This window comes from Ursus americanus, chromosome 30, assembly GCF_024610735.1.
Source record: "Ursus americanus isolate L20-20 chromosome 30, mUrsAme1.1.p, whole genome shotgun sequence".
Classification (NCBI taxonomy): domain Eukaryota; kingdom Metazoa; phylum Chordata; class Mammalia; order Carnivora; family Ursidae; genus Ursus; species Ursus americanus.
The window spans coordinates 28,343,220-28,415,308 of record NC_142156.1 but is presented as its reverse complement, the minus strand read 5'-3'; the positions used below and the strand labels follow the sequence as shown (position 1 = coordinate 28,415,308).

Below are 72,089 nucleotides of genomic sequence, written 5' to 3'. Positions count from 1 at the left end.
GACATGAAAATATTTCCCCTCCCCCCTTGGTAACTTCAAATAAAAAATTCAGCCACAAGTTGTGTGTGGATTTTTCTGAATTCCCATTTAAATGTGAAACTCTGTCTGTGGCTGGCTGAGAACCTCTTCTCAGAATTTGGAGTACCTGACTAACCAAATTCAAAGAGAAGTCTCTGAGGAGCTAAGGCAGCTGAAACCTCAACTTGAGTATTTTCCTAGAGGGGAAAGAATGCACATACCAACTTTTTTTATGGATATTCAGAAAAATAAATACTTTGAAACTAAAATAGCTTACTTTGACAAATATGAAGTATGTGTTTTGTTAGGAAACAGTTTAGTGACAAAGTGTGACATATACTTGATGAGGGAACAGAAGGCAAGCTGAGGACAAAGCAGAAACTGACGCCCTGCAACCTCTCCCCCCTCCCAACGGATGTATGTGACATTCCTCTGGCACTCCTGGCTGCCCTTAAGGACAAAGAAATAGTTAACCTATAGAGACCACAATCCTGCAAGACTTGAGTCTCCTTTAGTGTACAAATGTCTTAGCAGTCTACAAGAACAAAGCATCTCTGTCAGGTAACCTAGCTTCCAGAAGAGAATGTAGATAAAATTGAATGGCCTTGTACTCTGCAGCCTCCAGGAAGTTCCCCACTATCTTCATGTTAATGCCTTACGAGAGGGGTAAAGGGCCTTGACTTGACAATGGCAAGGCCTCTGGTATCTTGTGAGTCTTTAACATATGAAAGTATTTTCTCAACCTCCCTTTTTCCTTACCTCCCCCAACCCCATGGTATATAACAGCCACCTCTCACAATCCTGGGGCAGCAGCTCTTTCTGCCCACGGGTCCTGTCCCCATATTTAATAAACCACCAATTTTGCACCAAAGATGCCTCAAGAATTCTTTCTTGGTCATCGGCTCCGGACTCCACCCCACTGAACCTCATGTATATTCTGTAACCTCATCATACTGACATCTTAGAAACTAGAAAAAAAATCTTAGAGCTACTACCCAAGGTAAACTTAAAATGGTTACTGGGTAACTCAAGCAAAAACATCTGTGGCAGAGTGGGGACAAGATGAGGGAAGCCATGTTCCCTAACCCAATAGAGCTCATGACCTAGTAGAGGAAATTGGGCAAATCCACACAGTACTAGGAGATAAGCACTATGTGTGTCCCATGTGGCAGGGAGAGCACCAGGAGCACTCCCTTTTGCAAGTTTTTCAGGATGGGTGGAGATAGGGTGAATGTACCAACCCCACTCTGCAGGAAATTGGAAAGGTAAGCAGAAGTCATATCACAAAAGGTATTTACATTAAGAAGTGTAGCTTTGATACTATACGATGAGGGAACAGAAGGCAAGCTGAGGACTAAGCAGAAACTGACACCCCACAAACCCCCCTCCTTGGAATGTATGTGACATTCCTCAGGCACTCCTGGCGGCCCTAAAGGAAAAAGAAATAGTTAACCTATAAAGACCACAATCCTGCAAGACTTGAGTCTCCCTCAGTTTACAAATGTCTTAGCAGTTTACAAGAACGAAGCATTTCTATTAATAATCTAGTTTCTGGAAGGGAATGTAGATACAATTAAATGTCCTTATAATCTGCAGCCTCCAGGAAGTTCCCAATTATCTTCATGTTAATGCCTTGCTAGAGGGGTAAACAACCTTAACTGGACAATAGCAAGACCTCCCGTATCCTGTGAGTCTTCTTTAACATATGAAAGTACTCTCTTGAAACCTCCCTTTGTCCTTACCTCCCCCAACCCCATAGTATATAATCAGCCACCCCTCACTATCCCGGGGCAGCAGCTCTTTCTGCCCATGGGTCCTGTCCCTGTGCTTTAATAAACCACCATTTTGTACCAAAGACATCCCAAGAATTCTTTCTTGGTCGTCGGCTCCGGACTCCACCCCACTGAACCTCACCTATATCCCACAACCTCATCACTGTAGATGAGTTGTTTTCAAATATTTTTGCTCAGGATCTTGAAAGCCTACATCTCCCATGTACATTTCTCATAGAACTTCAAACTTTTTTTTTTTTTTTTTGGTCATAAACTTAAGTAACTGCAAAATATATCATTACTGTTGTATTGTAAATATTGACATTTAAAACTATTATATCAGTTATTATATCCAGGGGAGTCTAAATACTATACAATTTGATACCTGCCTATGATCTGTTTTCAAAAATACATGAACAATGTGATAATAAAAGCCAGAAATTTTACATTGTCTTTTTTCTTTTCCTGAAACTTACTGAGAGTAACTTTATTTTCTTTGGGAAAGCACTTTACTGGATCCCTTGGTTATGTAAAGAAAAGCCCCAGGCCTAGAAGGAATAAAGGTTGAGACAAATAGGAGTTAAATTGCTCTGCAACTGTGGTTCTCAAACCTTCAGGACATCAGGATCACCTGGAGAGTTTGTTAAGACACAGGTGGCAGGGTTCCCCCCACCTCCACCTCAGAATTCTGACCCAGCAGGTTTGCTGAGTTCCTGACATGTTTCCAGGTGACATCCAGGCTGCTCGTCTGAAGACCATACTTTTAAAACTACTGCTCAACAAAATCAAGTAAAGAAGTATTGTTTTTGGACAGATTTTTTAAATTGTTTAAAGAGATGTTCAGTTTTCCCCTGGCCCACTGAGAATAAAAGGAATTTGGGGAGGCCAAGGATTAAAGGTGTAAAAGATGTAATAGAAAAGATTCTGCTTTAAGGGACAAGACCCCTATTAAGGTGGTGTCAGGCAGGGGAAAGGAGAAAGAAAAAAGCCTTTTTGATAAAGTGGATTGGCCCTAACATAAAAACTCCATGAGTGTGGTGACCTGTGTTGTTAATTGCCACATTGCCAGCACCCAAAACATTGTCAGGCACAGTAAGCTTTCAACAAATGTTGAGGGAATAGACAGTGCACTCTGGCTGACAAGCTGAGACTCTGAGCTACAATACTGCTCTCTCAAGTCTTCTGTCCTGCACAGGAGCTTAATGAGCCTAATGTTAGGAGAAAAGGGCCTCAGCTTGCTTGAAGCAGTATGGGAAAGTTCAGCCTGAGAGCCGCGATGGATGGGCCAAGGCAACTATGAGATGCCAGGGGCAGCAGCTCAGAGCAAGTGGAGGCCAGCAGCAACCAAGGAAATGCTGGTTACAAATTCCCAGCAGGAGTTAGAGAAAGGAGCCAGAATTCCAACAGTGTCACAGGACGGCAGCTCCAGTACTTTGATTTTTATATCAAAGAAAAGGCAAACACATAAAAAAGAAGGAAATCTTGCCATTTGCAACCACATGGATTGAGCTAGAGAGTATTATACTAAGCAAAATAAGTCAATCAGAGAAAGACAAATATATTGATGAGGGAACAGAAGGCAAGCTGAGGACCAAGCAAAATCTGACACCCGACAATTACCCCCCCCCCATGGGATGTATGTGACATTCCTCAGGCACTCCTGGCTGCCCTAAAGCTAAGGAAAGGAAAAACAAATAGTTAACTTATTGAGATCACAATCCTCCAGGACCTGAGTCTCCCTCAGTTTACCAATGTCTTAGCCATCTACAAGAACAAAGCATTTCTAGCGTCTGCCTTCGGCTCAGGGCGTGATCCCGGCATTCCGGGTTCGAGCCCCACGTCAGGCTCCTCCTCTATGAGCCTGCTTCTTCCTCTCCCACTCCCCCTGCTTGTGTTCCCTCTCTCACTGGCTGTCTCTATCTCTGTCAAATAAATAAATAAATAATCTTAAAAAAAAAAAAAAGAACAAAGCATTTCTATCAATAACGGAGCTTCCGGAAGGAAATGTAGATACAATTAAATGTCCTTATAACCTGCAGCCAGTAGACAGATACTTGAAGCGGGCAGAGTGTAATGTTCCTCCAGGAAATTCCCAACTATCTTCGTGTTAATGCCTTACTAGAGGGAAAAACAACCTTCACTTGACTATGGCAGGACCTCGGGTATCCTGTGAGTCTTCTTTAACATAAAGTATTTTCTCAACCTCCCTTTTTCCTTACCTCCTTACCAACCCCATAGTATATAATCAGCCAACCCTCAAAACCCTGGTGCAGCAGTTCTTTCTGCCCATGGGTCCTGTCGCCTTGCTTTAATAAACTACCATTTTGCACCAAAGACGTCTCAAGAATTCTTTCTTGGTCGTCAGCTCTGGACTCCACCCCACCGAACCTCACCTGTATTCTGAAACCAAAGCAGCCTTACTAGATGACATTGAGTCATTTCACCTCCCTGGGCATCAGTTTCCTTACCTGAAAATCAAAGTTTGTTGTTGTTGTTGTTTTTAAAATTTAAATTCAATTTAATTAATGTATAGTGATTTATTAGTTTCAGAGGTAGAATTTAGTGATTCGTCAGTCACATGTAACACTCAGTGCTAGTTCCATCAAGTGCCCTCCTTAATGCCCATCACCCAGTTGCCCCATCACCCCAACCACCTCCCCTTCTACAAATCAAAGTTTTTAAACCAAAGGATTTGTGAGTGTCCTTCCAATTCTGAGAGTATGGGATTTGCTAGAGGTTTTTCATGAAAAGCAATAGTGATTGGTCCTATGTATATGGATTTGCTCTGAGACAAAATCAAGGGCCTTATTTTTCCTTTTTGGGAGAAACTCTGATACCAAAAATGATTGACAGCATGCCTATGCCCAAACCAGAATATTTAATAACAGTTCTCAAGTTTTTGGAACCTTATTATTTATTTAAATTAGCACAGATAGGCTATGTTTTCTGATAGATGAAATCTCTCCCTGGTAAAGAGAGAGTTAAGATCTTGAAGGATTTTAGACAATTTGGCCAAGTGCAAAAGGAGCATTCTGGAATGTTGCATACTTTAAACATGGGAACTGTACACATATCTTTGAAGAGCTTAAAACACCCTCTCCCTCACTACAGACTACTCAGGCATTATCCATGACTTTAAGCTTTACAGATTGCACAGAGTATTGTTACAGAACCATTCTGTGGCTGTGTGATGAAAGCCAAGATGCAGACATAGCAGTGCTTAGTGAAACAGGAGCAGCGTGGGAGCAGGAACATACGGGTACAGGGATAACACAAGTCAGTGACTAGGACCTGGGGTAAGTGCAGTACTGGGAGGCTCAGACTAATACGTGCCAGGTGGCAACCGTATGATGACCTCTGCAAACCCTTTCCAAGCCCGTTTTTGTTGAACTTGTGTGTCCGTGCAGAAAATCTTCCATTTGCCCCACCCCTCCTTCTAGCTCTGTGCCCTGGGAGGCTAAGGAGTAGGGGTATATCAGTAATTGCTTGCCCTCTGGCTACAGGTTGGATTAAACCCATGAGGCTGAGCAGCCCATCAGAGAGGAAGAAAGAGGGATGGGGTGTCTTCCCAGTTCCTCCCTGGGAGGTCACCACAGGCATATACCCTCTCAAGTGTATTCAGTCACCACACTCTCTGCTCTGCCTTCAGACCCAGGACTGCAAATAGGTGAACAGGTATGACTGCCCCAAAGATCTGTGGTGGTTTAACTATACTCTGCCCACATATTTGTAAATAGTCCTTTTATTTGACTCTTCTCAAATAATCCAGTTTGAGTGGGCCATCCTTTCCAGGAGCCTGACTGTCTACCTGAAGCTCCATAATCTGGGAGGGATGTGGGAACACTACAGCAGTTCAGGAAGAGAAAAAAAAAAAGTGATCACTAGGATAAAGTGAAAGAAGACAGGGGAGCTGAAGTTTACTTGAAGAAAAAAAGACCAAGAGAAAATCTTCCCTACCACGGTCTCTTTGAGAACACAAAGAGCAATAGGTAAGGGTAAGGAAATTCAGACTTTTGTCTGGCACAGAATGGCTACCTCACTTTGGGCAAGCCAGCCTTTCTGGGGTCACTTTCTTCCTCTGTGAACCTGGAAGAGCTGGACCAAGATCAAGAGATTCTAGTGTACCTTTTAGCTCTAAATGGGTTCTCTCCATGTTGACTCTGTAACCCACCCTTACACTTTCCTTTATTTTGTGGTTTCCCTTAGCCCTAAGGGCAATGCCCTGCAGGCAGTGGGACTAAGGTATAAATCTCTATTTCAAAAAGAGCCACCACCAGCATGTCCCCCTTCCCAAATCAAGCAATGCAATCTTTCTAACAGTCTTCAGCTCAGGTTGTGGCTGAACAAGGAACATAACATGACACACAAAGGCCCATCGTCATTAAGGATTTACTATGTGCAAGGCACTGCCTTTTTATTCTTTCTACCCATGCTTCCAAAATTCTTACCTATTTTTTAATATACTCCTCTAATTAAAAATCACATTTTTATGTGGTATTCAAGGTTTTTCATGATCCAAATCATGCTAGCTTTACTTACCCCCATGTCCTCACCAGTCCCCACTGTCTAACCCTGTATTTAGCTTAGCAAACTCTTATATAGCACTTACTATATGCCAGGTGACATTCTGAGTGATTTACAAATGATGATTCATTTGATTCTTATAACAACACTAACTGCTAATGTATTAGTTGGAATAGGTCAGGCTAAAATGTAATAACAAACTAACCCAAAAATATCAATGGCTTAAAACACAAAAGATTTATTGCTCATTATTTGTACAGTACAGGTCAGAGAGAGCTCTGCTTCACATTGTCATTCAGGGATCAGGCTGTCAGAGGCACCTGTAGTTTTTTTTTTTTTTTAAAGATTTTATTTATTTATTCAACAGAGATAGAGACAGCCAGCGAGCGAGGGAACACAAGCAGGGGGAGTGGGAGAGGAAGAAGCAGGCTCATAGCAGAAGAGCCTGATGTGGGGCTCGATCCCAGATCGCCGGGATCACGCCCTGAGCCAAAGGCAGACGCTTAACCGCTGTGCCACCCAGGTGCCCCGGCACCTGTAGTTTTATCCTGTAGAACATATGGCCTCTGGGGACCCTGCAGAAGTGAAAAAGGAAGTGAGTGGGGAGGCACTGGCATTCATTGGCTCAGTGTGGAACTGACACCCATCACCTCACATATAGCCTGCTAGCCAGAAGTAGTCACACAGTGGGTCCCAACTGAACTATAACAGAAACTAGAAATAGAGAGCATACATGGGGTTTGGTGAGCCCAGGGTCCCTGCCACAGGTAGGAAATCTTAGTGTCCTTTTCAGAGAGAAGGAAACTAAAAAACAAAGTCCTGGAAAGTTTATGTAACAGGTTCAAGCTCACACAGGTTGTCAATTGCAAACCCAGATCCATACCCAGCCAGTCTGGCTCTAAGGTCCATATGGTTAATTGCTATGAGAGGCTACCTCCTTACCCCATCCTCCCCTATTCCCTCTCCACCCCTTCCTACCCCTAAATATGTGCTTTTATCATCACTTTCCTTCTTTTTCTGTAACATTCTTCCCAACTGTGTCTGCCTAAGAAAATCCTATTTACTGTTCACAGTGCAACTTCAACTGTATGGGAAGATGTCCTCACACTTGTCTGATGGAGACACAGGCACCCTGACATCTGAATTTTTCAAGTATTGTATATACACTTAAGATATAGCACTTTTTACATAAAACCTTTGTGTGTTACAGATTTATTCTTGTGTGGTCCTTCTTACCAACTAGACGAACTCCGCTAGGTCAGAGACTGTCATACTCATCTGTCTCCCCGGCACCCAATAGGGGGCCAAGTATGAGGTACACACAATCAAAGGAGTGCTTGGGGTGCCTGGTGGCTCAGGTCATGATCTCAGCATCCTGGGATTGAGCCCCATGTCAGGCTCCCTGCTCAGTGGGGAATCTGCTTGTGCCTCTCCCTCTGCCCCACCCCTAGCTCTCTCTCTCTCAAATAAATAAATAAAATCTTAAATAAATAAATAAATAAATAAATAAATAAATAAATAAATTTTTTTAAAAAAATAAAGGAGTGCTGAATAAATAAGCAAATGAATGGATAAATCTTTGCCTTTCTGTACATGCTGTTGTTATGAGGATCCAAGGGCCAAATGTATTGTGAAGGTGCTAATGACAGAAGAGTCTGAGTGGGGATGGGACAAAAATCTTTTGTTGAGCACCATCTCTGTGCCAGTTGTTATTGCTGAGCTTTTTGTGCAGTAGAGGTGTTCTGCAAATGGATTTCAACATATTCCCTTTACCACTGCAAGTGGCGTCAGAATAGGAAATGTGAACCTGTAAGAAGTTTGCTTCCTTTGGTTTTATGGGCAGAAGCTAAATTTGTGTCTGCAGTTGATTCTCTTCTCTAGGTGGCATGACTTTGGTGAGCTCTTTTGGTCATGCGCCTATGTCAAATACATGCTCCTAATTCACTGGATAGCTCAGAAATTGGTGAAATCACCCAAAGGTTAGATCAAACTAAAATAACGTTTCTTCATATTTCTGTGAGAACATAAACAATTAAGCAGGCAGGCCCTCATCTTTCCACGGTCAGGCCATTGCCTCCCACAGGCCATCTTGTCATTCTGGCTGAAATGTCCCACTTCTGCCAATGACCCCCTCCTGCCTTCTCATATTGTGTCCTGCAACGTCTCTAGTACCGTCATCTGCCTCCCCAGGGGCCCCTCCCCGTTGGATGTTCCCATCAATACATACACATGCTCATGAGACCCTTTACTGAAGAGAATGCCCCCCATGTTGACTCCCTCTCTGCGACCCGCTAGCATAAAAACTTCTGAAAGTACTCGTCCATACTTGCTGTTATCACTTCCTCATTTTCCATTATCCCCTTAAGCAACTCCAACTAAGCCCCCACCTGTACAGTTGCTCCCCATTTCCCCTCTTGCTCCGTCAATCCATTCTCCATGAAGAAGCCAGAAGATTCCTTTTGAAACCTGAAAACCCAATGGCTACTCATCATTTTCAGAATAGAACCTTAGGTATGTATCATGCCTCTAGCTAGTGACTGCGCTTCTCTGAACCTCCTGGGTAATTGGAGTCAATAAGCCCACCTCCCACATTCATTGTAAAAATCAAATGTCAACATATGCACGGCACTTAGAACAATTTTAGTGGCTGGCACATAGGAAGGAAGCACTACATAAATTTTTATTATTGCTTCAATGGCATATTTCAGCAAAGATGTGTGAAGCAATAGAAAAAGTATATATTGACCTCTGTTCCTAGTTCCTGGCATAAAGCTACTAAAATCCTTGTAATTTCCTGAGTGATAAGTGCACTAGAGGCATCTTTTGTTCTAATATTTGGTCTTTGACCTTGGTTCCTGAAACAGAGTTCCTAAATCCCTTGGATGATTCTGGGTGATAGGAGTGACTTTTCTTCTAATGAGGCAACTCTGAGATCTCGCCTATGTAATTAAGCCTCCATAAACACCCCCAAAGTACAGAGTTTGAAGAGTTTCTAGGTTGCTGAACACATCTACATTTTCATTTGGCTGTTCATTTGTATCTTTTATAACATTCTTTATAATAAACCTGGAAACCTAAGTATTTCTCGGAGTTGTGTGAGCCATTCTAGCAAATTACACAACTCAAGGAAGGGGTCGTGGGAACCTAGATTTATAAATTCAGAAGCACAAGTGACAACCTGGGACTTGCAGTTGGCATCTGAACTGGGGAGCAGTTTCGTGGAATATGAGCCCTTATCCCATAAGCCGTAATACTCTCTCCAGATAGATAGAATCAGAACTGAATTGAATTATAGGACACCAGCTGGTGTCAGATCATTGATGTGTGGAAAACCACCCACACACCTGGCATTAGAAGTATTGTGACCATGTAGGTAAAGGAGAAATACAAGAGGAGTGTGCATTCTTTAGAGAGTTACTTTTCAACCCCCAGCATTTTATGTGTTGTGCAAATGGAACAGCCCTACATATATGAAGGACACCTGCTCCTGTGACTTCTTGCTCCCCATTCCATATCCCTCCCCAAGCTCTGTCTCTTTACTCACACCCCCAAATCTCTCCCCCTCTCTTTCTCTTTCTCTCTCTCCCTCCCTCTCTCTCTCTGTCTTGCTCCTTCTCTCTCTCTTTCTGCCTTTCCCCTCTCTCTGTCCTTCTTCCTCTCTCTCCTTCTCTCTGTCTCTCTCCCCCATCTCACTCCCCTTCTCTCTCTTTCTCTCCCTGTCTCTTATCTCTCCCTCCCTTTCTTCCTCCCCCCCCCCACTTTTCCACAAAAGCAGCATAACACTGAGGAGGGTGGTGGAGCTGTGAAGAGCAGAAGTGTCTGAGCTGCTGGGTTGTACAAGAAGAGAGAGCTCCATGCATGCTTCCTACAATCCTCTTTTCCACCCTCTCAGAGGAAAAGACACAGGCTGGGGTGGCATGCGGTGCACTTGCAGCACCCAGTATTGCAGTTGTTTGGCCAGCATCCCAGTTCATAAGTTTGCTTTTTATTGTTCACCAGCTGAATGAGTTTCTCGCCAGCTAAGGTCGCTTTTAAAAAAAGATCATTCTTTCAATCATATTTTGGACCCTGCTGTAAGGAGAACCACAGGGATTGGTGTATGATTGATTGCACAGTTCTCTAAGCAGTTTCAAAGACCTAATCTCATTTAATCCCCACAACAACCCACTTAACACGAGGACACTGGAGACCCAGAGACCCAACAGAGTCAGAACCCTAACCCATGCCTTCTGGCTCTAAATCTCATGTCATTTCTACTCTGCTCCTTCCAAGAGATTTTTACCCTATTTTCTTGTATAATTGGAGGGAGATCAGCCCTCCCACCCCTGCAAAAAAGGGAAGAACTAAAATAGCAAGACCTACTCTCTTCCCTAGGGCTTAGCCAAACCCTTAGGTCACCTCGCCCATCCTTGAAATTTCTTTCATCTCTCCTAAACTGAGCTGCCCAGGACTGCTCACAGAGGGCAGCTGCTGAGGCTTGCCTTCTCCCAAGAGCATCCCGTGCTCCGACACCCGCTCCATCTGCCAACCTGCCTGGGGCTCACTCCTTGGATCCTGCCATCAGTTTTCCCAACTAATCACATCTGCAGATCTTTGACAAAGTTTCCATAATGCTGCAAGTCTGACGGTTGAGAACAAGGTGTCTCTTCTTTTCCAGGTAACATAAACAGTGGCTTTCTGAAGGCACTGCCTAGCTTTTACATACTGTCTTAACTATGTGATTCTGGTGCGGAAAAGAGGCCTGTGAAATACCCTCATTTGAGCCCCAGGGCATGTTGCTAGAGCACGCAACTACTCACTAACAATCCTTAACCTGGAATGACCTTGCGTCAGGCAGCACCCAGAGAGAACATGCTTTGCTTCAGGGACAAGCCAGAGGAAAGTCACTTTATAAAACATATTTCTGTGCCTGGGAAATCAAACGCAGACCTCTGTCCTCAGCCCTTTCCAGACCACCCACACGTGAACTTCTTTCAACTTGGGGCTGGAGCTGGTATTTCCAGAAATGGCCACTGGTTTGGACTCCACCCCAAAGCCCTGGTCCATCCGAAAACTTGGCCCCAGGCTGCATTTAAACATGCAGGTTGTGCCTGATACCAAGAGCATTCCTACTCTGCAAGCTTTGGCAAACAGAAAACCAACAATACGGTACCTAAAACTAAATAATTTTACTTTGAATAATGGAATGATTAAGGATGATTTCTGTGCAGTTTTATGACAGAGAAGAATTGGCAGAACATGAGGATTTTCCTTGTTTTGGCCCGTGCTCCACGAGGTGCCCTTGAGCATACAATTCCCCAGTCTCACTGTTTGAACTTTTGAAATATGGACAATAGGGTTATTTCCTTCTTCTAAATAAGATGAATGAGGCAAATGTTTGCAAGATGTCTTGAAAAGTTTGCTGGAAATTTTAAAACAAATTCTTCCAAAATCATTTCCTCAAAACCTCAGTTTATTAAATTCCCTAGCTTGAAAGTGTAATGCAATTCTAAAATGATGTTAAAAAAAGAGGGTGGTCTCAATTCCATAATATGCCATAAACCTTGTCATAAACAGTGGAAGCGGCCTTCTCTAGCTGAGGCCATGGAAATTATATCCTAATCTAATTGTTTCTTTCCATTTCTCTAACTTCACATTACCAGAAATATGCAGTTCACTTCATAATGACATTTATTCAAGGTTATGATAACAAACTAACTGTCTTTCCCAGTGATGGATGTGTTCTGGTGTTTTCCAGCCCAAGGCCCACTTGCTTGCTTTTCTTTCAAACCTCATTCATTCTCAGTCATCTCAGCCAGAAAGTTCCTGCTTCAGAACTGAAGGTAAGTACATTTTCTACTATTCCTCAGGTTCGTAAGTGCTTTGGGATCATAAATAGAACTGAGTCAAGAGCAAATCTGGGAGAAGGTTAAATTCATAATTTCCTTTTAATTATGGTCATTCATCCTTCTTGAGGGAGTTTGTTATCGTTCTAAGTAAACTATAACAAGAAAATCTATTATTTGTTTGTTTGAAGCAGACTTCTCTATTACTGATTTCATTAGCTTCTCTATACTTTTATGCTCTCTGCAAGGACTGTGGCTGTGTCTATCCTCATGGTTTTTTTGCTCCTTCATGAGAGTCACCCTTTTACCTGATTAGCTTTTCTGTTTTTACAAGCACTATAGTTTTGCTGCCATGGTGATTAGGGATGCTGGCATGTGGTTGGCTTCCTGTGCCTCTGGCCTGAGTGTTTAAGCAATTCTACCATCAGCATTTGTATGTGAATTATTTGTGGTTCTGGGGCAGTGTACACTCTCTCTGCCTTTTAAATCAGAAGTTCTCTGACTTCCTAGGCAGTAAGACAGGATGTAGTATAAACAAGAATTAAAAAGACATTCATTATCACATACTCCTTCAAAGTGGTTCTCACTTGGAAAGCCATGCAGTTACTGCAGACTTGAGATACTCCCTCTTTGCTTGTTTGGCTCTGTCTTTGGGGACATGCAGTCTCCAGAGTGGAGGTCCCAGTCTTTTTATAAAAACAGCTGTTTTTATTTCTTTGGGCTGCCTTGAGATAACTCTACCACTCCTCTTCCCCCAAACGCATGTATATACATAAATACATACATACATACATATGCACACATACATACACAGATATACACCTATACACACAGAAAAAGCCCAGGAAGAGTAGAAACGATAACTGGATAAGAAGGGTGCTGAGAGTAAGGCCTTCAGGAAGACTGAGAAAAGGAGAACTCCTTTCAGTGCACCCTGAGCAGGAGTGCAGAAGAGATGGTTATAAGCTGTGCTCATTCATGTACTGATCAAAAATGTCCACTGATACTTAGGTGCCAGGCTTTGCTGCAAACCAGAGTCAGAGTGTCTGCTGCAAACCTCCAGAAGCTCCAGGGTCTGAGGACACAGGTGTGAGACAGCATCTCACACTACCTCCTACCTGAGAACACACACAGCTGGGGGAGCACAGAGCAGGAAGCCTAACTCTGCCTTTCAGGAACTCCAGCCCAGAGTAGAGGGGAGAGCAAGGACCCCTATTGGGAATGCAGTAGACAGCTCTGCAACAATCTTCACTTTTCAGGGAACCTGTATCTCTTATGGCAAGGGGAGAGATTTGCTCCAACAGCAATGACCCTCTCACTGCCTCAGAGCAACTTAAGGCAGTTTAGCGTAAAAAAAAAAAATTGTTTCAAGCCAGCCTATTCTTTACCTTGTTAATTTTTCCAGGTATGTTTCCCAATACTTAAGGGCAATTAACCTTTAATGAGATTCTTCTGCTCAGTGTAAGCAGCATCCATCCTGCATTAATTGTACAAATATTGCTATGGCCAGGTTCTCTGCTAGTTGCTGGGTGTACAGAGATGGTGAGGACAGTTCTTATCCTAAAAACCTCAGAATCTATTTATGAGGGAAGACTGTGTGTTTTAATGAGAGTAATGCCATCTCTCATTCTCCTTTGGAAGAGAAGAGGCAGTGTAGGGAAGTCTGGTCTGCACAGAAAAAAGAATGAATGTGCTGAACATGAAAAGGTGATGAAGAAAATGAGGAAGGGATACCACACAGAAATTATACCGCATACACAGGCTCAGTGAGAACTTATGAGCTGACAGATGGCCTGGCGTACATGGAGCCCAGGTGTACTTGGGGCTCAGAGAGGTGAGATAAGAAAGAAGGTATGAAAAGAGTATAAATCTTAAGTTTGTGCTTTGTTCTCTGGCTATGAGGAGCCATGATATTAAAATTTAGAAGGTGGCTTTAAAGTAAGAGCTCCACTCAAAATATGCATGTTCCATGCGCTATTCCAACAACACATATGAGACTTATATGGACCCTGACTTGGTGAAAAAACAAAACATATGCAAACAATAGAGACTTTAAATGACCTAGCATGTGTTCAAGTGTCGAAGTGTAGAGCCAGCAAGCATTTTTGAAGCTGTTACAACAACCAACTTCAGAGAAAGGTCAACATGGAAACATATGCGGGAAGGATCTTGGAAGAATGTATACTGCTAGAGTAGAACTTCAACAAGGGGAGCACTGGAGTCAGTGGAAGGTCAAGGATCAGGGTGAAGAAGAGAGAAGAAGGGTGGAGATAACCCATGCATGGAGGGAACCTCCCCAGCTGTGTAAACGTGGGCAAAACTTCACTTCTTGGGACCTTCATTTCTTTGTCCTAAAATGTGGTAGCATTGTCATTGCTGCATAATTCCATTCTCCTTGTGAATATCAAAGAAGACATTAGACTGTAAGAGGAGAGCTCTGTAAAATGTTGTAATATCTATATACTGGCCTTCTACAGGTGCCATTGCCAGCTGGTGCTTACACTGACAGTGCTTCTGCCTATACCATGCATTGGGAATGAAAAGAATAAGGCCACCTCATAACCCAATATACAGGGTTACGGGGAATCTTCTTATAAGTGATTGTAGATGGAATTCAAACAAGAGTGTGCACTGGATTCAAATGAGCCATTGTTTATCATTAAATAACACTGTCATGTGAATAGCCAATATTTAGAGTTAGAGATGCTTCCCTTCAGTCAGGTCAAGAAAATTGACATTAGCTGGTAATGGTAATTTGATGCCAGCAAAGGCTGTTGGAACAGCCCAGGATCAATAAGTGAATTGAAAATGCATCTATCATTGGAGTTCTTTTTTCCCTCTTTCTTTCAACAGAGTGCTGATTAATAATATCCACAAGTCTTATTACAATGCTGGTCTGTTCTATTCTATTCTATTCTATTCTATTCTATTCTATTCTATTCTATTCTATTCTCCTATTTAGCACCCAAATAGCCTTAGAGTAGGAGCCTCCAGTCTCTAGCTCCTTCTACCACTCCACGCCTAAACTTACACACCCCCTAAATGCCCACATGCTTGGAGGGTCAGTTTCATTACCTACAGATTAGCCTTGTGGTCTGGAATCCTGCTGCTTCCACTTATGCTCAGCCTCCAGAGGCTATATAGAATAAAAGAGAGAACACGGGCCTTGGAACAAGGCAGATTTAGTAGCTGGTTGACCTTGAGAAAGTTACTTAACCTCTCTGAACCTGTTTTCTTATCTATGAAATGGGTGGGAAAGCAGGGAATAGGAATAGTACCTCTTATGTTTAATTGGAGCATTAGAGAATACCTTTTACTACGTACCCTCTCTGGCCTTTAACATAGACTCCATTGTAAGAGAAGCCATGCAAAGTCAAATTGTCCTTAAAGTACAGAATTTTAATGATATGCAAATGTACTGGGAATTTGCTTTTTTATCTGTTAGAGTATTAATTAAAATTGCTCAACACACATTTTTGGGCCCTACACAGTAGACGATGAATTACCTACAGCACTTGTAGGTAAAGTCAATCCTTTTTCATATCATGTACACCATGTGGAAGCCATGACTCAGATTAGCAAATTAATATAGACTTATCTGTTCTTTTTCTTGGGTGTGCATGTCACATCTCCCCAGTTAGATGTTGGGGGACCACATGGTGTTTCCTATCTTTTTTATTCCCAACCACATATAACCTAAAATTGGGTCCTAGGAGGTATTCACAAATGTCAATTCTTTATTTGACTACTTGGACTAAAGTAAAAGAAATCCTAAAGCTTTCCTCCCTTCCTGACCCCATACACCCACTCTCACCACTCCTCTTGGATAGCAACTGCCTCCAATTAACATCCCCTTGTCCTCTGAGACTAAGACCCACTATGAACTGCATGAAGCACAAAGTCAGTGACCACTAGTTCCTCAAAACTCCAAAGCAAGATCCAAAGATCTAAGCTTCTCGTTGTGCTCATGGCGGCTTTGGGGTCCATTTAGGCTGGAGTCAGTCCACTTTCCAAAGGTAGTGATAAGAGGAGCCAGGTGAGGCAAAGAAGTCTTCAGGAACCCATCCAAAGATACGAAGAGTTTAAAATTCTTCATCTTGAAGAGGAAAGCAGTTGTTCAATATTGTTTTATTTAATTGTATTTGTTCAGCTGACTAAGCCAGTTAGAAATCATTTCATGCTTTTGGAAAGGAGGAGAAATCTGGAGCTATTTCAGGAATAAGAATAGAAATGGAACTGTGCAGTACATAATCTAGTACTCATTTTTAAGGAGAACTGTAACAAGTGTTTAATGGAAATTCTTTATTTGATAAAGGCGAAGTTCCAGGGGCGCCTGGGTAGCACAGTTGTTAGGCGGCTGCCTTGGGCTCAAGGCGTGATCCTGGCGTTCTGGGATCGAGTCCCACATTGGGCTCCTCCGCTGGGAGCCTGCTTCTTCCTCTCCCACTCCCCCTGCTTGTGTTCCCTCTCTCGCTGGCTGTTTCTGTGTCACATAAATAAACTCTTAAAAAAAAAAAAAGACGAAGTTCCAGGAGAGAGTGAATGCCACTAAGGTTGCTCCCTGATACATCCACCCCTGACGGGGGCCCTCAGCTCCCCTTATGTGCATGTATTCTTGGTCCCCCAAACTGTAGCATGCCTCCTTTTCCTAGCAGTGACACAACTCTGGGGCCTTCCCACTTCACACTCACCAAAGTCAGCTACACCTGTCTGTATTCCTTCCCGAGCTATCTGACCACTTTTTATATATCATAAATAATGATATTAAGTGAACTTGTGTCAACCTTGTCTTGGGTGTAAATCATAAAAGAGATTGAGAAAGCATGCTGACTGAGATGATTGGAGGCAACCACTCTTATAATGAGAAGCAGAGATGGTTTGAAAGAAACTCCAAGGCATATGCTTGGTTCACAGAAGCAAACCACACTGCTAAAGAGTGGTGAGAGCATCCGCCCAATAGCTGGAGTGGAGGCTGAGGGTACACTGTACAAGCTCCCTTCATGTATTTTGCAGGTATTGTTTTAAATACTAAATTCAGAAAATTTGGAAAGCAACAACAACAAAAAACCAAACCACATTTGAAAAAATCTTTCCAACTTGATCTATGGACTCAACACAATCCCAATGAAAATCCCGCAAGCTGTTTTGTAGACTTTGATAAACTCATTTTAGAATTTATATGAAAAAGCAACCAACGCAATACCAAATAACAAAGTAGGAGGATTGACATGACCCCACTTCAAGACTTACTATAAAACTACAGAAATCAAGACAATGTTGGTATTAACAAAAGAATCAACAAATAGATAAGTGGAACAGAACAGAGAGCACGAAAGTAGACCCACATAAATGTAACCAACTGATTTCAACAAAGGTTCAAGAGCAACTCAGTGGAAACATGGTAAGCTTTTCAACAAATAATACTGGAGAATTGGATATTTATATGCCAAGAAGAAGAAGAAGAAGAAGAAGAAGAAGAAGAAGAAGAAGAAGAAGAAGAAGAAGAAGAAGAAGAAGAAGGAAGAAGAAGGAGGAGGAGGAGGAGGAGGAGGAGGAGGAGGAGAAGAAGAAGAAGGGGAAGAAGAAGAGGAAGAAGAAGAAGGAGGAGGAGAAGAAGAATCTGAACATAGACTTCACAGACAAAACATTTAACTCCACATGTAAAATACAAAACTATACAAATTCTGGAAGCAAAAAGGAGAAAATCTACTTAACATTGGATTTGGTAATGAGGTTTTTTAAAATTTAAATTCAATTAGAAAATATATAGTACATCATTAATTCCAGATTACTGTTCAGTAATTCATAAGTTGCATATAACACCCAATGCTCATAAGATCATGTGCCCTCTTTAATGCCCATCACCCAGTTGCCCCATCCCCCCCCACTGACCCTTCTGCAACCCTCAGTTTGTTTCCCAGAGTCAAGAGTCTTTCATGGTTTGTCTCCTCTCTGATGACTTCCCATTCAGTTTTCCTCACTTCCCTTATGATCCTCTGCACTATTCCTTATATTACACACATGAGTGAAACCATAAAATAATTGTCTTTCTGATTGACTTATTTCACTAAACATAATACCCTCTAGGTCCATCCACACTTATGTAAATGGTTGGTATTCATCTTTTCTGAAGGCTGAATAATATTCCATTCTATATGTAAACCACATCTTTATTCATTCATCTGTTAAAAGACATCTCAGGTCCTTCCACAATTTGGGTATTGTGGACATTGGTGCTATGAACATTGGGGTGTGGGTGCCCCTTCTTTTCATTACATCTCTATCTTTGGGGTAAAAACCTAGTAGTGCAATTGCTGGGTCATAGGGTAGCTCTATTCCTAACATCTTAAGGAACTGCCATACTGTTTTCCAGACTGGCTGTACAAGCTTGCATTCCCACCAACAGTGTAAGAGGGTTCCCCTTGCTCCACATCCTCACCAATATTTGCTGTTTCCTCTCATTAATTTTAGCCATTCTAACAGGTATAATATGGTATCTCATTGTGGTTCTATTTGTATTTCCCTGATGCTGAGTGATTTGGAGCATTTTTTCAAGTGTTTGTTGGTCATTTGTACGTCTTCTTTGGAGAAATGTCTGTCCATGTCTTCTGCCCATTTCGTGGCTGGATTGTTTGTTTTTTTGGTGTTGAGTTTGATAAGTTCTTTATAGACCTTGGATACTAGCCCTTTATCTGTTATGTCATATGAAAATATCTTCTCCCATTCTGTAGGTGGATTTTAATATTGTTGATTCTTTCCTTTGCTGTTCGGAAGCTTTTATCTTGATTAAGTCCCAGAGTTCATTTTTGCTTTTGTGTCCCTTACCTTTACATACGAATTTACCAAGAAGGTACTGTCAAGGTCACAGGGGTTGCTGCCTGTGCTCTCCTCTAGGATTTTGATGGATTCCTTTGTCACATTTAGTCTTTCATCCGTTTCCAGTTTACCTTTCTTTATAGAGTAGGAGAATGGTCCAGTTGCAATCTCCTAACATGTGGCTGTCCAATATTCCCAACACTATTTGTTGAAGATACTGTATTTTTTCCATTAGATATTCTTTCCTGATTTGTCAAAGAGTAGTTGACCATAGAGTTAAGGGTTGGTTTCTGGGCTATCCTGTTCCATTGATCTATGTGTCTGTTTTTGTGCAAGTACCATGCTATCTTGATGATCACAGCTTTGTAATATAACTTGAAGTCTGGCACTGTGATGCCCCCAGCTTTGGTTTTCTTTCTTAATATTCCCCTGGGTCTTTTGTGGTTCCATACAAATTTTAAGATTGTTCCAGCTCTGTGAAAAATGTCGGTGGTATTTTGATAAGGATTGCATTGAAAGTGTAGATTGCTCTGGGCAGCATAGACATTTTATCAATGTTTATTCTTCCAGTTAATGAGCATGGAATGTTGGTCCATATCTTTGTGTCTTCCTCAATTTCTTTCATAAGTGTTCTGTAGTTTCTAGAGTGCAGATCTTTTACCTCTTTGGTTAAGTTTATTCCTAGGTATCTTATGGTTTTTGGTGCTGTTGTAAATGGTATCAATTTCTTAATTTCTCTTTCTTCAGTCACATTGTTAGTGTGTAGAAATGCAACTGATTTCTGTGCATTGATTTTGTATCCTGCCACGAAGCTGGATTCCTGTATGAGTTCTAGCAATTTTGGGGTGGAGTCTTTTGTGTTTTCCACATAAAGTATTATGTCATTTGCAAGAAGTGAGAGTTAGACTTCTTCTTTGCCAATTTAAATGCCTTTTATTTGTTTTCGTTGTGTGACTGCTGAGGCTAGGATAATATATTGAACAATAGTGCTGAGAGTGGGCATCATTGTTGTGTTCTGATCTTAATGGAAAAGTTCTCAGTTTTTTCCCATTGAGGATGATATTCACTATGGGTTTTTCATAGATGGCTTTTATGATATTGAGGTATGTTCCCTCTATCCCCACAATCTGAAGGGTTTTAATCAGGAAAGGATGTTGTATATTGTCAAATGCTTTTCTACATTAATTGAGGGGATCATATGGTTCTTGTTTTTTCTTTTATTAATGTGATCATTCATGTTGATTGATTTGTAACTGTTGAACCATCCTTGTATCCCAGGAATAACTTCCACTTGTTCATGGTGGATAATCCTTTTAATGTAATGTTGGATCCTATTGGTTAGTATCTTGGTGAGTATTTTGACATCCATCTTCATCAGGGATATTGGATCTGTAATTCTCCTTTTTGATGCGGTCTTTGTCTGCCTTCAGGATCAATGTAATGCTGGCCTTCTAGAATGAGTTTGGACATTTTCCTTCTATTTCTATTTTTTGGAACAGCTTCAGTAGAATAGGTATTATTTCTTATTTAAATGTTTGGTAAAATTCCCCTGGGAAGCCATCAGGCCATGGACTCTTGTTTTTTGGGAGGTTTTTGATTACTGATTCAATTTCTTTACTGGTTATTGGTTTGTTCAGATTGTCTCTTTCTTCCTGTTTCAGTCTTGGTAGTTTATAAATTTCCAGGAAGACATCCATTTCTTCCAGGTTGCTTAATTTGTTGGCATATAGTTGCTGGTAATAATTTCTAATAACTGTTTCTATTTCCTTGGTGTTAGTTGTGATCTCTCCTCTTTCATTTATCATTTTATTAATTTGGGTCCTTTCCCTATCTTTTGGATAAATCTGGCCAGTGATTTATCAATCTTATTAAAACTTTCAAAGAACCATCTTCCAGTTTTCTTGATCTGTTTTTCTTGTTTATATTTCATTGATTTCTGCTCTAATCTTTATTATTTCTCTTCTCCTGCTTGGTTTAGGTTTTATTTACTGTTCTTTCTCCAAGTCCCTTAGGTGTAAGGTTAGCTTGTGCATTTGGGATTTTTCTAAGTTTTTGAGAGTGGCTTGGAAGGCTATGTGTTTCCCTCTTAGGACTGCCTTTGCAGTATCCTATAGGTTTTGGGCTGATGTGTTTTCATTCTCATTAGTTTCCATGAATTGTTTAAGTTCTTCTTTGATTTCCTGGTTGACCTAATCATTCCTTAGTGGGGTGTTGTTTAACTTCCAAGCGTTTGAGTTCCTTCCAAATTTCTTCTTGTGTTTGAATTCCAGTTTCAAAGCACTGTGGTCTGAAAATGTGCAGGAAATAATATCAATCTTTTGGCATCAGTTGAAACCTGATTTGTGACCCCATATATGGTCTATTCTGGAGAAAGTTCCATGTACATTTAAGAAGAATGAGTATTCTCTTGTTTTAGGGTGGAATGTTCTGTACATATCTAAGAAGTCCATCTGGTACAAAGTGTCATTCAAAACTCTTGTTTCTTTGTTGATCTTCTGCTTAGATGATCTGTCCATTGCTGAGAGTGAGGTGTTGAGGTGTCCTACTATTAATGTATTATTATCAACATGATTCTGTATTTTGGTTAACAGTTGGCTTATGTACTTGGCTGCTCCCATGTTGGGGGCATAGATATTTAAATGGTTCAATTTTCTTGTTGGCTAGACCCTTGAAGTATGATATAGTGTCCCTCTACATCTCTTACTGCAGTCTTTGCTTTAAAATCTAATTTGTCTGATATGAGAATTGCTACCCCAGTTTTCTTTTAAGGTCCATTGAAGTGATAAGTTGTTCTCCATCCACTCACTTTCAATCTGAAGGTGTTTTTAGGTCAAAATGAGTCTCTTGTAGACAGCATATGGATAGGTCCTGTCTTTGTATCCAATCTGCAACCCTATGGTATTTCATGGGAGTATTTATGCCATTCACATTGAGAGTAACTGTTGAAAGGTATGAATTTAGTGCCATCATATTTACTATAAGTCCCTGTTTCTGTAGATTGTCTCTGTAACTTTCTGGTCTATATTACTCTTGGGGTCTTTCTTCTTTTATAAAATCAACCTTAATATTTCTTGCAGGCCAACCTTAATATTTCTTGCAGGCCTGGCTTTGTGGTCACATATTCTTTCAGTTTCTGCCTGTCCTGGAAGCTTGTTGTCTCTGTCCATTCTGAATGACAGTGTTGCTGGATAAAGTATTCTTGGCTGCATGTTTTTCTCAATTAGTACCCTGAATATGTCTTGCCAGCCCTTTCTGTCTTGCCAGGTCTCTGTGGACAGGTCTGACATTATTCTGATGCTCCTGCCTCTGTAGGTAAGGAATCTCTTCCCCCTAGTTTCCTTGGCTCTAAGATTTGCAAGCTTTATTATTATATGCCAAGGTGTTGGTCTATTTTTATTGATCTTGGGCAGGGTCCTTTCTGCCTCTTGGATATGAATGCTTGTTTCTGTCCCCAGATTATGGAAGTTTTAAGCTATGATTTGCTCAAATATATATTCTAGTTCATCTCTCTCTCTCCACCCCCTTAGAGATCCCAATAATTCTGAGATTGGAATGTTTCATGGCATCATTGATCTCTCTAAGTCTGTTCTCATGGGCTTCTAGCTGCTCATCCCTACCCTCCTCAGCTTCCTTCCTTTCTGTTAGCTTATCTTCTAGATCACTTATTTATTCTTCTGCCTCATTTACCCTGGCTGTTAGACTATCCAGTTTAGACTGCATCTCATTCATAGCATTTTTAAGTTTGGCCTGATTTGATCTCATTTCTGCCCTTAGAGATTCTATATTGTTGCTAATGATTTTCTCAAGCCTAGCTATTGACTTCATAATTGCTACCCTGAAGTCTATCTCTGACTTGCTTATATCCACATCCATTATTTCTGTGGCAGAGGCCATTGTCTCTGGTTCTTTTCTTTGTTGGGAGTTCCTCCTCCTAGTCATTTTGTTGAGGGATGGTTGAGGGAATGTACAGAGTCCAAAATATCAACCACGACCCAAGCAAGATGGACCCTAGGAAAATCCGGAAGAAGCCACCACCGAAAAAACAAAGCCAAAATGAAGCACAAGAATAAAATTTATAAAATTAAAAAACTTAGGAAGGGGGCCAGATGGCAGAAGAGTACGGGACCCCATTTAAACTGGTACTCTGAATTTATCTGGGTATCTAACAAACCATTTTGAACACCCACGAAATCAACCTGAGATGTAAGAATATATATCTGGATCTCTACAAACAGAAAAGCAGCTACATTTGGCAAGGTAGAAAGGATGTAGTCCTGAATCTTCAAGGTGATTACAGAAGATAAACAGAAGTGTGATGGAGCCTCCACAAGCTGGTGCCTAGAAAGTGATATAATGCTGGAAGCAAACTCAGAGTCCTTGGAAATCTGCTCTAGTGAGAGATATCCCTCTCTGAAAGGGGCTCTGGAAATGAAAAGGCAGAATTCTAGGTAGGGCATTGTGGTTTCAGGATACGAAGGACCACAGAGCGAAAGGAGATTCCTGAGTTGGTGGAGCACCCGAGCATTGGAGCCAGGAAACAGGTTTTCATCATGGAGATCAGGAAGGGACTCCCTTTTGCTCCAGAAACAGCAGACTGGGCAGGTCAAAGGTGCTCTTTCCTTAAACAGCTTGAAAAAATCTGAAAACAGCCCCTGCAAAAGGGCAAAAACTTGCAGAGTAGTATTGGATGGGAGGGGGAAGGAGGGCAGACTAGACCAGATTCCACAACCATGGATGCTCAAGAAAGCCCATAGCAGCTAGTGGTTTTAAAAGCACAAAGGGCAGAGATAATCTAGGGCCCCTGAAAACACTTTTGAGGGTAACTGTGGGTGCGCATTATGGGAAGCTATGATTTTCAGTGGCACAAGCAGAAATGGAGCCTTTCTTCCCTGCAGAGTTTATAAGGAGGGCAAACTGTGAATTTTTTGCTCTGGACCAGAGGTTTGCGTGTGGCCATTTTTGCTTTGACCCCCTAAAGAGGCACACAAATGCCCTGGACAACAAAAACAAAAAAGAGGTATGGTTGCCACTGAGCCCATGCCCCAGGCAGGGAGTGGGGCAACTCCCACAAGAGGATTACCTGAGAAACAGAGTGGCACCCCGACCCCAGAAGACAAGCTGAAAGAACAGGTGGATGACAATTCTTTGGATCCCATAAAACTCTAAAATTGCAACAGAAGGGGAACATTGTATATTGAGCTCCAGGTGTGGCCTCACGAATTGTTTACTTTTCAGATCTAATTTTCCTTTCCTTTTGTTTCTTTCTTTCTGTTTTTTTTTTGTTTTTCCTTTTCTCATGCCATTTTCCCCTACTGTATTCTTCCTCATACCTTCTCATCAGAACTAGATATCTATTATACTAACTGATTTTTACATAGGCACTTTTTTAAAAAATATTTTATTTATTTATTTGACAGAGAGAGACAGCCAGCGAGAGAGGGAACACAAGCAGGGGGAGTGGGAGAGGAAGAAGCAGGCTCACAGCAGAGGAGCCTGATGTGGGGCTCGATCCCATAACGCCGGGATCACGCCCTGAGCCGAAGGCAGACGCCTAACCGCTGTGCCACCCAGGCGCCCCAACATAGGCACTTTTTAACTTGTATTTTTACACACTTATTTTTTTTTTTTGGTATATGATTCACCTTACCCCTTTTTTCACTCCACTCATCGTTATCCTTTTATATATACAAGTATTACTTTCCTAGTCATTTTGGGATGTAATATCTGCTAAGAGAGACCAAAATACATCCAGGAACAACTGAAACTCCCTGTTTTGTCCACATTGAGAGATAGTAGCTCCCCTTTCACTCCCTTCCTTTCCCCCCCTTATTTTCTATTTTATATATATGTTTTTGTGTATATGTATGTGTATATATATATACACACACATATGCATACATATACATATATATATAATCTTTAATTTTTTTCCTTTCTTTTCAATTTTTAAAATTTTATTCTTGTGTTTCATTTTGGATTTGGGTTTTGTTTTTGTTTTTGTTTTTTTGTGTGTGTGTGGTGATGTCCAACCATCCAGGATTTTGCTTGAAGGAATCTGGCTTGGGTCATGGTTAGTATTTTAGGCTCTGTCCAGTTGTTCAACATCCATTGACATAAAGACTAGGAGGAGGATCTCTGAACAAAGAAAAGACTGGATGAGGAAAAAGATGGCCGAGGAAAAGGTACCTTATTTCAATCGGTCCCCTGAATTGAGCTGGATATCTACCAGACCATTCTGAACACCCACGAAATCAGCCTGAGATAGAAGAAGATATATCAATTCTCTACAAACAGAATATCTCTGGCGGTTGGTCTCAAGGTATGAGGCAGGGAGCCATGATTCTGCAGGCAGATATAAGTGATCTTACACTAGGAAGGCAAAAGCCTCCTGTGTTGGGGACCAGGCAGAGACTCACAGACCAGTAGCAGTGGGGAAAGAACTTTAAGGCAGTCCCCAGACTGAAACCTGGAGGTACAGGGGTGCATGTGTGAACAAGGAGCAACTTATGGTTTTAGAAGCACAAAGGGCAGAGACGTGCCCAGCCCTGGGAGCGAGGGCTGGGAGTGATGCTGTGGGGCACACAACCTAAACAATGCAGTTTTTTTAGCAGCAGAGACAGGAATGGAGACAGTGTGGTCTGGAGAGCTCAGGGAAGAGCAGACTGCAATCTCTTTATCCTAAGAGAGAGGTTGGATATGGTCACTTTTGCTCTTACTATCGGAAAAGATGCGGAAAACCACCAGGAACAGCTGCCAGAGAACAAAAGCCCCAAAAAACTGGTTTTCATTGAGCCCATCCACCCCCAACACAGGAGGCAGAGCAACTCTGCCCAAAAAGGTTGCCTGAATAAGAGCATGACAAGTTACTCCCCCAGAAGAAAAGCTGGAAGAACAAGAGGCTGACAACCCTAAGGTCCCTATAAAACAGGTGCATCATAGCTGGGTTGTGATCAATAATTTGGACTCCGTACCTTCCCTCCACCACCCCTCAACAGAATGACTAAGAAGAGAAACCCTCAACAAAGAAAAGAAGCAGAGACTGTGGCCTCTGCAACAGAACTAATGGATATGGATATAACCAACATGTCAGAAATAGGCTTCAGAGCAACAATTATCAAGGTGATATCTAGGCTTGAGAAAAACATTAATGACAATATAGAATCTCAGAGGGCAGAAAAGAGATCTAATCAGGCCGAACATGAAAATGCTATCAATGAAATGCAGTCTAAACTGGATGGTCTGACTGCCAGGGTAAACGAGGCAGAAGAACAATTTAGTGAGCTAGACGATAAGATGATAGAAATAAGGAGACTGAGGTATAATGGAAAAAACAGATTAAAACCCAGGAATCAAACTGATAGAGATTAGCGACTCAATGAAACCTTCCAAAATTAGAATAATTGGGATCCCTGAGGGGGTGGAGTGAGAGAGGTCTAGAAGATATATTTGAGCAAATTGTACCTGAGAACTTCCCTAATTTGGGGAAGGAAACAAGCATCTGTGTCCAAGAGGCAGAGAGGACCCCTCCCAAGATCAGTGACAACACACCAGGGCACGATATATAATAATCCAATTTGCAAATCTTAGATCTAAGGAAACAAACCTGAAAGCAGCGAGGGGGAAGATATTTCTTACAAAGAGAGGGAAAACATCAGAATAAGGTCACACCTCTCCACAGAGACCTGGCAAGACAGAAAGGGCTGGAAAGACATATTCAGGGTACTAAATGAGAAGAACATGCAGCCAAGTATACTTTATCCAGTAAGGCTGTCATTCAGAATGGTTGGAGTGACAAGGAACTTCTAAGACTGGAAAAAACAGAAAGAAAGTGTGACCACCAAGCTGGCCCTGCAAGAAATATTAAGGGGGGTTCTATAAAAGGAGAAAAACCCGAGAGTGATATAAAACAGGAATTTACAAAGGCAATCTACAGACACAAGGACTTCACAGGCAACATGATGACAATAAAATCATATCTTTCAATAATCACTCTCAACATGAATGGCCTAAATGCTCCCATCAAACACCACAGGGCTGCAGATTGTATAAATGACATGACCCATCTATATGCTGTCTACAGGAGACTCATTTTGAACCTAAAGATACATCCAGATGGAAAGTAAAGGGATGGAGAACAGTTTTTCATGCCAACAGACCACAAAAGAAAGCTGGGTAGCAATTCTTATATCAGACAAATTAGATTTTAAACAGAAGAATGTAGTAAGAGATACAGAAGGACACTGTATCATTCTTAAAGGGTCTATCCAACAAGAGGATCTAACAATTGCAAATATTTATGCCCACAACATGGGAGCAGCCAACTACATAAGCCAACTGTTAATCAAAATAAAGAGATATATTGGTAATAATACGTTAATAGTAGGGGACCTCAACACTCCCCAATCAACAATAGAAAGATCACCTAAGCAGAAAATCAACAAAGAATCAAGTTTTGAATGACACACTGGACCAGAAGGACCTCATAGATATATACAGATCATTCAACCCTAAAACAACAGAATACTCATTATTCTCGAGTGCACATGGAAATTTCTCCAGAATAGACCACATACTGGGTCACATATCAGGTCTCAACTGATACCAAAAGATTAAAATTATTAAAATTATTCCCTGCCTATTCTCGATTGAGATTATTACCTGCATATTCTCAGACCACAGTGAATGGTCTGGAACTCAATCACAAGAAAAAAAATTGGAAAAAATCCAAATACTTGGAAACTAAAGACCATCATGCTTAAGAATGTTTGGGTCAACCAGGAAATCAAAGAAGAACTTAATTCGTGGAAACCATGAGAACGAAAACACATCAGTCCAAAACTATGGTATACGGCAAAGGTGGTCCTAAGGGGGAAATACACAGCCATCCAAGCCTCACTCAAAAAAACAGAAAAATCCCGAAGACACAAACTATCTTTACTCCGTAAAGAACTGGAGGAGGAACAACAAATAGAGCCTAAACAAAAGAAGAGAAATAATGAAGATTAGAGCAGGGATCATAAATTAAAAACCAGAAATACAGTAGAGCAGATGAATGAAACTAGAAGCTGGTTCTTTGAAAGAATTAATAAGATCGATAAACCACTGGCCAGACTTATCCAAAATAAAAAAGAATGGTGCCAAATTAATAAAATTATGAATGAAATGGGAGAAATCAAGACTAATACGAAGAAAATAGAAACAATTGCAGTGAAAGATCAAGACTTACACCAAGAAAATAGAAACAATTATTAGAAATTATTATCAACAACTATATGACAATAAATTAAGCAACCTGGAAGAAATGGATGCCTCCTTGGAAACATATAAACTACCATGACTGAAACTGGAAGAAATTGACAACATGAATAGACCAATAACCAGTAATGAGATTGAAGCAGTGATCAACAACCTCCCAATAACAAGAGTCCAGGGCCTGATGTCTTTCCAGGGGAAGTCTACCAAATATTCAAAGAAGAAATAATACCTAACCTCCCTAAGCTTTTAAAGAAATAGAAATAAAAGGAAAACTTCCAAAATTGTTCTATGATATCGCATTACCTTGATCCCCAAACCGGGCACAGACCACATTAAAAAGGAATATTAAAGAACAATATCCCTGATGAATACAGATGCCAAAATTCTCAAAAAGATCCTAGCCAATAAGACGCATAGGTACATTAAAAGGATTCTCCATCATGACCAGGTGGGATTCATCCCTGTGATTCAAGGGTATTTCAACATTCACAAATCAATCAGTGTGACAGAATACATTATTAAGAGAAGAGACAAGAGCCCAATGGTCCTCTCAATTGATGCAGAAAAAGCATTTGACAAAAAACAGAATCCTTTCCTGATTAAAACTCATCACAGTGTGGGGATAGTGGGAACATTTCTCAATTTCATAAAAACCATCTAAGAAAAGCTCACTGCGAATATCATTCTGAATGGGGAAGAGCTGAGATCTTTTCCCTTTAAGATCAGGAACACGACAAGGATGCTCACTCTCATCACTATTGTTCAATATGGTACCAGAAGTCCTAGCAACAACAATCAGATAACAAAAAGAACTAAAAGGCATTTAAATTGCCAAAGAGAAGTCAAACTCTCTCTCTTTGCAGAAGTCATGATACTTTGTGTGGAAAACCAAAAAAACTCCACACCCAAATGACTAGAACTCATACAGCAATTTAATAATGTGGCAGGTTACAAAGTCAATGCACGGAAATCGGTTGCTTTCCTATACACTAACAATGTCACTGTAGAAGAAAAAATTAGGGTATCAATTCCATTTACAATAGAACCAAACACCATAGGATACTGTGGAATAAACCTACCCAAAGAGGTAAAGGATCTATACTCTAGAAAATACAGAACACTTATGAAAGAAATTGAACACACAAAAGGATGGAAAGACATTCCGTGCTCCTGGATCAGAAGAATAAATATTGTTATAATGTCTATGCTGTCCAGAGCAATTGATACTGTCAACACCATCCTGATCAAAATACCAATGCCATTTTTCAAAGTGCTGGAACAAAGTATTCCAAAGTTCATGTGCAACCAGAAAAGACCCCAAATTGCCAAGGAAATGTTCAGAAAGAAAAACAAAGCTGGGGGCATCATATTGCCTCATTTCAAGCTATACTACAAATCTGTGATCACCAAGACAGCATAGTACTGGCACAAAAACAAACACATAGATCAATGGAACAGAATAGAGAGCCCAGATATGGACCCTCAAATCTATGGTCAACTAACCTTTGACAAAACAGGAAAAAAACATCCAATGAAAGAAGACAGTCTCTTCAATAAATGTTGCTGGGATAATTGGACAGCTATATACAGAAGAATGAAACTCGACCATTCTCTTACACCTTACACAAAGATAAAGTATAAATGGAAGAAAGACCTCAATGTGAGACAGGATTCCATCAAAATCCTAGAGGAGAACATAGGCAGTAACTTCTTTGACATTGGCCACAGCAACTTCTTTCAAGACACATCTCCAAAGGCAAGGGGGAAAAAAAGCAAAAATGAACTTTTGGGACTTCATCAAGGTAAAAATCTTCTGCAAAGCGAAGGAAACAGTCAACAACACTAAGATGCAATCCACGGAATAGAGAAGATATGTGCAAATGACACTACAGATAAAGAGCTGGTATCCAACATCTATGAAGAACTTCTCAAACTCAACATTCAAGAAAGAAATAATCAAGTCAAAAAATGTGCAGAAGACATGAACAGACAATTCTCCAAAAAAGACATACAAATGGCTAACAGACGCATGAAGAAATGTTTGACATCATTAGCCATCAGGGAACTTCAAATCAAAACCAAATTGAGATTCCACCTTCACCAGTTATAATGGCAAAAATTGATAGGCCAAGAAACAACAAACGTCAGAGAGGATGTGGAGAAAGGGGAACCCTCTTACACTGTTGGTGGGAATGCAAGTTGGTACAGCTACTTTGGAAAACAACATGGAGGTTCCTCAAAAAGTTAAAAATAGAGATATACTATGACCCAGCAATTGCACTACTGGGTATTTACTCCAATGATACAGATGTAGTGAAAAGAAAGGTCACGTGCACCCCAATGTTCCATAGCAGCAATGTCCAGAACAGGCAAACTGTGGAAGGAGCTGAGACACCCTTCAAGAGATGAATGGATAAAGAAGATGTGGTTCATATATATAATTTAATATTACTCAGCCACCAGAAAGAATGGATACGCACCTTTTGCATCAACATGGATGGAAATAGATGAGATTATGCTAAGTGATATATGTCAAGCAGAGAAAGACAATTACGATATGTTTTCACTTATTTGTGGAACATAAGGAATATCATGGAGGACATTAGGAAAGGGAAGAGGAAAATGAAGGGGTTGGCAATCAGAGGTGGAGACAAACCATGAGAGACTATGGACTCCAGGAAACAAACTGAGGGTTTTAGAGGGGAGGGCGGTGGGGAGTTTGGTTGCCCCAGTGACGGGTATTAAGGAGGGCATATATTGCATGAAGCACTGGGTGTTGTATGCAAACAATGAATCATGGAACACTACATCAAAAACTAATGGTGACTAACATTACATAATGGTAACATTACATGTATGGTGATTAACATTACATAATAAAAAAATTTTTTAAAAAAGGAAGAAAAGAACCAGAGACAGTGTCTTCTGCCACAGAACTAATGGATATGGCTATAAGCAACATGTCAGGGACAGAATTCAGGATAACAATTATAAAGTCAACAGCGAGTCTTGAAATAAGCCTGAGTGACAATATAGGATTTCTGAGGGCAGAAATGAGATCTAATCAGGCTGAACATAAAAAGGCTATGAATGTAATGCAGTCTAGACTGGATATTCTAACAGCCAGGGTAAATGAGGCAGAAGAACAGATTAATGTCATAGAAGATATGCTGATAGAAAAGAAGGAAAATGAAGAAAAAAGGTATAAACAGCTACTGGCACATGAGATTAGAATTAGAGGGAAAACAATGCCATGAAACACTCCAATGTCAGAATTATTGGGATCCCTGAGGGGCTGGAGAGAGAGAGAGAGGACCAGAAGGTATATTTGGGCAAATCATAGCTGATAACTTCCTTAATCTGGGGAAGGAAGCAAGCATTTGAGTCCAAGAGGCAGAGAGGATCCCTCTCAAAATCAATAAAACTAGGGCAACACCCTGACATGTAATAGCGAAGCTTGCAAATCTTAGAACCAAGGAAGCTACTCTTAGAGCTGCTAGGGAGAAGAGATTTCTTACATACAGATGGAGGACCATCAGAATAACATCAGACCTGTCCACAGAGTCTTGGCAGGCCAGACATATTCAGGGTACCAGATGAAAAAAACATGCTACCATGAATACATTGCACAGCAAGACTGTCATTTAGAATGGATGGCGAGATAAAGAGCTTCCAGGACAGGCCGAGACTGAAAGAATGTGTGACAACCAAGCCAGCACTACACGAAATATTAAAGGGGATTCTGTAAATGAAGGGAAACCCCAAGAGTCACATAGACCAGAAAGAAACAGAAAACCTACAGAAATAGGGACCTTACAGACAATACAATAGCAGTAAATTCATATCTTCCAATAGTTATTCTCAACGTGAATGGGCTGAATGCTCCCATCAAGAGACACAGGGTGTAAGATTGGATAAAAAAGCAGGACCCATCCATATGCTGTCTACAAGAGACTCATTTTGAACCTAAAGCCACACCCAGATTGAAGGTAAGAGGATGGAGAATCATTTACCAATGCCAATGGACCTCAAAAGAAAGCTGGGGTAGCAATTCTCATATCAGACAAATTAGATTTTAAGCCAAAGACTGTAGTAAGAGATGTAAAGGGACACTATATCCTACTTAAAGGGTCCATCCAGCAAGAAGAGCTAACAAGTGTACATATCTATGCCCCCAACATGGGAGCAGCCAATTAATAAACCAATTAAGAAACAAAATAAAGAAATATAGAGAGAGTAATACATTAATAGTAGGAGACCTCATCACCCCACTCTCAGCAATGCCGGGTCACAAATCAGGTCTCAACCAATACCAAAAGATTGAGATTATCCCCCGCATATTTTCAGACCACAAGCTGTGAAACTGGAACTCAACCACAAGAAGAAATTTGGAAGGAACTCAGACCCGTGGAAGTTAAAGAGCATCTTGGTGAAGAATGATTGGGTCAACCAAAAAATTAAAGAAGAACTTAAACATTCATGGAAAGTAATGAAAGTGAAAACACATCAGTCCAAAACCTATGGGTTACTGGAAAGAGAATTCTAAGGGGGAAATACATAGCCAACCAAGCCTGTCTCAGAAAAAAGAAAAAATTAGAAAAATGCCAAATGCACAAGCTACCTTACACCTAAAGGACCTGGAGAAAGAACAGCAAATAAAGTCTAAAGCAAGCAGGAGAAGAGAAATAATAAAGATATAATAAAGATTAGAGCAGAGATCAATGAAATAGAAATCAGAAAAACAGTAGAACAGATCAATGATAGTAGAATCTGGTTCCTTGGAAGAATTAATAAGATCGATAAACTACTGGGTAGACTTATCCAAATGAAAAGGGAAAGGACTGAAATTAAGGAAATGATGCATGAAAGAAGAGAGATCACAACTAACACCAAAGAAATAGAAACAATTATTAAAAATTATTACCGGCAACTATATGCCAACAAATTAAGCAATTTGGAAGGAATGGATGCCTTCCTGAAACTTACAAACTACCAAGACTGAAACAGGAAGAAAGAGACAATCTGAACAGACCAATAACCAGTAAGGAAGTTGAAGCAGTAATCAAAATCCTCCCAAAAAACAAGAGTCCAGGGCCAGATGGCTTCCCAGGGGAATTCTACCAAACACTTAAAGAAGAAATAATACCTGATCTCCTGAAGCTGTTTCAGAAAATAGAAATGGAAGGAAAATTTCCAAACTTGTTCTATGAGGCCAGCATTTCCTTTATTACAAGCAGACAAAGACCCCATCAAAAAGGATAATTACAGACCAAATGTAGTGAAAAGAAGCTGCATGTGCACCCCAGTGTTCATAGCAGCAATGTGCACAATAGCCAAACTGTGGAAGGAGCCAAGATGCCCTTCAACAGAAGAATGGATAAAGAGGATGTGGTTCATATATACAATGGAATACTACTCAGCCTTCAGAAAGGATGTATACCCACCATTTGCATCAAACTGGTTGGAACTGGAGGGGATTATGCTAGGTGAACTAAGTCAAGCAGAGAAAAATAATTATCATATGGTTTCACTCATATGTGAAACATAAGGAATAACACAGAGGATCACAGGGGAAGGGAGGGAGAACTGAAAGGGAAGAATTCAGAGAGGGAGAAAAACCATGAGAAACCCTGGACTCTGGGAAAGAATCTGAGTGTTATAGAAGGGAGTAAGGGAATGAAGTACCTGGGTGATGGGTATTAAGGGGGGCATGTGTTGTAATGAGCACTGGGTTTTATATGCACCTAATGAATCATTCAACACTACAGCGAAAATTTATGAAGTAATATATGCTGGCTAACTGAAAATTAAAAAAAAAACTGTCAAGATCATGAAAAACAAGGAAAATCTGAGAAATTGTCACAACCAAGAGGAGCATAGAAGACATGCTACATATAATGACTACTGTATATTTTGTGGGATCCTAGAACAGAAAAAGGACTAGAGGTAAGAACAAAGGAAGTGTGAATAAAGTGTAGACTTTAGCTAATACTAATGTGTCAATATTGGCCATTAATTTTACTTAATGTACCATAATAATGTAAGATGTTAATAATATGAGAAACTGCATGTGCTGCCTATGGGAACCCATGTACTATCTTTGTAACTTTTCCATGAATCTAAAATAAGTTTATTTTAGGTGTGCCTGGGTGGCTCAGTTGGTTAAGCAACAGACTCTTGATTTTGGTTCAGGTCATGATCTCAGGGTCGTGAGATCGAGCCCTGGGTCAGGTTCTGCAGTGGGCATGGAGCCTGCTTAAGATTCTCTCTCTCTCTCTCTGCCCCTCCCTCTCTCTCTCTTTGTCTGTAAGGAAAAAAAAAACCTAAATTATGTTTATTTTTAAAAAATAGTCTGTGTCTCCTGGGTGGCTCAGCCAGTTAAGTGACTAACTTCAGCTTAGGTCATAATCTCAGGGTCCTGATATCTAGCCTCATGTCCTCTCCATGTTCAGCAAAGGGTCTGCTTGTCCCTCTGCCCCTCCCTCCGCTGCTCATACTTTCTTTCAAATAAATAAATGAAATCCTTTAAAATTTTAAAAATTAAAAAAATTACAAATTTTTCAATCACCCAGTTAAAATCTGAGCTGTATCTTTTGGGGAGTCTTCTACGCCTACACACACACACACACACACACACACACACACACTCCCATCTACCTGATGGACCTTCCAGAATTTATTTAATGAATCCTCAGTCACCAGTCACTCATGTAGTTTTCAGTTTTTCACTATTATAATTAACAATTCAGTGAACATTATTGTATCTACATATTATTTGTACATATCACTGATTATTTCTTTAGGGCCACTGAGTCACAGATCAGTTCAGTTTTTAGGTCCTAAAGGCAGACAGTGTGATAGTGGAACAATTATCTGTCACCTTCTATTGGGTTAAAGTGTGTGAGTAGGATCATTACTCTAGATTTTCAGTGATGACACATTTTCTAATTAAGGGGTTTGAAGTATTATTTAACAAAAAATTGGTACCTAAGGGGCACCTGGGTGGCACAGCAGTTGGGCGTCTGCCTTCGGCTCAGGGTGTGATCCCGGCGTTGTGGGATCGAGCCCCACATCAGGCTCCTCAGCTATAAGCCTGCTTCTTCCTCTCCCACTCCCCCTGCTTGTGTTCCCTCTCTCGCTGGCTGTCTCTCTCTCTGTCAAATAAATAAATAAAATCTTAAAAAAAAAATTGGTACCTGAATTTTGAACAACCTAAAATTATTGAAATTTAAATAATCAGTTATGATTTTTGTAGTGCCTTAGTATTTATAACTATTTTTTTCATCTTCTTTTCTTCTATTTTGATTTTTCTGAACTGTCACTGCTCAGATTAGACTCCAATGTTAATAGAAAACTATTTGCTTTAACCACCATATTTTTTCCTTCCCTCCAACTTGTACCCAAAACAAAGAATAATTACTTCTTGCACATTCCAGACAATTATCAGTATTTTTCTCCTGAATGAATAGACTTTGTACAAAGCCAAAGAGGGATGAGCAGTTTCTGGGAGACCCATTACCTTTCTCAACACACTAGGCCACCTTTTGATTTGTACCAGATAGAACCCCAGAGATCTGAAATTGATGAATAGTTTAATCTCTTCATATTGATAATATTGGGCTTATACATTTTTATTATTGTGTATATTTCCTGTTTTATTCACTAAAACAGTGCTTTTTATCCTGAATATCTCATAGACTTCATATGTTAATATTGATCTCACATACTGGTTTTGGTTGCTCCACAAAATACTAGTAAAAATAGCCACATCTCTTAATATTTGAATTAAATGTCCAAGTACCAATATGCTATGTTAGGGGAATAAAAGCCAGTATCTTCCTCTGGGCTGCCACTGTACCATGAATTTTCTAAAACCCTAAATTATAGACATATATGGGTTTAAAGACTCCAAAACACAGCAAGAATAGTTTGGCATTTGGTCCCTACTATGTGGTGTCACTGTTAGGAATGGCTCCACCTTTTTTTTTTTAAGTTTTTATTTAAATTCCAGTTAGTTAACATACAATGTAATATTAGTTTCAGGTATAGGACTTGGTTGGTCCAGTCTGTCCTGACTCCTTCAGACATTGAACCAGGCCACTGGGATCCTCAGAGCAGGCTTCCCATTCCTTAGTACTTTCCAGACCTCAACAGCTACCTGCGAGACACTAACTATCCTGGAGCTCTGGGCCAAAACAGGGCCCAACATTCTTCTGTTCACTCTTTCTTGATAAGGACTGTGTCTCTTTCTCTTCCTAAGAATAAACATTCACAGAGGTTGGGCATTTTCTTTCCTTTTCAACTTTCAAAAATTAAGATATCTGATTTCAACTATTTTTTACAGATACAGGTTCCTCACTTGACCCTCTCTCTTTCAGTAAAACTTCTTTCTTTCTCTCGCACAAAAGGTTTCATTATTTTCTGCTTCTACAACCTAGGAGATCTTGGGCCCTGCACATGTACCTGTAAATAAAGCTATTTTCTGAGAGTCTAGACAACCTGATGCTTCTCCTCATCTAAGAAGAGAGTGAAGGCTGTGTGTAGATCACATATTGGGTCACAAATCAGGTTTCAATTAATACCAAAAGATTTAGATTATATCCTGGATATTTTCAGACCACAATGCTTTGAAACTGGAACTCAAACACAAGAAGAAATTTGGAAGGAAATCAAACACTTGGAGGTTAAACAGCATTCTGCTAAGAAACGAATTGGTCAACCAGGATATCAAAGAACATAAAAAATTCGTGTAAACTAATGAGAATGAAAACACATCTGTTCTAAACCTTTGGGATACAGCAAAGGTGGTCCTAAGAGGGAAGTACATTGTAACTAATACAAGCCTCGCTCAACAAAAATTTAGAAAACTCCCAAATGCACAAGCTAACCTTACACCTAAAGGACCTGGAGAAAGAACAGAAAATAAAGCCTAAACCAAGAAGGAGAAGAGAAATAATAAAGATTAGAAGAAATCAATGAAATAGAAACCAGAAGAACATTAGAACAGATCAACAAAACTAAAATCAGGTTCATTGAAAAAATTAATAAAATTGGTAAACCTCTAGCCAGACTTATCCAAAAGAGAAAGGACCCAAATTAATAAAATCATGAATGAAAGGGGAGAGATCATGACCAACACCAAGGAAATTCAGACAATTTCAAGAATCGAGCAACTATATGCCAACAAGTTAGGCAATATGGAAGAGATGGTTGCATTCCTGGAAACTTATAAACTACCAAGACTGAAACAGGAAGAAATAGACAATCTGAACAGACCAATAACCAGTGAGGAAACTGAAGCAGTAATCAAAAACCTTCCCCAAAACAAGAGTCCAGAGCCAGATGGCTTCCCAGGGGAATTCTACCAAACATTCAAAGAAAAATCATAACTATTCTACTGAAGCTGTTTCAAAAAATAGAAATAGAATGAAAGCATCCAGACTCATTCTATGAGGCCAGCATTACATTGATCCCAAACCACACAAAGACTGCATCAAAAAGGAGAATTACAGACCAATATCCCTAATGAGCATGGATGCCAAAATACTCACCAAGATACTAGCCAATAGGATACAACAGTACATTAAAATGATGATGCACCACAACCAGGTGGGATTTATTCCTGTGATGCAAGGATGGTTCAACATTCGCAAATCAATCAACATGATAGAGCACATTAGTAAAAGAAACGACAAGAACCATATCCTCTCGATCGTTGCAGAGAAAGCATTTGACAAAATACAGCATTCTTTCCTGATTAAAATTCTCCACAGTGCAGGTATAGAGGGAACATATCTCAATATCATAAAAGCCATCTATGAAAAGCCCACAACGAATATCATTCTCAATGGTGAAAAACTGACAGTGTTTCCTTTAAGGTCAGGAATATGACAGGTTATGCCCACTCTTGCCATTATTGTTCAACATAGTACTAGAAGTCTTAGTCTCAGCGAACAGACAACAAAAAGAAATAAGAGGCATTTAAATTGGCAAAGAAGTCAAACTCCTTCTCTTTGCAGATCACTAAGATACTTTATGTGGAAAACCCAAAAGACTCTACCCCCAAATTACTATAACTCATACAGCAATTCAGCAACATGGCAGGATAAAAAATCAATGCACAGAAATCAGTTGCATTTCTATACATTGTAACAATGAGACTGAAGAAAGAGAAATTAAGGAATCGGTTCCATTTACAATAGCGCCAAAAGCCGTAAGATACCTAGGAATAAACCAAACCAAAGAGGTAAAGGATCTATACTCTAGAAACTACAGAACATTTATGAAAGAAATTGAGGAGGATGAAAAGAGATAGATAAACATTCCATGCTCATGGATTGGAAGAATAAACATCGTTAAAATCTCTACGCTGCCTGGAGCAATTTACACATTCAATGCAATCCCTATCAAAATACCATTGACATTTCTCACAGAGCTGGAACAAACAATCTTAAAATTTGTATGGATCCAGAAAAGACCCAGAATTGCCAGGGGGAATGTTGGGAAAGAAAACCAAAGCTGGGGGCATCACAGTACCTGACTTCTAGCTCTATTACAAAGCTATGATCCTCAAGGCAGCATGGTATTGGCACAAAAACAGACATATAGATCAATGGAACAGAATAGATAGCCCAGAAATGTACCCTAAACTCTATGGTCAACTAATCTTTGACAAAGCAGGAAAAAACATCCAATGGCAAAAAGACAGTCTTTCCAATAAATGGTGCTGGGATAATTGGGCAGCCACATACAGAAAATGAAACTGGACCATTCTCCTATTCCATACACAAAGATGAACTGGAAATGGATGAAAGACCTCAAGGTGAAACAGGAATCCATCAAAATCCTAGAGGAGAACATAGGCAGTAACCTCTTTGACATTGGCCACAGTAACTTCTTTCAAGACATGTCTCCAAAGGCAAGGGAAACAAAACCAAAAATGAACTTTTGGGACTTCATCAAGATAAAAGCCTTGTACACAGCAAAGGAAACAGTAAACAAAACAAAGACGTGACCCATGGAATGGGAGAAGATATTTGCAAATGACATTTCAGATAAAGGGCTGGTATCCAAGATCTCTAAAGAACTTCTCAAACTCAACACTCAAAAAAGAAACAATCAAATTAAAAAATGGGGAGAAGACATGAACAGACTCTTCTCCAAAGAAGACATATAAATGGCAAACAGACACATGAAAAAATGTTGAACATCCCTAGCCATCAGAGGAAATACAAATTAGAACCACAATGAGATACCACCTTACATCAGTTAGAATGGCAAAAATTAACAAGACAGGAAACAACAAATGTTGGAGAGTATGTGGAGCAAGTGGAACCCTCTTACACTCTTGGTGGGAATGCAAACTGACACAGCCACTCTGGAAAATAGTGTGGAGGTTCCTCAAGATGTTAAGAATAGAGCTATCCTGGGGCGCCTGGGTAGCGCAGTCGTTGAGCGTCTGCCTTCGGCTCAGGGCATGGTCCTGGTGTTCGGGGATCGAGTCCCACATCGGGCTCCTTGGCTGGGAGCCTGCTTCTTCCTCTCTCTCTCCCCTGCTGTGTTCCCTCTCTCGCTGGCTGTCTCTCTGTCACATAAATAAATAAAAATCTTAAAAAAAAAAAAAAAAAAAAGAATAGAGCTATCCTATGACCCAGCAATTGCACCACTAGGAATTTACCCCAAAGATAGAGATGTTGTGAAAAGAAGGGCCACATGCACACCAATGATCATAGCAGCAATACCCACAACAGCCAAACTGTGGAAGGAGCCAAGATGCCCTTTAACAGATGAATGGATAAAGAAGACGTGGTTCATATATATGATGAAATATTACTTAGCCATCAGAAAGGATGAATACCCATCATTTGCATGAAACTGGATGGAACTGGAGGAGATTATGCTGAGTGAAATAAGTCAAGTAGAGAAAGACAATTATCATATGGCCTCACTTACATGTGGAACATAAGGAATAGCATGGAGGACATTAGGAGAAGGAAGAGAAAAATGAAGGGGGGGAATCGTAGGGGAGATGAACCATGAGAGATTCTTGATTCTGGGAAACAAACACAGGGTGTCAGAGGGAAGGGGATTGGGGGGATGGGTTAGCCTGGTGATGGGTATAAGGAGGGCATGTATTGCATGGAGCACTGGGAGTTATACGCAAACAATGAATCACGGAACACTACATCAAAGCTAATGAAGTACTGTATGGTGACTAAGATAAAATAAACATAAATCAATAAATCAATTAAAAAAATTAAAAAAAATTAAAAACGACCCCATAAAAAGACAACCTTAAAAGCAGTAAAAACAAAAACATGGCTTTAAAAAAAATTGGGTAAAATCAGCACGGGGGGACTAGCCAAGGGAAAAAAAAAAGAAGAAGAATGACTGAACTATAAAGATCACTCGTAAACCAAGACTTAGCCAATCTAGCTAGATTAGTCAGGCTGAATGTGACCTCCCTTAGGGGGTGTGCTCAAACAGCTGGCCAATCAATAATGCCATGCTCATACTGAGGCCAGGGAATCAAATGCTTGATTTGTGTAAATAAGGCCAGAGTCAGTAGGAAGCAAAAAACAAAACAAAACAAAATAAAACACCGGCTAGTTTAAGTATAAATGGATTTTGTCTTTATTGTAGGATAATAATTCTTGCTGTTATTTTCTAAAATGCTTTGTTTGACCATCATTTTAGCAATTGTTCCAACTGACTGCTGCATTTTGTGGAGCAATAATGGTTATTACATTGTGCTCCATGGCAAGATGATATAGAAAGGCGTTGCTATATTGCATGAGGCACTGAGTGTTATATGCAAATAATGAATCATGGAACGCTACATCAAAAACTAAGGATGTACTGTATGGTGACTAACATAACATAATAAAAATTATTATTAAAAAATAAATAAAAATAGGGGCGCCTGGGTGGCACAGTGGTTAAGCGTCTGCCTTCGGCTCAGGGTGTGATCCCGGTGTTGTGGGATCGAGCCCCACATCAGGCTCCTCTGCTATGAGCCTTCTTCTTCCTCTCCCACTCCCCCTGCTTGTGTTCCCTCTCTCGCTGGCTGTCTCTATCTCTGTCAAATAAATAAATAAATAATATTAAAAAAATAAATAAATAAAAATAAAAAGAACAAGGCTAACTGTGCTATAGCTTTTAACATGAAAAAAAAAAAGCAAAGAAAAAAAGAAAAAAAAGCCATTGTTTAGTACACACTTAAGTCCAAATTCCCCCTGGTCTAAAAATCACCTTCAAATACAAGTGGAAAATGCAGAGAGCATTTGCAAAGAAAACTGTTGCTTCAAGGAATGTGTTTCATTACTAATTTGGAAAAATCTCACATTTGGTGCATTGAAGCTAGAAAATGAACTAGTAACGTTTTGTCAGGTGGTAAGGAGCACAAATAGGCTCGTTTTCATTTTCTACTAAATATCCCATGAATAATTAATGTTGTTTTGCTTTTCATATTTACTGAACACATTGGTTTCAAAAAGAATAACCAAAACTTTTCAAACATGTTCTAGATTCTCCTATTATGATGAATAATTTAACTTTGTTTTTATATTGAAAGAGTATTAAACTGAGGCAGGTTTTTAAATCAATATTTAAGATTCTGCTACAGTCTATGGCTCTGCCAAATTAAAAAATATATATAAAAACATGGTGTTCACAAATAAAATATAATTTCTTTAACCTAAAATATAGAATGTGACTGTAGATGCATAAGTGCTGGTTGTGTTAATGCAACGTGTGTTAATGCCAAAAGGGATCATAGTGGAAGAGATGAGGGGTTTGGCAGAGACTGGGGTCCTGACCAATTTTGTTTAGCAAGAGGCAGGTTTCAATAGAATTTTGGTTGGAGAGAAGCAGTGTGGATTTGCAAAGTGGACACTTACTGCCCAGCAAACTGCAAGCCCAGGAAGAAAGCAAAAATACTCTAAAACTGTGTTGCTTGGAATAAAGGAATCAAGACACAAAAAAGCAGATGGGACAGAAGCAGCAGAGGGTTTTGAATTCGTGCAAGCCAGACCACAGCAAGTGGAGATTATTACCTGCATTCTTTAAGCTGAAGAACACTCTCACCTGAAATATTTGGATCATTGAGGTCAGTTAACAGAGGGTCACTGTGAAGTGTTAATGAAATGAGTTTTGTTTCTTCTGTCACTTAAAGTTGTCTACAAGAAATACCTAAGTTGGAACAACAGGGGCATTTGAATATAGTATAACTTATGACACCTACAGGTCTCTGATAAAGACACTGAACCAATAAGCAAATAATACATATCAGTTTTTGTTGCAATTTGGGTTGGGGTGGGGGATGATTTGTCTGGTTTCTTACATATCTTGTTACCCTTGCTATTTAAGAAAGGGATGCAGGTGTGGCAGTTAAGAGGTGTCTTGAGTGCACACCTGCCCAGCGTATGGCACTGGGCAGTTACCTAAATTATCTGGGTGGTTTCCTCAGTTGTAATGGGGAGAATAACATCACCTGCCTACGCGGTTGTTGTAAGAATTAAATGAGTTAATATGTGTGGAGTGCTGAGAACGGTGTCCAGTACACAGTAAGAACTCATAAATACCTATTAGTGTCATCATCCTCTTCAACCAAGAGTGGAGTTGCACACTGGCAGCAGGAAGATGGTGGCAGAGTAGGAGAACCCAAGCTCACTCACAAATACACCTAGATAACTATCAGATCATCCTAAATAGCCCAGAAATCAACCTGAAGACTGACAGAACAAATTCCACAACTAAAGGGAGATAAGAGACCACATCAAAGAAGGTAGGAAGTGCAGAGACATGGTTTAGTGTAGAAACAGATCATGGCTGCTGTGGAGGGAAGGGGGAGGCATGGTAGCAGAGAAGGGTGAGAGACATAGAGGAGCACACAGGGGAAATACACAAGAACATTTCCCCATAACTACTGGCATAGAAAATGAGACAGGCTGAATTTCATGAGTTCTTACAACCAGTGAAGCTTAAAGCCTGGAGTTTTAAAAGTCAGCAGGCTTGGCTTGGATAGACCCCAGAGGTCAATGTGCTGGTCTTGGAGAGAAGAGAGGCAAACAACCTGGGAGTGGGGAGCATGGAAACAGTTACCTGAAGAGTGCCTGGGGCACAGGGGTGGGTGGAAGGGAATGGGGAATATTTGCTCTTCTCAGAGCAGGTCTCTAAGAGGCAGCATTCATGGAGACACTTCTCCGGAACAAAGGACCTGGCTGGAGGCATTTTCCCCTTAACATAAACACAGAGCCACCTGTGGAAAGCAGCACAGTGCCCAAAATGGCTGCCTAACTTTACACTTAACCCTGCATTCCTGTGCACTGATGAAATTGCCCTTCTCAGTCACACTTACCTCAGTCCCAATGTGGTAGTCCCTCCCCCAGAAGACCAACACAAATCCCTGCTCACACCAACTCTTCCAACCAATGAGTTTAGCAGGGTGTGAGTTCCGATGGATATGGTATTAGATAGGAGCACACCTAATTAAAACTCACCACGTTCAGACCAGGGACCAAACACTGCCCTCAGTAGGCAAGTAGACCCTCTGCAGATGACTGCCCAGGATAGACCAACTAAAACACAACAGCAGAACACACACAGCACACACTGAAGACACTCCCTGGAGTGCCAGGCCTTGGGTACTACATGACATCTTCTTCATAAGGCCATTACTTTTAGGAGCAGGAGACATAACCAGCTTTTCTGAAACACAGACACAGATAGAGACTTAGACAAAATGAGAAGACAGAGGAATTTATCCCAAGTGAAAAAACAAAATTAGACCAGGGCCAGAGAGGCATACTTGGGTGGCTCAGTCAGTTAAGCATCTGATTCTTGATTGAAAGTCAGGTCATGATCTCAAGGTTATGGGATTGAGCTCCCTGTTTGGTTCTGCAATCAGTGCAGTCTGCTTAAGACTCTCTCTGCTTCTCCCTCTTCCCCTCCTCCTGCTCACACACACTCAAATAAATAAATAAATAAATAAATAAATAAATAAATAAAATCTTAAAAAAAATAAGACCAGGGCCAGATATCTAAGCAAAACAGATAAAAGTAATGTGCCTGATGGAGAATTTAAAGCAACAATTATAAGGATACTCACTGGACTTGAGAAAAGAATGGAAGACATCAGATAGACGTTTACTGCAGAGATAAAAGTTAAAAAAGAATCAATCAGAGATAAGTGATGTAATAAATGAAATTAGAACTATTTTGATGCAATGAACAGCAGGCTGGAAGAAGCAGAAGAATGAATTGATTACCTAGGAGACAAAGTAATAGAAAGCAAAGAAGCTGAACAAAAGACAGAGAGAAATTATGCAAAGTGAAAATAGACTTAGGGAATTCAGTTACTTCATCAAATGTAATAATATTCATATTATAGGAGACTCAGAAGAAGAAGATAGAGAAAAGGGGGCAGATAATCTATTTGAAAAAATACTTCCCTAATCTGGGAAAGGTAACAGATATCCAGATCCAGGAGGCACAGAGAACTCCCACCAAAATCAACAAAAGCAGACCCACACCAAGACATGTTGTAATTAAATTTACAAAATACAGTGATAAAGAAAAAAAATCTTAAAAGCAGGAATGCCGGAGAAGTCATTAACTTACAAGAGAAAACCCATAAGGCTAGCAGGAAATTTTTCAACAGAAACTTAGCAAGCTGGAAGAGAGGGGTATGATATATTCAAAGTGCTGAATAGGAAAAATATACAGCCAAGAATACTCTATCCACCAAGGATATCATTCAGAATAGAAGGAGAGATAAAGAATTTCCCAGACAAACAAAAACTAAAGGAGTTCATGGCCACTAAATCAGCCCTGCAAGAACTATTAAATGGGACATTTTGAGTGCAAAGAAAAGACCAAAAATAAAATATGAAATACCTAAATCATGGGGAGGAAAGGAGAAAAAAATGGGTTCAAACTTAAATGACCATCAACTTAATATAGACTGCTGTATGCAGAAGAGTTTATATACAAACCTAATGATAACCATATATCAAAAACCACTAATAAACATGAAAAGAATAAAGAGAAAGAAATCCAAATATATCACTAAAGAAAACCAGCAAAACATGAAAGAAAGACAAGAAAGGATCAGAGAAAATCTCCAGAAACAACCAGAAAACAAGTAATAAAATGACAATAAATAAATATCTATCAATAATTACTTTTAATGTAAATGAACTAAATACCCCAATCAAAAGACATAGGGTGTCAGAATGAAAAAAAAAAAAACAAACAAGACCCATTTTATATTCTGCCCACAAGAGATTCATTTTAGTCATAAAGACACCTGCAGATTGAAAATGAGGGTATGGAGAAACATTTATCATGCAAAGGGAAGTCGAAAGAAAGCTGGAGTAGGAATACTTATATCAGACAAACTAGACTTTAAAACAAAGACTGCAACAAGAAACAAAGAAGAGTACTATATAATAATAAAGGGGACAATCTAACTAGAAGATATAACAATCATAAATACTTATGCACCCAACATGAGAGCACACAAATACATAAAACAATTAATAATAGACATAAAGAAACTCATTGATAATAATACAATAATAGTAGGGGACTTTAACACCCCACTTACATCAATGGACAAATATCTAAACAGAAAATCAATAAGGAAACAATGGCTTAGAATGACACATTGGACCAGATAGATTTAACAGATATATTCAGAACAATCCATCCAAAAACAGTGAATACACATTCTTTTCAAGTGCACATGGAACATTCTCTATACTAGATCACATATTAGCCCATAAACGAAAACAACTCAAGAATAGTGAAGTCATACTATGCATCTTTTCTGACCACAACACTAGGAAACTAGAAATCAACTATGAGGAAAAATCTGGGAAGACCACAAATACATGGAGGTTCAACACTTGCTATTAAACAATGAATGGGTCAACCAGGAAATAAAAAAAAGAAATTAAAAATTACATGGAAACAAATGAAAATGAAAAACAAAATGGTCCAAAATCTTTGGAATGCAGCAGAAGCCATCCTAAGAGGGAAGTCTATAACAATACAAGAACTCAAGAAGCAAGAAAAATCTTAAATAAACAACATAACCTTACACCTAAAAGGGCTAGAAAAAGAACAACAGATGAAGCCTATAGCCAGGAGAAAGAGGGAAATAATAAGGATTACAGCAGAAATAAATGATAGAGAAACTAAAACACAAAACAGAAGCAATACAACAGATTGATGAAATTAGGAGCTGGTTCTTTGAAAAAATAAATAAAATTGATAAAGCCAGACGTTAAAAAAAAAAAGAAAGAAAGAAAGAGAAAGGATCCAAATAAATAAAATCATAAATTAAAGGAGAAATAACAAACACCACCACAGAAATACAAACAATTATAAGAAAATATTATGAAAAACCATATGGCAACAAATTGGACAACCTAGAAGAAATGGATAAATTCCCAGAAACGTATAACCTGCCAAAACTGAAACAGGAAGAAATAGAAAATGTGAACAGACTGATTACTGGGAAAGAAATTGAATCAGTGACAATAATTAATAATAATAATAATAATAATAATAATAATAATTAATAATAATAAAAACTTCCAGCAAACAAAAGTTCGGACCAGATGGCTTTACAGGTGAATTCTACCAAAGATTTAAAGAAGAGTTAATACCTATTCTCCAACTATCCCAAAAAATAGACAAGGAAGGAAATCTTCCAATTCATTACTCTGATACCAAAACCAGATGAAGACACACTGAAAAAGAGAACTACAGGCCAATATACATGATGAACACAGATGCAAAAATCCTTAAAAAAAAAAAAAAACAACTAGCAAATCAAATCTAACAATATTTTTTAAAAAGTCATTCATGACAATATGGTGGGATTTATTCCTGGGTTGCAAGTGTTGTTCAATATTCACAAATCAATCAATGTGACACACCACATTAATAAAAGAAATCGACAGATGCAGGAAAAACATTTGACAATGTACAGCATGCATTCATGATAAAAATCCTCAACAAAGTAGGTTGAGAGGAAACATACCTCAACATAACAAAGGTCGTATATGAAAAACCCACCGCTAATCTCATCTTCAATGGGGAAAAACTAAGAGCTTTTCCCCTAAGGTCAGGACAAGATAGGAATGTCCACTTTCACCACTGTTATTTAACATAGTACTGGGAATCCTCGCCACAGCAATCAGACAACAAAAAGAAATAAAAGGCATCCAAATCGGCAGGGAAGAAGTCAAACTTTCACTATTTACAGATGATGTGATATGATACATAGAAAACCCTAAAGACTCCACCAAAAAAGTGCTAGGACTGATAAGTAAATTCAGTAAAGTCACAGGATACAAAATCAATGTACAGAAATCTGTTGCATTTCTATACAACAATAATGAAGTAGCAGAAAGAGAAATTGAGGACTCAATTCCACTTACAATTGCACCAAAAACAATAAGACACTTAGGAATAAACATAACCAAAGAAGGGAAAAATCTGTACTCTGAAAAAAAACACTAATGAAAGAATTTGAAGATGACACAAAAAATGGAAAGACATTCCATGCTCATGCATTGGAAGAGTGAATATTGTTAAAATGTCTATATTACCCGAAGCAATCTACACATTTAATGCAATTCCCATCAAAATACCAACAGCATCTTTCACAGAACTAGAAAAAACAATCCTAAAATTTGTGTGGAACCACAAAGACCCTAAACAGCCAAAGCAATCTTGAAAAAGAAAAGAAAAGCTGGAGGCACCACAGTTCCAGACTACAAGTTACATTACAAAGTTTTAGTGATCAAAGCAGTATGATACTGGCACAAAAACAGATACATAGATCAATAGAACAAAATAGAAAATGCTGAAATAAACCTATAATTATATGGTCAATTAATCTTTGACAAAGCAGGAAAGAATATCCAATGGGAAAAAGACTGTCTCTTCAACAAATTGTGTTGAGAAAACTACTCAGCACATGCAAAAGAATGAAACTGGATCATTTTCTTATATCATACACAAAAATAAATTCAAATGGGATAATGATCTAAATGTGAGACAGGAAATCATTAAAACCCTAGAAGAGAACACAGGCATTAATTTCTTTGTTACTGACCATAGCAACTTCTTTCTAGATATGTCTCCTGAGGCAAGGTAAAGAAATCAAAAGTAAACTATTGGGACTTCATCAAAATAAAAAGCTTCTGCACAGTGAAGGAAATAATCAACAAAACTCAAAGGCAACCTACAGAATGGGAGAAGATATTTGCAAATGATATATCTGATAAAGGGTTAGTATCCAAAATGTATAAAGAACTTATAAAACTCAACACCAAAAAAATAATAATCCAGTTAAGAAATGGACAGAAGACGTGAACAGACATTTTGCCAAGGAAGACACATGAAAAGACGCTCACCATCACTCATCATCAGGGAAATATAAATCAAAACTACAATGAGATACCACCTCAGAATGGCTAAAATCAACAACACAAGAAACAACAGGTGTTGGTGAGGTTGGGGAACTCTCTCATACTTTTGGTGGGAATGCAAAGTGATGCAACCTCTCTGGAAAATAGTGTGGAGTTTCCTCAAAGAGTTAAGAACAGAACTATCCTATGATTCAGCAATCACACTACTGGGTTTTCACCCAAATAACACAAGAACACTAAATCAAAGAATACACGCAGTCCTATGTTTAAGTCCCCATTATTTACAATAGCCAAATTATGTGAACACAAGTGTCCATCTATTGATGAATGGGTAAAGAAGAAGTGATGTATATATACACAATGGAATATTACTCAGACATAAAAATGAATGAAATCATGCCATTTGCAATGACTTGGGTGGAGTTAGAGAACATAATGCTAAGTGAAGTGAAATCAGTCAGTCAGAGAAAGATGAATACCATATGATTTCACTCATAGGTAGAACGTAAGAAAACAAAGTAGTAAAGGGACAAAAAGAAAGAGAGAAGCAAACCAGAAAATGGACTTTTAACTATAGAGAACAAACCAAAGTTTAGGAGAATGGAGGTAGGTGGGGGTCTGTGTTAAATAGGTGATGGGTGTTAAGGAGTACACTTGTGATGAGCACCTGGTGTTGTATGGAACTGTTGAATCACTATATCATACACCTGAAAATAATATTACATTGTATGTTAACTAACTGGAATTTAATTAAAAATTTTTAAAAATGACTTTGCACTCCACCTGTAGACCCTACTAACCAGATTGGCAGCAATTCATGAATTCACAGGAACAATGGCTGATTGAATGTCTGTTAAAGGTGACTCCATGGACTACACTATTTCAAATTCAAATGTCTATTCACATTCAGTACCCTCCTTGGATTTATAGGATTGGCAGCAGCAGATTATCAAGGCCTATTGGCTGAAGCTGGGTTTCAGAACCATCTCTTCCTAAGAAGTACCAGAATCTCTTTCAACATTTTTTTCTTTATCAGTTCTACCATTAAATGCATTCAAGATTGAAAATATATACCAAATACATTAAATTGGCTCTGGATGTGGGATCAAGATGGTGAAGTAGGTAGATCTTGAGCACACCATGTCCCACAGATGCACAAAAATCTAATCTATATGTAGAACAGCTATCTCTGAAAATGAACGGAAGACTAGCAGAACAGATAATACACAACCAAAGATATAAAGAAAAAACCACATTGAAATGGGTAGGAGGGGCAGAGATGTGGTTTAGTCAGTATCCACACACCAGAATGATAACCCACCAGTGGGAAGAATATCAGAACCATAGAGGCCCTCCCTGAGGAACAAGAAGTCCAAAACCCACAATGGGCTCTACAGTCCAAGGGACCTGCACTGGGAAGATGAGCCTCCATAACATCTGACTCTGAAGCTATAGGGTTTATGTCTGGGAAATGCAGAGGGCAGTAGGAAATATAGACTTCACTGTTAAATGGCATGCCCATGATTTCACTTGCTCTGAGACTCAGCACAGAGACATCAGTTTGAAAAACACCTGAGTTATACACAGGGATCCACTGATAAATATTAGGGATTGTGCCAGAGGAGCAGGGAGCTGTTGGAACATTCCCCAGGGACAGAAGTAATGATGGGCACTCATTTTTTTCTAGTTGGCCTAGCACTGACACCTGCTGTGCTAGCACTGCTCGTCCTGACCCAGAATTCCCCTGTGGACTTGCCCCATCTAACCCATCTGCCAGACGTAGGCCCCTGCCAAATGGCTCACTGCCTTACCACTGTCAGCAGATGACCTCAGCCTTCACCAGAGCCCATCCCAAGTAGCTCATGGCACCACCACACCTGGTGGATGCCCTCAGCCAGAATCAAAGCTTCTCCCAAGTGACTTCCTGTCCTACCAGTCCAACAAGTACCCTCAGCAAGCAACAGAGCTCCTCCACCTCCAAGCACCCCCATCCAGGGAAGCCAGCACTGAACACCAGAATGCCTACAAGAGTCTCAGTCAGATTGCACAGCAAGCTGCACCAGAAGCCTATCCCACCCACCAGTGCACTCACTGCATTCCAGCTAGAAGGGCCAAGGGCCAACCCTGCTTACCATCATGCTTATAGCAGCCATGTCAAGACATTGCAGGCAGCCATGCCAGGGAACAGCCCTACATACCAGTGAGTCTACACTAATTGTGACCCAGCCACAACAAGAGGGTACTCACAGCCCATACAGCGGTCAGTCATAGGGCACCTGGTTCAGGTGACCAGAAGGATTTGAGCTACTGAGCCTCACACATCATCTTCTGCATAAATGCACTCCTTTAAGGCCAGGAATCGTAACTAATCAGTCATAACTGATTTACCTAATACATAGACATGAACAAAGAGTTAGACAAAATAAGGAAATAGAGGAATATGTTCCAAACAAAAGGATGACAAAACCTCACAAAAAGAGGTAAAAGAAACCTGATAATGAAAACAGACATCCAAGTTCAGGAATCACAGCCTGTCCAAAGTAAAATGAACCCAAAGGGAAGCATACCAAGATGCATTATAATCAAAATGTCAACAGTTAAAGATAAAGAGCAAATCTTAAAAGCGGCAAGAGAAAAACAACTAGTTATATACAAAGGATCCCCCATAAGACTATAAGCTGATTTTTCAGCAGAAACTGAAAGCTAGAGGGGAGTGTCATGATATACTGTAAGTGATGAATGAAAAAAATTGCAATAAAGAATATTGTACCTGGAAAGATTATCACTCAGAATTGAAGAGAAATAGTTTTACAGACAAGAAGAAGCTAAAGAACGTCATCACTGCTAAACCAGCCTTATAAGAAATGTTAAAGGGACTTCCTTAAACAGAAAAGAAAAGGCCATAACTAGAAATAAGAAAATTATGAAAGAAAAAATTTCACTGGTAAAGGTAAACATAGAGTAAATGTAGTGGATCAGCCATCTACATAGCTAGTATGTAAGTTAAAAGAGAAAAGTTATACAATCATCTAGATCTACAATACTTAGGTATAGACAAAATAATAAGATGTAAATTATGACATCAAAAACATAAAACGAGGGGAGATAAAAATGTAGTGCTTTTAGAATGCATTTGAACTTAAGTAACCATCAACTTAAAATAGACTGCTATATACATAGGATATTATATATGAACCTCATGGGAACCACAAACCAAATATCCATAATAGATACACAAAAGGTAAAGAGAAAGGAATACAAACACAACACTGAAGAAAGTCACCAAATCACAAAGGAAGAGAGCAGGAGAAGAAAAGAACAGAGAAGAACTACAAAAACAACTTGAAAACAATCAACAAATGGCAACAAGTACACATCTATCAATAATCTCTTTTCTTACTGTTTTATTTTTTATTTTTTTACCTCATTTTTATTTATTTTTTTATTATGTTCAGTTAGCCACTGTATAGTATATCATTAGTTTTTGATGCACTGTTCAATGATTCATTAGTTGCATATAACTGGGTGTTATAAGAGCTCATCACAACATGTGCTGTCCTCAATACCCATCACCCAGCTATCTCATCTCCGCACATCTCCTCCCCTCTGAAACTCTCAGTTTCCTGGAGTCCAGAGTCTCTCATGGTTCATCTCCCTCTCTGATTCCCCCCCCTTCAGTTTTTCCTCCCTTCCCTATGGTCTTCCATGCTATTCCTTGTGTTCCACAAATCAGTGAAACCATATGATAATCATCTTTCACTGATTGATTTATTTTGCTTAGCATATTCCCCTCAGTTACCTCCATGTGGATGCAAATGGTGGGTGTTCATCCTTTCTGATGGTTGAGTAATATTCCACTGTATATAGGGACCACATTTCTTTATCCATTTGTCTGTTGAAGGGCATCTCAGCTCCTTCCACAGTTTGGCTATTGTGGACATTGCTGCTATGAACATTGGGATGCAGGTGCCCCTTCTTTTCACTACATTTCTATCTTTGGAGTAAATACCTAGTAGTGCAATTGCTGGGTCGTAAGGTAGCTCTATTTTTAACTATTTAAAGGACCTCCACACTGTTTTCCAAAGTGGCTGTACCAGCTTGCATTCCCACCAACACTGTAAGAGGGCTCTCCTTTCTCCTGATCCTCTCCAACATTTGTTGTTTCCTGTCTTGTTAATTTTTGCCATTCTAACTGGTGTAAGGAGGTATCTCATTGTGGTTTTGATTTGTATTTCCCTGATGGCTAGTGATGTTGAACATTTTTTCATGTGTCTGCTAGCTATTTGTATGTCTTCTTTGGAGAAGTGTCTGCTCACGTCTTCTGTCCATTTTTTGACTTAACTCTTTGTTTTTTGGGTGTTGAGTTTGAGAAGTTCTTTAGAGATCTTGGATACCATCCCTTTATCTGTAATATCATTTCCAAATATCTTCTCTCATTCCGCAGATTGCCTCTTAGTTTTGTTGACTGTTTCCTTTGCTGTGCAGAATGTTTTTATCTTGATGAAATAAATGTAGATGGACTAAATGTTCCAATCAAAAAACATACGGTGACTTGACTGTATGGATAAACAAAACAATATCTACATACAGGAGACTCACTTCAGACCTAAAGACACACAGAGACCAAAAGTGAGGGGATGGAAAATATATTCCATGCAAACTGAAACAGAAAGAAAGCTGGGGTAGAAATACTTGTATCAGATTAAATAGATTTTAAACGAAAGAGTGTAACAAGAGACAAAGAAGATCTTTATATTATGATAAGGGATCAATCCAACAAGAGGATATAATCCTTGTAAATAGCTATGCACTCAGCATAGGGACATCTAAATAAATAAAGCAAATATTAACAGACATAAAGGGACAAATTGACAGCAATACAATAATAGTAGGTGACTTAAACAACCCACTTACATCAATAATCTAGACAGAAATCAATAAGGAAACATTGGCCTTAAACAACCCATTAGACCAGGTAGACTCAATATGTACAGAGCATTCCATCTAAAAGTAGCAGAACACACATTCTTTTTAAGTGCACATAGAACATTCTCCAGAATAGACCACATGTTAGGCTCAAAACAAGTCCCAGTAAATTTAAGAAGATTGAAATCATATCAAGCATCTTTTCTGACCACAATGGTATGAATCTAGAAATCAATTACAAGAAGGAAACGAACACGTGAAGGCTAAACAACATGCTACTTAACAACAAATGTGTCTATGAAAAAATCAAAAAGGAAATAAAAAAATACCTTGAGGCAGATGAAAATGGAAACACAACAGTTCAAAATCTATGGGATGCAGCAAAAGCAGTGCTAAGAGGAAAGTTTATAGCAATACAGGCCTACCTCGAGAAACAAGAAAAATCTCAAATAGTCTATCTTTACACCTAAAGAAATTAGAAAAAGAAAAATAAAGCCTGAAGTTAGTAGAAGGAAAGAATAATACAGATAAACAAAATTGGTAAACCTTTAGCTAGACTCATCAAGAAAAAAGAGAGGTCTCAAATAAAACCAGAAATGAAAAAGGAGACATTACCACTGATACCACCAATTACTAAGGATCATAAGAGACTACTGTGAACAGTTATACTCCAATGAGTGGGATAACCTAGAAGAAATGGATATATTCCTAGAAATGTGCAATCTTCCAAGACTGAATCAAGAAGAGCTAGAAAAACTGGACAGACTGATAACTAGCAATGAAATTGAATCAGTAATTAAAAAAAAAAAACTACCAACAACTTCATAGGTGAATTCTACCAACCATTTAAAGAAGAATTAGGGGCGCCTGGGTGGCACAGCAGTTAAGCGTCTGCCTTCAACTCAGGGTGTGATCCTAGCGTTAAGGGATCGAGCCCCACATCAGGCTCTTCCGCTACGAGCCTGCTTCTTCCTCTCCCACTCCCCCTGCTTGTGTTCCCTCTCTTGCTGGCTGTCTCTATCTCTGTCGAATGAATAAATAAATAAAATCTTTTAAAAAAAATAAAAAATAAAGAAGAATTAATACCTGTTCTCAAACTATTCCAAAAAATTGAAGAGGAAAGAACACTTCCAAACTCATTCTATGGGGCCAGTATTATCCTGATATCCAAACCGAAGACACCACAAATAAAGAAAATTATAGGCCAATATCCCTGATGAACATTGATGTGAAATCCTTAACAAAATATTAGCAAGCCAACTTCAACTATACAATAAAAAGATCATACACCATGACCAAGTGGGATTTATTCCAAGGATGCAAGAATGGTTTACATCCACAAATCAGCCAATGTGATATACTACATTAATAAAAAGAAAGATAAAAATTATATGATAGGGGCGCCTGGGTGGCACAGCGGTTAAGCGTCTGCCTTCGGCTCAGGGCGTGATCCCGGCGTTGTGGGATCGAGCCCCACATCAGGCTCTTCCGCTGTGAGCCTGCTTCTTCCTCTCCCACTCCCCCTGATTGTGTTCCCTCTCTCTCTGGCTGTCTCTATCTCTGTCGAATGAATAAAATCTTAAAAAAAAAATTATATGATCATCTCAATAGATGCAGAAATAGCATCTTATCAAATTCAACATTCATTTATGATTAAAAACTCTCAACAAAGTGGGTATAGAAGAGAATGCCATATCAAAACCCCACAGCTAATGTCATATTCAATGGTGAAAAGTTGAAAGATTTTCCCCTAAGATCAGATACCACAAAACAAGAATGCCCAATCCTGCCACTTTTATTGAACATAGTATTGAGAAGCCTGGTTACAACAATGAGAGAAGAAATAGAAATAAAAGGCATCCTAATTGAAAAAAATAGTAAAACTGTCACTATTTGCAGATATCTATCATCTATCTATCTATCCATCTATCTATCATCTATCTATATCTATATATCCCTAAAGACTCCACCAAAAAATATTAGAATAAATTAATTCAATAATGTTGCAGGATACAAAATTAATATACATAAATCTGTGGCATTTCTAAACACTAATAAACTATCAGAAAGAGAAATTAAGGAAACAATATCATTCACAATTGCATAAAAAAAATACCTGGAATGAATTTAACCAAGGAGGTAAAAGACCTATGCTCTGAAAACTATGAAACATTGATAAAAGAATATACCATGATGAAAGAATACACCAAATATACCATGCTCATGGATTAGGAGATTTAATATGGTTAAAATGTCTATACTACCTAAAGCAATCTACAAATTCAGTGCAATCCCTATCAAAATACCAGTGGCAATTTTCACAGAACTAGAACAAAGAATCCTAAAATTTGTATGGAAATACAAAAAGACCCAAATAGCCAAAGCAATATTGAAGAAGAACAAAGCTGGAGTTATCACACTTTCTGATGTCAAATTATACTACAAAACGATAGTAATCAAAACACTATGGTACTGACCAAAAAAAGAAAAAAAAAGGCACATAGATCAATGGAACACAGAATAGAGTCCAGAAATAAACCCACACTTATATGATCAATTAATCTTTGACAAGGAGGCAAGAATATACAGTGTGAAAAAGAAAGTTTCAATAAATGGTATTGGGAATACTGGACAGCTACATGTAAAAGAATGAAACTGGACCACTTTCTTATACCATTTACAAAAATAAACTCAAAATAAATTGAAGACTTACATGGAAGACTAGAAACCGTAAAACTGTCAGAAGAAAATTAGGCAGCAAGCTCTTGGATATAGGTCTGAACAATATTGTTTTGGATCTGTCTTCTCAGGCTAGGACAAAAAAGCAAAAATAAACAAATGGAACTACATCAAACGAAAAGACTTTTGCACAGCAAAGGAAACCATCAACAAAAGGAACAGGCAACCTACTGAATGGGAGAAGATATTTGCAAATGATATAACCAATAAGGCATTAATATCCAAAATATATAAAGAACTCACATAACTCAATATGAAAAAAACAAAAAATCCAATTTAAAAATAGGCAGAGGACCTGAATAGACATTTGTCCAAAGAAAACATACAGATGATCTAATGACACATGAAAAACTCCTCAACATCACTAATCATCAGGATAATGCAAATCAAAACCACAATGATATATCACCTCATACCTCACAGAATGGCTAGTGTCAAAAAAAATGAGAAGTAACAAATGTTAGCAAGGATGTGAAGAAAAAGGGAACTCCTGCACTGTTGATGGGAATACAAAATGGTGCAGCCACTATGGAAAATATTATGGAGTTTCCTCAAAAAATTAAAAATAGTAATATCATATGATCTAGCAATTCCACTCTTGGTATTTATCTGAAGAAAATGAAAACACTAATTTGAAAAGATACATGCACTCCTATGTTCATTGCAGCATTATTTACAATAGCCAAGATATGAAAGGAACCTAAGTGCCCATCAATAGATGAGTGGATAAAGATGTAGCAGAAAGAGAGAGAGAGAATAGAATATTACTCAGCCATAAAAAAGAATGAAATCTTGTTATTTGTGACAAAATGGATAGACCGAGGGGCATTATGCTAAGTGAAATAAATCGGACAAAGAAAGACAAATACTGGGGCGCTTGGGTGGCTCAGTTGTTAAGTGTCTGCCTTCGGCTCAGGGCGTGATCCCAGGGTCCTGGGATCCAGCCCTGCATCCAGCGGAGCAGGGAACCTGCTTCTTCCTCTCCCACTCCCCCTGCTTGCGTTCCCTCTCTCGCTGACTGTCTCTCTCTGTGTGAAATAAATAAAATCTTAAAAAAAAAAGACAAATACTGTATGATTTCACTTATATATGGAATCTAAAAAAACAAACAGACAAAACAGATACAGAGAATAATCTGGTGGCTGACAGAGGGGAAGGGGGTGAATAGGGAAAAGGGACTACAAAATACAAACTTCCATTCGTAAACTAAATAAGACATGAGTATACAATATACAGCATAGCAAATATGGTCAGTAATATGTAACAACTGTTACTGTAATTAGATTTATTGTAGTAATTGCTTTGTATGTATATAAATGTTGAATCATTATGCTGTACGCCTGGAACTAATATAATATTGTATGTCGACAACACTCTAATTAAGAAAAACGAATATATATACCAAGTTTGATCACACTCAATGCACTTAGGTAGAAGACAGGAGTCTCTTTCCAGACAGCATCTCCATAGGCAGTTCATGCTGGACACAACCTTGGGCCCTGTATTACTTGGTTCTCCAGAGAAGCAGAACCAACAGATGATGATATAGATAGATAGATGATAGATAGATGAGAAATGATAGATAGATGATGATGATGATGATAGATAGATAGATAGATAGATAGATAGATAGATAGATAGATGATAGATAGATAGATAGATAGATAGATGATAGATAGATAGATGATAGATGATAGATAGATAGATAGATGATAGATAGATGATAGATAGATAGATAGATAGATAGATAGATAGATAGATAGATAGATGATAGATAGATGATAGATAGATAGATAGATAGATAGATAGATGATAGATAGATAGATAGATGATAGATAGATAGATGATAGATAGATAGATAGATAGATAGATGATAGATAGATAGATAGATAGATGATAGATAGATAGATGATAGATAGATAGATGATAGATAGATAGATAGATAGATAGATGATAGATAGATAGATGATAGATAGATGATAGATGAGAAATGATAGATGATGATGATGATAGATGGATAGATAGATGATAGATAGATAGATAGATAGATAGATAGATAGATAGATATAGATAGATGATAGATTGATGATAAAGAGATCAGTTAAGAAATCGGCTCACACTATTATAGAGGCTGAGAAGTTTCAAGATCTACAGTCTGAAAGATGGAGACCCAGGAGAGCTGATGGTGTAGTTCCAGTCAGGAAGTCTGCAGCCTCAAGACCCAAGGAAAGCTGATGTTTCTGTTTGAGTCCAGAGGCAGGGAAGACCAATGACCCATCTCAGCAGTCAGGGAGAAGGAGTTCCCCCTTACTCATGGGAGGATTTTTGTTCTATTCAGACCTTCAATAGATTGGATAAGGCCTGCTGAGGAAGGCAATTTGCTTTAATCAGTCTACTGATTCAAGTGTTAATCCTACCCCAAAACACCCTCACAGATACACCCAGAATAATGTTTGACAAAATATAGGGCAAGTTGACACATAAAATTAACCATCATTGGCCCCACCCTCTCCAACATATGTAGACACATGAGTGCACACTGACAGCATACAGATTACCCAGGGCCTGCCTAAGTAGGTGGAACTAGTGTGACTAAGCATCCTGGTTTGCCTGGAGCTGAGGGAGATGCCAGGGACACTGGCCTCTCAGTCCCAGGCAAATAGGGACAAGGTGGTCAGCCTAGGTAGAACCCTATCAGTTGCTACCACCTGTCACTTCACTTCTTTCTTAACATTGACCTACCTAACTCATAAACTTTCATCTTCATACTTGACCTCTGATCTCAGTCCTGTGTAATGAAATTAGTTCCTTTCAAGGAGAAACCTCACTATAATATAGTAATGTGTGACTTGCAAACTTTTGATCAAAAGCTACATTCCCAAATTCACTCTCCCCAGGACCACCTTACAACATGGCTGCTGGCTTCCCACACACTAAGTGAAAGGGAATTAAGCTCCATCTCTTGAAGGGAAAAGTATAAAAAATCTATGATCATACATTTATTTTTTTTTCTTCTAGGATTTTTATTTTATTTTTTTATGTTATGTTAGTCACCATACAGTACTTCATTAGTTTTTGATGTAGTGTTCCATGATTCATTGTTTGTGTATACCTTTAAAACCACCACCTCAGCAAAGGCAAATTTGACACATTTCATAAAACTGCCTGTGTCCAGCCATTTGGAAACTAAATCAGTAAAAATTCCACAAGCTTTCACCAGAAGCAGACTTCTCAAAGTTGTTCAATTATGATCTAATCAGCCCCTTCTGCTTGAGGGAAACTGGACCCTTCTGGTGCCATAATTCAATTCCAACAATTTGAAATTATTGGGAGTCTCCAGAAATACCACTCTTGTGAGTTCTATTTTTGGAACAGAAATAATAACACGTATTTTGGGGATGGTACATCAATACTCTTGCCATTATGCCATTAGCTGTAGGGTCGGGCAGTAATCCAGAAAGACAAACAGTGAAACAGAAAGGACCTAAACATCTCATTAGTTCATTGAATCCAGGCACCACCTTCAGATCAAAGAAGTGTTACCTTTTTCTACACATGCCTTTCATTTCTTTTACTTCTTTTTATCATTTTAATCTATCTCATTTAATCTATCTCACACATAGTTGGATTCATTAGAAGAAGGATGGGACATAGAAAGGGGAGAGGACAAAGGACAATCTTTATTTTTATCTCTGGGCTTAAAATTCCACTAAAGATGTAGAGAAGTTAAGATGAGGGTCCAGTAAACTACTTTATTTAAATTACTACACCATCATATTTCATTGAAGCAATAGAGCTTTCTTAAAAATAATGTGACTTAATTTTTATTTTATTTAGACTATTTTTCAACTGATGTTACTATATATTCTTTAGGTGGCCTGGTAGTTTTTACCTCAGACCTCCAGCAAGTACTATAAAGAAGAAAAGATTCTGAAGAATCAATCAAGCTTCCTGTCAAGTCAAAGTAACACCCCTGTCTTAACCAGTGGTGGGAGAGATGAAGCACATTATTAATCTATATGAAAACATCAGTGATACAGCAAGAAATAATTCAGACTGTCCTCATGTGGTTTTGCCAGAAGAGATATTTTTTATAATATCCATCATTGGGGTTCTGGAAAATCTGATGGTCCTTCTGGCTGTGATCAAGAATAAGAATCTCCAGTCACCCATGTACTTTTTCATTTGCAGCTTGGCCATTTCTGATATGTTGGGCAGCCTATATAAGATCCTGGAAAATATCCTGATCATGTTCAGAAACATGGGTTATCTCAAGCCTCGTGGCAATTTTGAAACCACAGCAGATGATATTATTGACTCCCTGTTCATCCTCTCCCTCCTTGGCTCCATTTTCAGCCTGTCCATGATAGCAGCTGACCGCTACCTCACAATCTTCCATGCTCTGCAATACCACAGCATTGTAACCATGCGCCGTGTCATTGTTGTCCTGATGGTCACCTGGATGGGCTGCATGGGCAGTGCCATTACCATGGTGATCTTCTCTCATCACATCCCCACAGTGATCACCTTCACATCACTGTTCCCTCTGATGTTGGTCTTTATCCTCTGCCTTTATGTGCACATGTTCTTGCTTGCCCGTTCCCATGCCAGGAAGATTTTGACACTTCCCAGAGCCAACATGAAAGGGGCCATCACACTGACCATCCTGCTTGGGGTCTTCATCTTTTGCTGGGCCCCCTTTGTCCTTCATGTCCTGTTAATGACATTTTGCCCAAATAACCCTTACTGTGCCTGCTACATGTCCCTCTTTCAGGTGAATGGCATGTTGATTATGTGCAATGCAGTCATCGACCCCTTTATATATGCCTTCCGGAGCCCAGAACTCAGGGATGCATTTAAAAAGATGATCTTTTGTAGCCGGTACCAGTAGAATTATTGGTCTCTGATATTAATAGCCATGTGGTTAATGCTGTCAAGTGACAGAATAACATGACACACCAACAAATTCTAATGCTTTCCAACCATCCTTTTCCTTCCTTAATGTGCACTAGAATCATGCCACTAACTAGGGTTTGTAATAGCTTAGTCCTGTGTGAAGAGTCTTGCTGTAGGTACAACTTTTATAAGTAGAGAGATAAAATAATGTACTAAAAAGAATGACAGAATACAAAACACAGGGGCGCCTGGGTGGCTCAGTTGTTAAGTGTCTGCCTTCAGCTTACGTCGTGATCCTGGTGTTCTGGGATCGAGCCCTGCACCAGGCTCCCTGCTCGGCGGGGAGCCTGCTTCTCCCTCTTCCACTCCCCCTGCATGTGTTCCCTCTCTCGCTGTCTCTCTCTCTCTTTCTGTCAAATAAATAAATAAAATCTTTTTTAAAAAAAGAATACAAAACACAGACAACAATACAAGTTTGAGAGGTTTGTGCTGAGGTAAAAACTTTTTCTTCTATAAATATATAGCAAGCTTATTGCTAGGGTTGCCTTTCCAAGCTGGAAGCCATTGTAATCAATTTCTACAAGTTAAAGTGCCAGGACAAGTACTCAGGACACAAACTACAATGTCTTTGTAAGCAAGCCAAAAGTGCCAATAAATTACTGCAAGTGAATTTGCCCATCCTGCACTACTGCACAAAATCCCTGCTCTCCCTCCCTCCTTCCTGTGTGCTCATTTTACTGTATGCCATCTCAAATATTTCTTTTCAATTTGTTTTTTTTTAAGTGGGCACCACATTGGGCATGGGGCTTGAACTCACAACTCTGAGATCAAAACCTGAGCTGAGATCAGGAGTCGGACACCCAACAGACTGAGCCACCCAGGTGCCCCATCTCAAATCTTTTTAAAAGCAGGTAGGGTATAAATTATAAATGTCAAATAAGCAGCTTTGCATTTCCAATAATAAAGGAAACTTGTCTGTTAGTCTTCTTTGCTCATGTAGTATTCTGCTGGCCTTAAAATTCTTTCCTGGTTAAAACTCTCATGCTTTAGAAGCATAAATTTCAGAGGAGGAAATAAAAATTTAATACATTTGGTTCCTATGTGGAAATAAATAAAGGGCAGAGGAAAACTGTGACTATTTGAAGAAAGTATAACCATTCTTTGTGTATTTGTCTGAATGTAGGCTTAAAAGAAAAGAGACTCCAAGCCCCAATATATAATTTGTAGAATAATTAGAGTGTGTGTGTGCATTTGTGTGCGTTTACCATGCTTTGGAACTATGGGGAAACTAAAACCAAAACACCACTTCCAGAACAGTGCTATTATTAAGGCCCAAGCCGTAGACTGATGAAGAACATGGTAACTCCTTCCACAGATGAGTCTAAGAGGCAGATGCAGTCCCTGGAAAACTCATGCTACTGTCAGCCACAGGAAAGATACCAGATATTGAGAAGTGGCATCCCCAGTGACAATATAGAAATAAAATTGGTAAGTTCATCCATTTTTAATAGCTAAAAATAAAGCTTAAAAAAGAAGCAAATTCTGACCATAAGTCCTTGCTAAGTTGGAGAATAACTTAAAGGGATGAATGATGAGAGAGAAGAAAGAAGTAAGGTCTTTAAATCCACAGAGCAGTGCTCCTCGGGACTCACCAAGCATGGCTGCATCTTCTGGAAGAGGCAATACTTGACCCTCTGGGGAGCTTTCTCTGAGCTGCCAAGAGGAGAAGCCAGCCACAAAAAAGACTGCTGGTCTGGTAGTGTGAGTAAGGGACAGGCAGGGCAAGGTTGGGTGAGATAGGTAGGGAGCTACGTGGTCAGGCTCACAGAAATCCCAAAAATGTAGAGGTGTAAGGAAACCAGAGATAAGGGAACAAACCAGACCACCCTGCCCTAGGTTTCACAGCGGTGGGGTCTTTTTTATTACCGTCACCTATGACCAACAAAGAATAACCAGACCCTAAAAAGAAGTAAGCCATTAAAGAAGTTATCACCAGTCCTTACTCAAACCAAGACCTCATAAGAATGTTAAGGCCACAAGCTTCCTGGTCAGCTCTAAATAAAAGACTGTCAGTGGAGAACCACATTGGCAACCATGTCCAGATCCCTCTCACTCATAAGAGCTTTTTCTATATCCTTACTTAATAAAACTCTATCGCTTTACTCACTCTCCTTTGTCTGGGAAATTCATTCTTCGACTCCATGAGACAAGAGCCCAGCTCTCCTACTTCAGTTGGTTCAACATCAGATGGGGGTAGGCACAAAAACAAGCAAAACAGAAAGCGTGAGTTAAAGGGAAGACCGTGCTGGCAGGTTTCTAGACAGCATGCATCACAGATTGGAGATTGAACCCAAAGTATGTCTTGTCCTCTGTGTTCTACAGAAATCTTTCCCTAGTTACTTCTCCTCAGCAAATGGACAATATTATTCTAATGTAAGTTAACTTGGATTTCGTAATAAATAAGATACTATATGTAAGTTTGTTTTTCATAAAATCTAAGGCACAACCCTAGACATGATTTTTAAGTGTTATTTCTATCATTAAAATAACGTATAGAACTTTTTTTCTGTGATTAAACCGAGTATTCTCAATCAAATGTAACCTTTCTTTGACGTGCCAATCTATGACACTGTAGATGTGGGTGGTGCAATTTAACACCTGTTATAAATGGTCTGAAACTGCTGTGCTTGTTGAATTCTGCCTGTTAGTAGCTTTGCTACCCCCTCATCACTCTCAAGCTCTCAGCTGTCACATCTGTTGTCAGAGGAAATCACCTAGAAATTTCTTCACCTCTCAATGCCTTTCATTTGTTCTATTCAATCTGAGAAACAACATCAAGGCGGCTGTTCTAATTGTGTGTAAGGCAAAAATAAAGCTGAGTGCCAACTCAGAGACTTTTTCAATTCTAGGTCTTTAATTCAAATCAGTTCAAGGTCTTTGATACTTATAATTACTGGGAAAAAAAGTGTGATTTCCTCCCTTTACCTTCATATGCAATTCAAATAAAAACAGTATCAAACTGCAAAATGGCTCAGATTTTTTCCCATGAAGATCAGTTCAATTCTTTTATTTTGATCAAATTTTTAAACTGCTTTGCTGATGCCATGGGTGAGGGAGCAAAAGGAAAGCTGTGGGCAAAGCACAAGCTAACACCCCACAAACCTCCTCCCCAGGCGAGATTTTTTTTTGTTTCAATTAGCCAACATCATTAGTTTCATGTAGAGTTCAATAATTCATCAGTTGCATATAACACCCAGTGCTCATCACATCATGTGCCCTCCTTAATGCCCATCACCCAATTACCCCATCCCCCCACCCACCCCTACAGCAACCCTCAGTTTGTTTCCTATGGTTAAGAGTCTCTCATGGTTTGTCTCCCTCTCTGTTTCTTCCCATTCAGTTTTCCCTGTCTTCCCCTATGATCCTCTGCACTGATTCTTACATTCCACATATGAGTGGAAACCGTATGATAATTGTCTTTCTCTGATTGGCTTATTTTGCTCAGTATAATACACTGAAGTTCCATCCACATGATGTAAATGGTAAGTATTCATCTTTCTGATGGCTGAGTAATACAGTGGAATATTACTCCCCAGGTGAGATATGTGTGACATTCCTCAGTCACTCCCTGCTGCCCAATAACAAAGAAAAGGAAAAACAAATGGTTGACTGATAGAGATCACAGTCACTTAGGACATGAGCTTCCATCAGTCCGCAACTGTCTTTATGATTTACAAAAAAAGAGCAAACTCCAGAAACTTATAGACTCAATTTCCTGGAACTGTAACATCACCCTCCACTCCATAGGATAGAAAATCTTATATAATCAGTCACTCCTCACAACCCCACTGCAGCTCTTTCTGCCCATTGGTCCTGTCCTCATGCCATGATAAAACACCCTTTTTGCACTAAAAAACATCTCAAGAATTCTTTCTTGGCAATTAGCTCTGAACCCCACCACTCCAAAACACATCACCATAAGTATGTGCACAGTTTTATTCATAATCCAGCCTTGGATCAGGTGGCTGAAATTAGATGACGATGAAGTATTATAAATTACTTGAGTCCTCTTTTTTTTTCTCTCTTTGCCTTTCATTTTGTTATTTTTATTTTTAATTTTTATTTATTTTTATATTGAAGTATAATTAACATACAATGTTATATTCATTTCATCTGTACAATATAATGATTCAATAGTTCAATACATTACTCAATGCTCACTAAGATTAAGTGTAGTCACTGTCTGTCAATATACAACGTTATTACAATATTATTGCCTATATTCTTTAGCTATTCTTTTGATCTCTGTGGTTTATTTATTTTACAACAGGAAGTTCATATTTCTTTTTTTTAATGTTCAGTTAGCCACTGTATAGTACATCATTAGTTTCTGACGTAGTGTTCAATGATTCATTATTTGTGTATAACACCCAGTGCACATAACAACATGTGCCCTCCTTAAAACCCATCACCCCATTATCCCTTCCCCCAACCTCCCTCCCTTCTGAGACCCTCAGTTTATTTCCCGGAGTCCATAGTATTTCATGGTTCATCTCCCTCTCTGATTTCTCCCCCTTCAGATTTCCCTTCCTTCACCTGTGGTTCTCTGTGCTATTACTTATGTTCCACATATGAGTGAAACCATAAGATAATTGTCTTTCTCTGCTTGACTTACTTCACTTAGCATAATCCCCTCAGTTCCATCCATGTCCATGCAAATGGTGGGTATTCATCCTTTCTGATGGCTGAATAATATTCCATTGTGTATATGGACCACATCTTCTTTATCCATTCATCTGTTGAAGGGCATCTCTGCTCTTTCCACAGTTTGGCTATTGTGGACATTGCTGCTATGAACACTGGGGTGCACATGGCCCTTCTTTTCACCATATCTCTATCTTTGGGGGAAATACTGTAGTGCAATTGCTGGGTCATTTTTAACTTCTTGAGGAAGCTCCATACTGTTTTCCAGAGTGGCTGTATCATCTTGCATTCCCACCAACAGTGTAAGAGGGTTCTCCTTTCTCCTGATCCTCTCCAACACTTGTTGTTTCCTGTCTTGTTAATTTTTGCCATTCTAACTGGTGTAAGGAGGTATCTCATTGTGGTTTTGATTTGTATTTCACTGATGGCTAATGATGTTGAATATTTTTTCATGTGTCTGTTAGCCAATTGTATGTCTTTGGAGAAGAGTCTGTTCATGTCCTCTGCCCATTTTTTGACTGGATTCTTTGTTTTTTGGGTGTTGAGTTTGAGATGTTCTTTAGAGATCTTGGATACCAGCTCCTTATTGTAGTGTCACTTTCCTGACTTCAAACTATATTACAAAGCTATGATCACCAAGACAGCATGGCATATCTTCTCCATTCTGTGGGTTGCCTCTTAGTTTTGTTGACTGTTTCCTTTGCCATGCAGATGGTTTTTATCTTGATGAAGTCCTAGAAGTTCATTTTTGCTTTATTTCCCTTGCCTTTGGAGATGTGTCTTGAAAGAAGTTACTTAGGCCAATGTCGAAGAAGTTACTGCCTATGTTCTCTATGATTTGCATGGATTCCTGTCTCACATTGAGGTCTTTCATTTTTGAGATTCTCTTTGTCTATGGTGTAAGAGAATGGCCTAGTTATATTCTTTTGTATATAGCTGTCCAATTTGCCCATAACCACTTATTGAAGAGACTGTCTTTTTTCCATTGGATATTTTTTCCTGATTTGTCAAAGATTAGTTGACCGTAGAGGTGAGGGTCCATGTCTGGAATCTATATTCTGCTCCATTGGTCAATGTGTCTGTTTTTGTGCCAATGCCATGCTGTCTTGGTGATCATTGCTTTGTAATATAGCTTGAAGTCAGGCAATGTAAAGCCCTCAGCTTTATCTTTTTCATCATTCCCTTGGTGAGTCAGGGTCTTTTCTGGTTGCATAAAAATTTCAGGAGTGTTTGTTCCAGCTCTTCAAAAAATGCCAATGGTATTTTAATAAGGATGGCATTGAAAGTGTAAATTGTTCTGGGCAGGACAGACATTTTAACAATGTTGATTCTTCCATTCCATGAGCATGGAATGTTTTTCCACCTTTTTGTATCTTCCTCAATTTCTTTCATAGTGTTCTGTAGTTTCTAGAGTATAGATCCTTTACCTCCTTGGTTAGGTTTATTCCTAGGTATCTTACGATTTTTGTTGCTATTGTGAATGGAATTGATTCTTTAATTTCTTTTTCTACAATTACATTGTTAGTGTATAGAAAAGCAACTGATTTCTGTGCCTTGATTTTGTATCCTGCCACATTACTGAATTGCTGCATGAGTTCTACTAATTTGGGGGTAGACTCTTTTGGGTTTTCCACATAAAGTTTCATGTCGTCTGCAAGGAGAGAGGTTTTGACGTCTTCTTTGACAATTTGGATGCCTTTTATTTCTTTTTGTTGTGTGATTGCTGAGGCTAGGACTTCTAGCACCATGTCGAACAATAGTGCTGAGAGTGGGCATCCCTGTCACGTTCCTGACTGTAAGGGGAAAGCTCTCAGTTTTTCCCCATTGAGAATGATATTCACTGTGGGCTTTTCATGGATGGTTTTTATGATATTGAGGAATGTCCCTTCTATCCCTATACTCTGAAGAGTTTTAATCAGGAACGGTTGTTTTATTTTGTCAGATGCCTTTTCTGCATCAATTGAGACGTTCTTGTTTTTTCTTTTGTTAATGTGCTCTATCACATTGATTGATTTGCGAATGTGGAACCATCCTTGCATCACAGGAATAAATCCTACTTGGTCATGGTGAATAATCCTTTTAATGTACTGTTAGATCCTATTAGCTAGGATCCTTTTGAGTATTTTGGCATCCATGCTCATCAGGGATATTGGTCTGTAACTCTCCTTTTTGATGGGGTCTTTGCCTGGTTTTGGGATCCAGGTAATGCTGGCCTCATAGAAGGATTTTGGAAGTTTTCCTTCTGTCTCTATTTTTTGAAACAGCTTCCATAGAATGGGTATTATTTTTTCTTTAAATGTTTGGTAGAATTCCCCTGGGAAACCATCTGGCCATGGACTCTTGTTTTTTGGGAGGTTTTTGATTAATGTTTCAAGTTCGTTACTGGTTATTGGTCTCTTCAGATTGTCTATTTCTTCCTGTTTCAGTCTTGGTAGTTTATAGGTTTCCAGGAAGTCATCCATTTCTTCCAGGTGGCTTAATTTTGTTGGCATATAGTTGCTGGTAATAATTCCTATAGTTTGTTCATAATTTCTAATAACTGTTTCTATTTCTTTGGTGTTAGTCATGATCTCTCCCCTCTCATTCATGATTTTATTAATTTACATCCTATCTCTTTTCCTTTGGATAAGTTTAGCTAGTGGTTTATTGATCTTATTAATTCTTTCAGAGAATCAGCTTCCAGTCTCATTTATCTGTTCTACTGTTTTCCTGGTTTCCATTTCATTGATCTCTGCTCTAACTTTATTATTTCTCTTCTCTTGTTTGGTTTAGGCTTTATTTGCTGTTCTTTCTCCAGCTCCTTTAGGTGTTGGGTTAGCATGTGCATTTGGGATTTTTCTAATATTTTGAGAGTCTTGGATGGCAATGTATTTACCCCTTAGGACTGCCTTTGCAGTATCCCATAGGTTTTGGACTGATGTGTTTTCATTCTGATTGGTTTCCATGAATTGTTTAAGTTCATCTTTAATTTTCTGGCTGACTCAGTCATTCTTGACCAGGATGCTCTTTAACTTCCAAGTGTTAAAATTCCTTCCAGGTTTTGTTTTTTTTGTTATTGTTGTTGTTGCTGTTTTTTGTGATTGAGTTCCAGTTTCAACGCTTTGTGGTCTGATATCATGCAGGGAATAATCTCAATCTTTTGGTATTGGCTGAGACCTGATTTGTGACCCGGTATGTGGTCTATTTTGGAGAAAGTTCCATGTACATTTAAGAAGAATGAGTATCAGCCATCATAAAGAATGATTACCCAACATTTGCAGCAACATGGATGGGAATGGAGGAGATTATGCTAAGTGAAATAAGTCAAGCAGAGAAAGACAATTACCATATGTTTTCACTCATTTGTGGAACATAAGGAATAGCAGAGAGATCAGTAGGAGAAGCAAGGGAAGAATGGGGGGGGTAAACAGAAGGGGGAATGAACCATGAGAGACTATGGAGTCTGGGAAACAAACTGAGGGTTTCAGAGGGGAGGGAGGTGGGGAGAGGGGCTAGCCCGGTGATGGGTATTAAGGAGGGCATGTATTACATGAAGTACTGGGTGTTATACACAAACAATGAATCATGGAACACTACATGAAAGACTAATGACATATTGTATGGTGACTGACATAACATAATAAAAAATTTTTTTAAAAAAAGGAAGAAGAATGAGTATTCTCTTGTTTTGGGGTGGAATGTTCTGTATATATCTACGAAGTCCATCTGGTCCAATGTGCCATTCAAAGCTCTTGTTTCTTCGTTGATCTTTTGTTTAAATGATCTCTCCAATGCTGAGAGTGGAGTGTTAAAATCTCCTACTATTCATGTATCATTATCAAGCTGATTCTTATTTTGGTTAACAGCTGGCTTATGTAGTTGGCTGCTCCCATGTTGGGGGCATAGATATTTAAAATTGTTAGATTTTCTTGTTGGATAGAACCTTAAGAATGATATAGTGTCCCTCTGTATCTCTTATTACAGACTTTGGTTTAAATTCTAATTTGTCTGATATAAGAATTGCCTCCCCAGGTTTCTTTTGAGGTCCATTGGCATGGAAAATTGTTCTCCATCCCCTCATTTTCAGTCTTGAGTTGTCTTTTGGTTCAAAATGAGACTCTTGGAGACAGCATATGGGTGGGTCCTGTCTTTGTATCTAATCTGCAACCCTGTGCCACTTCATGGGAGCATTTAGGCTATTCATGCTGAGAGTTACTACTGAAAGATATGTATTTATTGCCATCCCATTGTCTGTACAGACCCTGTTTCTATAGATTGTCTCTATAAATTTCTGGTCTGTATTACTCTTGGGGTCTTTCTTCTTTTGTAGAATCCCCCTTAGTATTTCTTGCAGCACTGGCTTGGTGATCACATATTCTTTCAGTTTCTGCCAGTCTGGAAGCTCTTTGTCTCTCCATCCATTCTGAATGACAGCGTTGCTGAATAGAGTATTCCTGGTTGCATGTTCTTCTCAGTTAGTACCCTGAATATGTCTTGCCTGCCCTTTCTGGCTTGCCAGGTCTGTGGACAGGTTTGACATTATTCTGATGTTCCTCCATCCATGTGTAAGAAATCTCTTCCCCCTAGCTACTTTCAGGATGGCTTCCTTTGTTGCAAAATTTGCAAGTTCTACTATTATATGTGGGGGATTGGTCTGTTCTTCATCTTGGGAGGGGTCCTCTCTGCCTCTTGGACATGAATGCTTGTTTCCTTAGATTAGGCAAGTTCTCAGCTATGATTTGCTCAAATATACCTTCTAGCCCTCTTTCTCTCTCCACTCCCTCAGGGTCCCAATAATTCTGACATTAGAACATTTCATGGCATCGTTAATCTCTCTAAGTCTATTCTCATGGATTTTAAGCTGTTTGTACCAGGTCTCCTCCTGTTCCTTCCTTTCTATCAGCTTATCTTCTAGATGACTAATTTGTTCTTCTGCCTCATTTACCCTACCTGTTAAGAGTATCCAGTTTAGACTGTATCTCATTCATAGCATTTTTAGGTTTGGCCTCATTAGTTCTCGTTTCTGCCCTTAGAGATTCTATATTGCCACTAATGGTTTTCTCAAGCCTATCTACTGACTTCATAACTGCTACCCTGAAGTCTATCTCTGACATCTTGCTTATATTCATATCCATTAAGTCTGCAGGAAAGACCACTGTCTCTGGTTCTTTTCTTTGTTGGGAGTTCCTCCTCCTAGTCATTCTATTGAGGGGTGGTTGAGGGAATGTACAGAGTCAAAAATATCAACCACAATCCAGGCAAGATGCACCCTGTGAAAATCCGGAGCAGTCAGGAGCCACCACCAAAGAAACAAAGCCAAAATGAAACCTAAGAATAAAATTTATGAGATTAAAATATTTTTGAAAAATTAAAAATTTTTAAAAAGGGGGGTGAAGGGAGGGGTGGCTATAATCTCTCAATCTGGGCAAGGTAGGATGTTTCAGTACTTCCTGGGTGTATTTTGTTCTCTTTGTTAGAGGATACTACTTCCCAGAGTTTCAGGGAAGATATATATAGTACAAGTTAAAAAGCTACTATGAAATATGTTATATTAAACATCTAGTTGAAATGAGAAAAAGGTAAAAAGAAAAAACAGAGAAGAAACATGAGGAAGAATAAAAAAGAAAAAAAAAAGGTTGTATCTGAGAAATACACCAGACATGAGGCAACACCTGGAGCTCAATATAAAATTTTCCTCTTGTGTTGGGCTTTTATGGTTTTATGGGGACCCTAGGATTGTCATACTCTTGTTCTTCCAGCTTGTCTTCTGGGGAGGGGCCTGCTGTACTCTTTTTCAGGGAACCTTGCTTGGGGAACCCTATCAGGGGGCTGGGCTCTGTGGAAACTGGGTTTTTGGGCTTCTGTTCTCTGGCGCCTTTTCCAGTCTTTGCAGAGGGTCAGGACAAAGGAAAATGTCTGCACCCAGACCTCCACCCCAGGGCAAGGAAACCATAGTCTGCTCCTCTCTGAATCCTCCAGAACACACAGTCTCCCTTTCCGTAAGCGCTGCCAAAAACCGCAGCCTCCCATGGGCAGTGCATGCCCCCAGTGGCCCTCTCAGCAGTTGACTCAGGCCCCCGCTTGTCTCTGCCCTTTGTGCTTCTAAAACTGTGAGTGGTCCGGGGTCCGTGGCAGCTGCCCCAGGTTCCGCGTCAGCAGCCGCCCTGGGTCTGTGGCAGTGGTGGCAG

General features: G+C 39.3%; 1 protein-coding gene across 1 annotated transcript; it reads left to right on the top strand.

Moving 5' to 3' along the window:
* The first annotated feature begins 12,086 nt into the window (after positions 1 to 12,086).
* MC2R (melanocortin 2 receptor) lies at positions 12,087 to 64,222 on the top strand. Its single transcript, XM_045815165.2, has 2 exons — positions 12,087 to 12,136; positions 60,196 to 64,222. The coding sequence occupies exon 2, from the start codon at positions 60,320 to 60,322 to the stop codon at positions 61,211 to 61,213; it is 894 nt and encodes a 297-aa protein (XP_045671121.1). The 5' UTR covers positions 12,087 to 12,136; positions 60,196 to 60,319; the 3' UTR covers positions 61,214 to 64,222.
* The last annotated feature ends 7,867 nt before the right edge of the window (positions 64,223 to 72,089 follow it).

What these genes read in the sequence shown, in the direction of transcription:
- MC2R (XM_045815165.2), top strand. Translation starts at nt 60,320, where the DNA reads ATGAAGCACATTATTAATCTATATGAAAACATCAGTGATACAGCAAGA.